This window comes from Haliotis rufescens, unplaced genomic scaffold (genome assembly GCF_023055435.1).
Source record: "Haliotis rufescens isolate VD_foot unplaced genomic scaffold, xgHalRufe1.0.p SCAF_1, whole genome shotgun sequence".
NCBI classification, from domain to species: Eukaryota; Metazoa; Mollusca; class Gastropoda; order Lepetellida; family Haliotidae; genus Haliotis; species Haliotis rufescens.
In genome coordinates, this window is record NW_025963779.1 from 74,008,562 (window position 1) to 74,080,520 (window position 71,959).

At 43.1% G+C, this 71,959-nt stretch overlaps 4 protein-coding genes across 5 annotated transcripts; 2 read left to right on the plus strand and 2 right to left on the minus strand.

Moving 5' to 3' along the window:
* Positions 1-213: 213 nt before the first annotated feature.
* On the minus strand, positions 214-23,331 carry LOC124139772 (bystin-like). Its single transcript, XM_046507091.2, has 10 exons — positions 23,101-23,331; positions 22,152-22,237; positions 18,118-18,226; positions 16,779-16,911; positions 15,148-15,290; positions 5,441-5,538; positions 5,095-5,173; positions 3,293-3,358; positions 1,895-2,103; positions 214-502 (listed from the first exon to the last, which is right to left on the minus strand). The coding sequence occupies exons 1-10, from the start codon at positions 23,230-23,232 to the stop codon at positions 274-276; spliced, it is 1,284 nt and encodes a 427-aa protein (XP_046363047.2). The 5' UTR covers positions 23,233-23,331; the 3' UTR covers positions 214-273.
* Positions 23,332-23,450: 119 nt separating this feature from the next.
* On the plus strand, positions 23,451-32,312 carry LOC124139773 (17-beta-hydroxysteroid dehydrogenase 13-like). Of its 2 annotated transcripts, XM_048400767.1 has the most exons (7): positions 23,451-23,721; positions 25,640-25,879; positions 27,440-27,546; positions 28,529-28,666; positions 30,507-30,531; positions 30,569-30,623; positions 32,058-32,312. In XM_048400767.1, the coding sequence occupies exons 1-6, from the start codon at positions 23,509-23,511 to the stop codon at positions 30,611-30,613; spliced, it is 768 nt and encodes a 255-aa protein (XP_048256724.1). In that variant the 5' UTR covers positions 23,451-23,508; the 3' UTR covers positions 30,614-30,623; positions 32,058-32,312. The 2 variants fall into 2 exon arrangements, with proteins under 2 accessions (XP_048256724.1, XP_046363048.2); XM_046507092.2 differs by having other exon boundaries at positions 23,455-23,721; positions 30,507-30,623.
* A 4,755-nt stretch (positions 32,313-37,067) lies between these two features.
* LOC124139804 (estradiol 17-beta-dehydrogenase 11-like) lies at positions 37,068-44,392 on the plus strand. The gene is made up of 6 exons (XM_046507135.2): positions 37,068-37,413; positions 38,139-38,378; positions 39,138-39,244; positions 40,801-40,938; positions 42,331-42,447; positions 43,725-44,392. The coding sequence occupies exons 1-6, from the start codon at positions 37,201-37,203 to the stop codon at positions 43,807-43,809; spliced, it is 900 nt and encodes a 299-aa protein (XP_046363091.2). The 5' UTR covers positions 37,068-37,200; the 3' UTR covers positions 43,810-44,392.
* An 8,102-nt stretch (positions 44,393-52,494) lies between these two features.
* On the minus strand, positions 52,495-58,550 carry LOC124139774 (transmembrane protein 205-like). The gene is made up of 4 exons (XM_046507094.2): positions 58,399-58,550; positions 56,145-56,314; positions 54,941-55,104; positions 52,495-53,329 (listed from the first exon to the last, which is right to left on the minus strand). The coding sequence occupies exons 1-4, from the start codon at positions 58,419-58,421 to the stop codon at positions 53,042-53,044; spliced, it is 645 nt and encodes a 214-aa protein (XP_046363050.1). The 5' UTR covers positions 58,422-58,550; the 3' UTR covers positions 52,495-53,041.
* Between the last annotated feature and the right edge of the window lie 13,409 nt (positions 58,551-71,959).

Below are 71,959 nucleotides of genomic sequence, written 5' to 3' on the forward strand. Positions count from 1 at the left end.
CTGACTTGGTTGATGCATGTCATCAATCCCAATTGCATAGATCGATGCTCATGATATTAATTACTTGATTGTCTGGTCCAGACTCAATTATTTACAGACAACCGTCATATAGCTAGAATATTGCTGAGTGCGGCCTTAAACAGCAAACCAACCAACCAACTTCCCATCCACCATCAATTCTTTCCATGTCATACATAAAAATAAATACATGACACAAAATCAACATTTATTGTACATAATTACATTCCAACCCCCTCTACTGTCCATATCACATCAATCAAACTCCATGTCTGCCCGACCAGGGGCGTCCTCTGCATCGCGGCATTTGGAGTGGATTAGTTCGCGGCGTATCTCGCCAGTTAAGGTGGGGTGCGTCTGTACCCGGAGCAGCTCCATCAGAGCTTCTTTCTGTTCCGTGGAGACGTCCTCCTTGTACCGCTGGATGAAGGTCAGCAGACTCTGGTGCCATAACACAGGCAGCTCTCGCTTGTCTGTCACAAACCTGCACCACAAACAGGGAGATGGGTTAGACACACAGTCGTATGTTGATGATAGCTGTATCTGATCACCCTCTGTATCTGATCACTCTCTGTATCTGATCACTCTCTGTATCTGATCACCCTCTGAATCTGATCATCCTCTGAATCTGTTCACCCTCTGAATCTGATCACAACCTCCTTTTATCTGATCACCCTCTGAATCTGATCACCCTCTGTATCTGATCACTCTCTGTTTCTGATCACCCTCTGTATCTGATCACTCTCTGTATCTGACCACCCTCTGTATCTGATCAGCCTCTGTATCTGATCAGCCTCTGAATCTGATCCCCTTCTGTTTCTGATCACCTTCTGTTTCTGATCATCCTCTGTATCTGATCAGCCTCTGAATCTGATCACCTTCTGTTTCTGATCACCTTCTGTTTCTGATCACCCTCTGTTTCTGATCACCCTCTGTATCTGATCAGCCTCTGAATCTGATCAGCCTCTCTATCTGATCAACCTCTCTATCTGATCACCCTCTGAAACTGATCACCTGTTTCTGATCACCCTCTGTTTCTGATCACCCTCTGTATCTGATCACTCTCTGTATCTGAACACTCTCTGTATCTGACCACCCTCTGTATCTGATCACCCTCTGTATCTGATCAGCCTCTGAATCTGATCACCTTCTGTTTCTGATCACCTTCTGTTTCTGATCACCTTCTGTTTCTGATCACCCTCTGTATCTGATCACTCTCTGTATCTGATCACCCTCTGTATCTGATCACTCTCTGTTTCTGATCAGCCTCTGAATCTGATCACCTTCTCTATCTGATCACCCTCTCTATCTGATCACCCTCTGAATCTGATCACCCTCTGTATCTGATCACCCTCTGTATCTGATCACTCTCTGTATCTGACCACCCTCTGTATCTGATCACCCTCTCTATCTGATCACCCTCTTTATCTGATCACCCTCTCTATCTGATCATCCTCTTTATCTGATCACCCTCTGTATCTGATCACTCTCTGAATCTGATCACCCTCTGTATCTGATCAATCTCTGAATCTGATCACCCTCTATATCTGATCACTCTCTATATCTGACCACCCTCTGTATCTGATCACTCTGTGTATCTGATCACTCTCTGTATCTGATCACCCTCTGAATCTAATCACCCTCTATATCTGATCCGTCTCTGTAGCTGATCACTGTGTATCTGATCACCCTCTGTATCTGATCACCCTCTGTATGTGATGACCTTCTGTTTCTGATGACCCTCTGTATCTGATCACCCTTTGTATCTGATAACCCTCTGTATCTGATCACCCTCTGTATGTAACCCTCTGTATGTGATCACCTCTCTGGCGTTCATGACCCCCAGTATCTATCATACCTCTGTTCTGCTACTGACCTTGTGAAGTGGTGGACTACGGAATCAATGACTCTGTACGGCAAGGCATACTTCTTGTCAAGGAGGGTCTTCAGGAAGATGCTGTTTGCCCCGTTGTAGTCCAATTCCGCTATTTTCAAAATGGCCGCTGCAGAGTGCAACATGGGTATGCTGTTCTTGGCCAGGATACTGGCAATAATAACAGCCTCTCTCAGGGTGCAGTTGCCGGACTGAACAGAAACCAACAGGAACATTTTATTGATAAACTGGCGTGACTAAATAGAAATTTAGATTATCTACCTGATAACATTAAGCATCTACAAAGGTATGAAAACACATCACCAAACGAGAATTAGTTATTAAATATTTTTGATAGTTGTATGTTTGCATGTCACTGGTCTTCACTTGTCTCACTGTAGGGCTATAGTCTGTGCCAAATGCTATTGTCTACTACCCTGAACTTGGCACTTAGCACCATTTTTGGTCTTTTTAGTGTTATCACCAGACAAAACAGAAATTTACTGGACTAGGGCTTCGGACTAGTGGCTAAAGTCACAGAGTAAAGCTATGTATCTCAGTTAATATAAACAGACATGCTCAGCTGACAAGGAACAAAGACCTCCATCATATCCCCATGTCAGAATGATGAGATCTGATGGTCCACGTGATCTTGATAAAATACTGTGTAAAACATTTCTCAGTGGGGCAATAAATCTCGTATACCCCACCACGAGCAATGCAGGCTGCACCTGGATTTTTGTGAGGCGGAATAAATCCCTTATACCCCGCTTTAATGCAAACAGCTGCACACTTTTCCCTGAGTCAGTGGAAGTCACGTGACATGGCACAAATTAACCTCGGCTCAATCAAACAGCTGTTTTCTATCAATTTTGAATTTGTGTTATATCTTTTACCATGTTTACATGTCACATTAAAACATGTCTGTAAGATAAAGTCACAAGGCCCTGCATTTCTCATACTTTTTAAAATAAACATAATAAAATTGACCAACTAAATGAGAGTAACTTTACAACAGACATCCTACGGCATGTACACTAAATCAAGCTGAATTGCAAATATTAGTTAATTTAGAAGGCTGAACTTTCATTTTCAGCATGGCAGCCTCATAAAGGTCAAAGTTCAGGTAAACATAACAATACACAACAAACAGGAGACATGTTTTAGTCAGGGCACCCTCCTGTACTTCCTCTAAAGCAGAAATGGCAGAGTAATTTTTATATTTATTCAAAGATGGTAACTGTCATTGCCATGATTGGATCAGATGTCTGTGAAGGAGACATTACTTGAATCCTCTACACAAAATTTCAGCTTCACGGTATTTGGCTTCATAGTTCAGGTGAGCTGACAACTGACATTGCAGATATAGTCATACTATTACCAATCATTCAATTCACTAACCTCACACAGAGGAAGGAGAATTCCCTTGAAGAATGCAGCTGGCTTGAAGAGGGACTTCTGAACAGCCTGGAAGAAAAATTCGACCATGAATTTGGAATTTACTCGATTCTTATTGGTCAATCAGAGGCTATTAAATCACAATAAACCACTCTCTGATTGAAACAGCTGGATTGACTGCCGCATCACTGCAGAGGCTAATATTCATAGAATAGTACTTTTTTCAGTCATTGTCGGTAGGCATTTTTCGCGCAGCGTTCGGTTCCAAATTCAATTTAGCGTGGTCAAATCTACAGGTAACATAGCTCTATGTTGAAAACACATTAGTTTATCTCCTAATTACATCAGTTAATACTGAATGCAGGTGAAGTGGAGAGTGCTTGATGCAGGTGTCGTGGAGAGTGCTTGACGCAGGTGTTGTGGAGAGTGCTTGATACAGGTGTTGTGGAGTGCTTGATGCAGGTGAGGTGGAGAGTGCTTGATTCAGGTGTGGTGGAGGGTGCTTGATGCAGGTGAGGTGGAGAGTGCTTGATGCAGGTGTGGTGGAGAGTGTTTGATGCAGGTGAGGTGGAGAGTGCTTGATGCAGGTGAGGTGGAGAGTGCTTGATGTAGGTGAGGTGGAGAGTGCTTGATGCAGGTGAGGTGGAGAGAGCTTGATGCAGGTGAGGTGGAGAGTGCTTGATGCAGGTGAGGTGGAGAGTGCTTGATGCAGGTGAGGTGGAGAGTGCTTGATGCAGGTGTGGTGGAGAGTGCTTGAAGCAGGTGTGGTGTTGAGTGCTTGATGGAGGTGTTGAGTGCTTGATGCAGGTGAAGTGGAGAGTGCTTGATGTAGGTGAGGTGGAGAGTGCTTGATGCAGGTGAGGTGGAGAGTGCTTGATGCAGGTGTTGTGGAGAGTGCTTGATACAGGTGAGGTGGAGAGTGCTTGATGCAGGTGTTGTGGAGAGTGCTTGATACAGGTGTTGTGGAGAGTGCTTGATGCAGGTGAGGTGGAGAGTGCTTGATTCAGGTGTGGTGGAGGGTGCTTGATGCAGGTGTTGTGGAGAGTGCTTGATGCAGGTGTGGTGGAGAGTGTTTGATACAGGTGTTGTTGAGAGTGCTTGATGCAGGTGTTGTGGAGAGTGCTTGATACAGTGGTTGTGGAGAGTGCTGGATGCAGGTGTTGTGGAGAGTGCTTGATACAGGTGTTGTGGAGAGTGCTTGATACAGGTGAGGTGGAGAGTGCTTGATGCAGGTGTTGTGGAGAGTGCTTGATACAGTGGTTGTGGAGAGTGCTGGATGCAGGTGTTGTGGAGAGTGCTTGATGCAGGTGTTGTGGAGAGTGCTTGATACAGGTGTGGTGGAGAGTGCTTGATGCAGGTGTTGTGGAGAGTGCTTGATGCAGGTGTTGTGGAGAGTGCTTGGTGCAGGTGTTGTGGAGAGTGCTTGGTGCAGGTGTTGTGGAGAGTGCTTGATGCAGGTGTTGTGGAGAGTGCTTGATGCAGGTGTGGTGGAGAGTGCTTGATGCAGGTGTTGTGGAGAGTGCTTGATGCAGGTGTTGTGGAGAGTGCTTGATGCAGGTGTTGTGGAGAGTGCTTGATACAGGTGTTGTGGAGAGTGCTTGATACAGGTGTTGTGGAGAGTGCTTGATGCAGGTGTTGTGGAGAGTGCTTGATGCAGGTGTGGAGGAGAGCTCTTGGTGCAGGTGTTTTTTATAAGCTAAGTAAGAAATTTTCAAAAAGTATATGTCTGCTTATATTGCCAAAATTTCTGCTTTGACACACAACACTGTTGCCATATGTACAAGAAGTAAGCCCTAGTGTCTCACCATGTACAGATGGAAGTTGAGTCTCTTGTACTCCGCGATGTCGTCTCTCACCCGGGGATACAGGACAAGGTTGAAGAACCTGTGCATGGAGAAAACAAAAGCCACATTTGCAGGAGAATGGCCATTAGCATGATAAGTATATTTAATGTTCAGTCTGGTTAAAAAAAACAGAAAACTGAAGGCTTTCCTTCATATCATAAAACATATCTAGTTGTAAAATTGACTAAATTAAGATACCAACTTATAATATTAAAGTTACCATAGGGCAGATGTATGAGCGACCTCTTCTTGGTCTTTGTTATTCGAAAACAGAAAATCAACAACTTATCAGACCTAGTCTTGTTACCTTTGAGCCATCTTGGCATTCAGATTTGATACAAATATTCTGGTGGCCTGACACATGGTGGCTGCAGACCAGGTCTCGGGCTCCGTCAGGTACAGGATCTACAACATGGCAGGGAGAGGGATCCATTACATATACTGACTCAGGCACCGTCAGGTACAGGAACTACAACATGGCAGGGAGAGGGATCCATTACATATACTGACTCAGGCACCGTCAGGTACAGGATCTACAACATGGCAGGGAGAGGGATCCATTACATGTACTGACTCGGGCTCCGTCAGGTATAGTATCTACAAGATGGCAGTGAGAGGGATCCATTACATATACTGACTCAGGCACCGTCAGGTACAGGAACTACAACATGGCAGTGAGAGGGATCCATTACATGTACTGACTCAGGCACCGTCAGGTACAGGAACTACAACATGGCAGAGAGAGGGATCCATTACATATACTGACTCGGGCTCCGTCAGGTACAGGATCTACAACATGGCAGTGAGAGGGATCCATTACATATACTGACTCAGGCACCGTCAGGTACAGGTTCTACAACATGGCAGTGAGAGGGATCCATTACATGTACTGACTCAGGCACCGTCAGGTACAGGATCTACAACATGGCAGTGACAGGGATCCATTACATGTACTGACTCAGGCACCGTCAGGTACAGGAACTACAACATGGCAGAGAGAGGGATCCATTACATATACTGACTCAGGCACCGTCAGGTACAGGAACTACAACATGGCAGTGAGAGGGATCCATTACATATACTGACTCGGGCTCCGTCAGGTATAGTATCTACAAGATGGCAGTGAGAGGGATCCATTACATATACTGACTCAGGCACCGTCAGGTACAGGTTCTACAACATGGCAGTGAGAGGGATCCATTACATATACTGACTCGGGCTCCGTCAGGTACAGGAACTACAACATGGCAGTGAGAGGGATCCATTACATATACTGACTCAGGCACCGTCAGGTACAGGTTCTACAACATGGCAGTGAGAGGGATCCATTACATATACTGACTCGGGCTCCGTCAGGTACAGGATCTACAACATGGCAGAGAGAGGGATCCATTACATGTACTGACTCAGGCACCGTCAGGTACAGGAACTACAACATGGCAGAGAGAGGGATCCATTACATATACTGACTCAGGCACCGTCAGGTACAGGTTCTACAACATGGCAGTGAGAGGGATCCATTACATATACTGACTCGGGCTCCGTCAGGTACAGGATCTACAACATGGCAGAGAGAGGGATCCATTACATATACTGACTCAGGCTCCGTCAGGTACAGGTTCTACAACATGGCAGTGAGAGGGATCCATTACATATACTGACTCGGGCTCCGTCAGGTACAGGATCTACAAAATGGCAGAGAGAGGGATCCATTACATAAAATGACTCAGGCACCGTCAGGTACAGGATCTACAACATGGCAGTGAGAGGGATCCATTACATGTACTGACTCGGGCTCCGTCAGGTATAGTATCTACAACATGGCAGAGAGAGGGATCCATTACATATACTGACTCGGGCACCGTCAGGTATAGTATCTACAACATGGCAGTGAGAGGGATCCATTACATATACTGACTCAGGCACCGTCAGGTACAGGAACTACAACATGGCAGTGAGAGGGATCCATTACATGTACTGACTCGGGCTCCGTCAGGTATAGTATCTACAAGATGGCAGTGAGAGGGATCCATTACATATACTGACTTGGGCTCCGTCAGGTACAGGTTCTACAACATGGCAGTGAGAGGGATCCATTACATATACTGACTCAGGCACCGTCAGGTACAGGAACTACAACATGGCAGTGAGAGGGATCCATTACATGTACTGACTCGGGCTCCGTCAGGTACAGGTTCTACATCATGGCAGAGAGAGGGATCCATTACATATACTGACTCAGGCTCCATCAGGTATAGGAGCTACAACATGGCAGAGAGAGGGATCCATTACATATACTGACTCAGGCTCCGTCAGGTACAGGATCTACAACATGGCAGTGAGAGGGATCCATTACATATACTGACTCGGGCTCTTTCAGGTATAGGATCTACAAAATGGCAGAGAGAGGGATCCATTACATATACTGACTCGGGCTCTTTCAGGTATTGGATCTACAAAATGGCAGTGAGAGGGATCCATTACATATACTGACTCGGGCTCTTTTAGGTATAGGATCTACAACATGGCAGTGAGAGGGATCCATTACATATACTGACTCAGGCTCCGTCAGGTACAGGAACTACAACATGGCAGTGAGAGGGATCCATTACATATACTGACTCGGGCTCCGTCAGGTATAGAATCTACATCATGGCAGAGAGAGGGATCCATTACATATACTGACTTGGGCTCTTTCAGGTATAGGAGCTACAACATGTCAGTGACAGGGATCCATTACATATACTGACTCAGGCTCCGTCAGGTATAATATCTACAACATGGCAGAGAGAGGGATCCATTACATGTACTGACTCAGGCACCGTCAGGTACAGGATCTACAACATGGCAGTGAGAGGGATCCATTACATGTACTGACTCAGGCACCGTCAGGTACAGGAACTACAACATGGCAGAGAGAGGGATCCATTACATATACTGACTCAGGCACCGTCAGGTACAGGAACTTCAACATGGCAGTGAGAGGGATCCATTACATATACTGACTCGGGCTCCGTCAGGTACAGGATCTACAACATGTCAGTGAGAGGGATCCATTACATATACTGACTCAGGCACCGTCAGGTACAGGATCTACAACATGGCAGGGAGAGGGATCCATTACATGTACTGACTCGGGCTCCGTCAGGTATAGTATCTACAAGATGGCAGTGAGAGGGATCCATTACATATACTGACTCAGGCACCGTCAGGTACAGGAACTACAACATGGCAGTGAGAGGGATCCATTACATGTACTGACTCAGGCACCGTCAGGTACAGGAACTACAACATGGCAGAGAGAGGGATCCATTACATATACTGACTCGGGATCCGTCAGGTACAGGATCTACAACATGGCAGTGAGAGGGATCCATTACATATCCTGACTCAGGCACCGTCAGGTACAGGTTCTACAACATGGCAGTGAGAGGGATCCATTACATGTACTGACTCAGGCACCGTCAGGTACAGGATCTACAACATGGCAGTGACAGGGATCCATTACATGTACTGACTCAGGCACCGTCAGGTACAGGAACTACAACATGGCAGAGAGAGGGATCCATTACATATACTGACTCAGGCACCGTCAGGTACAGGAACTACAACATGGCAGTGAGAGGGATCCATTACATATACTGACTCGGGCTCCGTCAGGTATAGTATCTACAAGATGGCAGTGAGAGGGATCCATTACATATACTGACTCAGGCACCGTCAGGTACAGGTTCTACAACATGGCAGTGAGAGGGATCCATTACATATACTGACTCGGGCTCCGTCAGGTACAGGAACTACAACATGGCAGTGAGAGGGATCCATTACATATACTGACTCAGGCACCGTCAGGTACAGGTTCTACAACATGGCAGTGAGAGGGATCCATTACATATACTGACTCGGGCTCCGTCAGGTACAGGATCTACAACATGGCAGAGAGAGGGATCCATTACATGTACTGACTCAGGCACCGTCAGGTACAGGAACTACAACATGGCAGAGAGAGGGATCCATTACATATACTGACTCAGGCACCGTCAGGTACAGGTTCTACAACATGGCAGTGAGAGGGATCCATTACATATACTGACTCGGGCTCCGTCAGGTACAGGATCTACAACATGGCAGAGAGAGGGATCCATTACATATACTGACTCAGGCTCCGTCAGGTACAGGTTCTACAACATGGCAGTGAGAGGGATCCATTACATATACTGACTCGGGCTCCGTCAGGTACAGGATCTACAAAATGGCAGAGAGAGGGATCCATTACATAAAATGACTCAGGCACCGTCAGGTACAGGATCTACAACATGGCAGTGAGAGGGATCCATTACATGTACTGACTCGGGCTCCGTCAGGTATAGTATCTACAACATGGCAGAGAGAGGGATCCATTACATATACTGACTCGGGCACCGTCAGGTATAGTATCTACAACATGGCAGTGAGAGGGATCCATTACATATACTGACTCAGGCACCGTCAGGTACAGGAACTACAACATGGCAGTGAGAGGGATCCATTACATGTACTGACTCGGGCTCCGTCAGGTATAGTATCTACAAGATGGCAGTGAGAGGGATCCATTACATATACTGACTTGGGCTCCGTCAGGTACAGGTTCTACAACATGGCAGTGAGAGGGATCCATTACATATACTGACTCAGGCACCGTCAGGTACAGGAACTACAACATGGCAGTGAGAGGGATCCATTACGTGTACTGACTCGGGCTCCGTCAGGTACAGGTTCTACATCATGGCAGAGAGAGGGATCCATTACATATACTGACTCAGGCTCCATCAGGTATAGGAGCTACAACATGGCAGAGAGAGGGATCCATTACATATACTGACTCAGGCTCCGTCAGGTACAGGATCTACAACATGGCAGTGAGAGGGATCCATTACATATACTGACTAGGGCTCTTTCAGGTATAGGATCTACAAAATGGCAGAGAGAGGGATCCATTACATATACTGACTCGGGCTCTTTCAGGTATTGGATCTACAAAATGGCAGTGAGAGGGATCCATTACATATACTGACTCGGGCTCTTTTAGGTATAGGATCTACAACATGGCAGTGAGAGGGATCCATTACATATACTGACTCAGGCTCCGTCAGGTACAGGAACTACAACATGGCAGTGAGAGGGATCCATTACATATACTGACTCGGGCTCCGTCAGGTATAGAATCTACATCATGGCAGAGAGAGGGATCCATTACATATACTGACTTGGGCTCTTTCAGGTATAGGAGCTACAACATGTCAGTGACAGGGATCCATTACATATACTGACTCAGGCTCCGTCAGGTATAATATCTACAACATGGCAGAGAGAGGGATCCATTACATGTACTGACTCAGGCACCGTCAGGTACAGGATCTACAACATGGCAGTGACAGGGATCCATTACATGTACTGACTCAGGCACCGTCAGGTACAGGTTCTACAACATGGCAGTGAGAGGGATCCATTACATATACTGACTCGGGCTCCGTCAGGTACAGGATCTACAACATGGCAGAGAGAGGGATCCATTACATATACTGACTCAGGCTCCGTCAGGTACAGGTTCTACAACATGGCAGTGAGAGGGATCCATTACATATACTGACTCGGGCTCCGTCAGGTACAGGATCTACAAAATGGCAGAGAGAGGGATCCATTACATAAAATGACTCAGGCACCGTCAGGTACAGGATCTACAACATGGCAGTGAGAGGGATCCATTACATGTACTGACTCGGGCTCCGTCAGGTATAGTATCTACAACATGGCAGAGAGAGGGATCCATTACATATACTGACTCGGGCACCGTCAGGTATAGTATCTACAACATGGCAGTGAGAGGGATCCATTACATATACTGACTCAGGCACCGTCAGGTACAGGAACTACAACATGGCAGTGAGAGGGATCCATTACATGTACTGACTCGGGCTCAGTCAGGTATAGTATCTACAAGATGGCAGTGAGAGGGATCCATTACATATACTGACTTGGGCTCCGTCAGGTACAGGTTCTACAACATGGCAGTGAGAGGGATCCATTACATATACTGACTCAGGCACCGTCAGGTACAGGAACTACAACATGGCAGTGAGAGGGATCCATTACGTGTACTGACTCGGGCTCCGTCAGGTACAGGTTCTACATCATGGCAGAGAGAGGGATCCATTACATATACTGACTCAGGCTCCATCAGGTATAGGAGCTACAACATGGCAGAGAGAGGGATCCATTACATATACTGACTCAGGCTCCGTCAGGTACAGGATCTACAACATGGCAGTGAGAGGGATCCATTACATATACTGACTCGGGCTCTTTCAGGTATAGGATCTACAAAATGGCAGAGAGAGGGATCCATTACATATACTGACTCGGGCTCTTTCAGGTATTGGATCTACAAAATGGCAGTGAGAGGGATCCATTACATATACTGACTCGGGCTCTTTTAGGTATAGGATCTACAACATGGCAGTGAGAGGGATCCATTACATATACTGACTCAGGCTCCGTCAGGTACAGGAACTACAACATGGCAGTGAGAGGGATCCATTACATATACTGACTCGGGCTCCGTCAGGTATAGAATCTACATCATGGCAGAGAGAGGGATCCATTACATATACTGACTTGGGCTCTTTCAGGTATAGGAGCTACAACATGTCAGTGACAGGGATCCATTACATATACTGACTCAGGCTCCGTCAGGTATAATATCTACAACATGGCAGAGAGAGGGATCCATTACATGTACTGACTCAGGCACCGTCAGGTACAGGATCTACAACATGGCAGTGACAGGGATCCATTACATGTACTGACTCAGGCACCGTCAGGTACAGGAACTACAACATGGCAGAGAGAGGGATCCATTACATATACTGACTCAGGCACCGTCAGGTACAGGAACTTCAACACGGCAGTGAGAGGGATCCATTACATATACTGACTCGGGCTCCGTCAGGTACAGGATCTACAACATGTCAGTGAGAGGGATCCATTACATATACTGACTCAGGCACCGTCAGGTACAGGATCTACAACATGGCAGGGAGAGGGATCCATTACATGTACTGACTCGGGCTCCGTCAGGTATAGTATCTACAAGATGGCAGTGAGAGGGATCCATTACATATACTGACTCAGGCACCGTCAGGTACAGGAACTACAACATGGCAGTGAGAGGGATCCATTGCATGTACTGACTCAGGCACCGTCAGGTACAGGAACTACAACATGGCAGAGAGAGGGATCCATTACATATACTGACTCGGGCTCCGTCAGGTACAGGATCTACAACATGGCAGTGAGAGGGATCCATTACATATACTGACTCAGGCACCGTCAGGTACAGGTTCTACAACATGGCAGTGAGAGGGATCCATTACATGTACTGACTCAGGCACCGTCAGGTACAGGATCTACAACATGGCAGTGACAGGGATCCATTACATGTACTGACTCAGGCACCGTCAGGTACAGGAACTACAACATGGCAGAGAGAGGGATCCATTACATATACTGACTCAGGCACCGTCAGGTACAGGAACTACAACATGGCAGTGAGAGGGATCCATTACATATACTGACTCGGGCTCCGTCAGGTATAGTATCTACAAGATGGCAGTGAGAGGGATCCATTACATATACTGACTCAGGCACCGTCAGGTACAGGTTCTACAACATGGCAGTGAGAGGGATCCATTACATATACTGACTCGGGCTCCGTCAGGTACAGGAACTACAACATGGCAGTGAGAGGGATCCATTACATATACTGACTCAGGCACCGTCAGGTACAGGTTCTACAACATGGCAGTGAGAGGGATCCATTACATATACTGACTCGGGCTCCGTCAGGTACAGGATCTACAACATGGCAGAGAGAGGGATCCATTACATGTACTGACTCAGGCACCGTCAGGTACAGGAACTACAACATGGCAGAGAGAGGGATCCATTACATATACTGACTCAGGCACCGTCAGGTACAGGTTCTACAACATGGCAGTGAGAGGGATCCATTACATATACTGACTCGGGCTCCGTCAGGTACAGGATCTACAACATGGCAGAGAGAGGGATCCATTACATATACTGACTCAGGCTCCGTCAGGTACAGGTTCTACAACATGGCAGTGAGAGGGATCCATTACATATACTGACTCGGGCTCCGTCAGGTACAGGATCTACAAAATGGCAGAGAGAGGGATCCATTACATAAAATGACTCAGGCACCGTCAGGTACAGGATCTACAACATGGCAGTGAGAGGGATCCATTACATGTACTGACTCGGGCTCCGTCAGGTATAGTATCTACAACATGGCAGAGAGAGGGATCCATTACATATACTGACTCGGGCACCGTCAGGTATAGTATCTACAACATGGCAGTGAGAGGGATCCATTACATATACTGACTCAGGCACCGTCAGGTACAGGAACTACAACATGGCAGTGAGAGGGATCCATTACATGTACTGACTCGGGCTCCGTCAGGTATAGTATCTACAAGATGGCAGTGAGAGGGATCCATTACATATACTGACTTGGGCTCCGTCAGGTACAGGTTCTACAACATGGCAGTGAGAGGGATCCATTACATATACTGACTCAGGCACCGTCAGGTACAGGAACTACAACATGGCAGTGAGAGGGATCCATTACGTGTACTGACTCGGGCTCCGTCAGGTACAGGTTCTACATCATGGCAGAGAGAGGGATCCATTACATATACTGACTCAGGCTCCATCAGGTATAGGAGCTACAACATGGCAGAGAGAGGGATCCATTACATATACTGACTCAGGCTCCGTCAGGTACAGGATCTACAACATGGCAGTGAGAGGGATCCATTACATATACTGACTCGGGCTCTTTCAGGTATAGGATCTACAAAATGGCAGAGAGAGGGATCCATTACATATACTGACTCGGGCTCTTTCAGGTATTGGATCTACAAAATGGCAGTGAGAGGGATCCATTACATATACTGACTCGGGCTCTTTTAGGTATAGGATCTACAACATGGCAGTGAGAGGGATCCATTACATATACTGACTCAGGCTCCGTCAGGTACAGGAACTACAACATGGCAGTGAGAGGGATCCATTACATATACTGACTCGGGCTCCGTCAGGTATAGAATCTACATCATGGCAGAGAGAGGGATCCATTACATATACTGACTTGGGCTCTTTCAGGTATAGGAGCTACAACATGTCAGTGACAGGGATCCATTACATATACTGACTCAGGCTCCGTCAGGTATAATATCTACAACATGGCAGAGAGAGGGATCCATTACATGTACTGACTCAGGCACCGTCAGGTACAGGATCTACAACATGGCAGTGACAGGGATCCATTACATGTACTGACTCAGGCACCGTCAGGTACAGGAACTACAACATGGCAGAGAGAGGGATCCATTACATATACTGACTCAGGCACCGTCAGGTACAGGAACTTCAACATGGCAGTGAGAGGGATCCATTACATATACTGACTCGGGCTCCGTCAGGTACAGGATCTACAACATGTCAGTGAGAGGGATCCATTACATATACTGACTCGGGCTCCGTCAGGTATAGTATCTACAAGATGGCAGTGAGAGGGATCCATTACATATACTGACTCAGGCTCCGTCAGGTATAGGATCTAAAACATGGCAGAGAGAGGGATCCATTACATGTACTGACTCAGGCACCGTCAGGTACAGGATCTACAACATGGCAGTTCTAGAAAGAGAATGAGGGTGTAGGGAATATCAGGTGATCAGACTGATAATGTTTGCATTGCACGGGATTGCAGTGGTGCGTGACCACAGTGGTGATAGTAGTGATGCATGGCATGTGTTGGGGTGAGTTGTTTTTTGAAGCTGGAAACTTGGTTATTGGACGTTTCCATGCTAGGATCAAAGAGTACAGAGAAATGCAAAGTGTGAGAAAGGGGCAAAGTTTTAAACTTATACTTTCCACAGTTCATACCTGCTCCCAGTTGCGTAATGTTGGGATGATCTTGAAGGCTTTAGGTAGCTTCCCACTCCGGTATTTCTGCAGGATCTGTCGGATACTCCTGTACATGGTGACCACTCTCTCATCCAGCTGCTGCATCTGAACACTAGCGTTGTCTGCAACACACACACATACGAGGGGCGTTCAATAAGTTTTGCAACTTCAATTTTAGACCAAGTTGCAGAATATCTTTTCCACTTTTATTTTTCAATATAATCTCCATTCACCTCAATATACTCAATACAGGAAATAGTCTCTGGGGGCTAAGTCTGGGCTGTAGGGTGGGTGATTTAACTGTACAGCCCAGACTTAGCCCCCAGTGACTATTTCCAGTTCCGGCAAATGAAATCTGCCCTATGTGGAAGACGCTTCCAGGATGATGAGGACATAAAGGCTGCCACAGAGGCGTGGTTAGAGGGCCAATCTGCAGATTTCTATAAAAGTGGTATTAAAAGCTTGAAGGACAAATGGAATAAGTGTATTGAGGTGAATGGAGATTATATTGAAAAATAAAAGTGCAAAAGATACTCTGCGACTTGGTCTTATATTGAAGTTGCAAAACTTATTGAACGCCCCTCGTATATAACACACATAACACATACACACAACAAATACATTTGTCATAACCTTTATTAAGGATCTTGCAGTTCCATTGGTTAATCTGTACTTTGTGACGAAACAATACATTTCAAAGTAGACCACAAAATCATGTGACTGACATTGACCTCAAATATTGACTCGTTACATGATCAGTATTGACCTGTCACGTGATAATATTGCTTCATCTGCTAGAAAACAAGACGGTGTATGGTACGAACATTTCCTGATTCGCAGCTAAGTTACTCTAATGAAACAGAGGATGGTTTAAAGACTTTGTGAACTCTAAAGTGAATTACGGTATAACAAAACAAATGATAATTCTTGACAAGGTCAATATGCGAAAACAAGGACCCTTGGACCTGACCCCTAAGGTGGTGTGACCGGACCGAGGCCACAGGCCCTGGTCCAGTCAAACCACCTCAGAGGTCGGGTCCGAGGGTCCTTGTTTTTTCGCATATCGACCTCGTCAAGAGTAATTATTAGTGTGATGTCACACAAAACACACACAGGTATACAGTCCCCATTCTCTATCATTCAGCAGCTATAGCCATGAGAGCTAAGTGAGTGAGTGAGTGGGTTTGATTTTACGCTGCTTTTAGCAATATTCCAGCAATATCACGGCGGGGGACACCAGAAATGGGCTTCACACATTGTACCCATGTCGGGAATCGAACCCGGGTCTTCGGCATGACGAGCGAACGCTTTAACCACTAGGCTTCCCGACCGCCCCCCATGAGAGCTGAACACATGACAGGTAAACAATAGTAATATGAAAGAAACAGGTTGTCCTTAACTTACATAGTAGTATAGAGCAGAGTAACGAGAGTTTGATCTCCCGAACTAAAATGACACTTCATGGGGTTGGCAACTCTATTAACCACATGTAAAACGTATATGCAGATATGTCATTTTCTTAATGAAGGTAGGATCGATCACCTGAATTTTTCATATTAATTTCATGATTAACTCTTTCATCTACTTGTTACTTCTGTTACCATGGTTACCTGATAATTGTGTTTTAATCTCAGTTTGTTTTTCGGTGATCTTCTCCATGATGATGTCGGCAAGTGTGCGGCGTACAGGCGGGTTATGTGACATGAACATCTCCAGCGCCTTCTCATCATCTGCATCAACATCCTGGAACACAACATGCATCGTAATTACCCATAGTGCCAGGAATCTCTGGGAAGGCTCATCCTCTAACACAAGATAGGAGTGATTAGGTAGGATCATATATCCCTGGGGGTATCTAACATACCCTTCACGTTTTGGGAGGTGAGATAGTGGGGTTAACATTGCATTCAAGATTATAGCACTTGTTTTTAGTTCTCTGTTTCGGCGAGCAATATTCCAGCAATCTTGCTACTATATTATGGCAGCCTGCAAATAAATATATCTTAGCATGCTTAGTCAGCCAAATCAGTCATTGATCTTGAAAACAATGCCCACTAGGGTACAAACACACACAAGCAACCCAGTAGAAGAGTCTGACAACTTGATCAATTTAGTCAAGTCTTACCATGCATAAACAAGCAATGAAGGGCTGGGGACTAACTGTAACCTGGCTCCTACAGGTGCATAGCTTCAGTGAACAGCCACAGTCAGGTAACATTGATGGATTGGCTTTTCTCACATGTTCTCTATGTGAGTGTGAGGAGTGAACATGGTGAATGGTTTGTCTGCAGCAGTGATTGTGAGTGTGAATAGTTTGTCTGCAGCAGTGATTGTGAGGAGTGAATAGTTTGTCTGCAGCAGCGATTGTGAGGAGTGAATAGTTTGTCTGCAGCAGCGATTGTGAGGAGTGAATAGTTTGTCTGCAGCAGTGATTGTGAGGAGTGAATAGTTTGTCTGCAGCAGTGATTGTGAGGAGTGAATAGTTTGTCTGCAGCAGTGATTGTGAGGAGTGAATAGTTTGTCTGCAGCAGTGATTGTGAGGAGTGAATAGTTTGTCTGCAGCAGCGATTGTGAGGAGTGAATAGTTTGTCTGCAGCAGTGATTGTGAGGAGTGAAAAGTTTGTCTGCAGCAGTGATTGTGAGGAGTGAATAGTTTGTCTGCAGCAGTGAGTGTGAGGAGTGAATAGTTTGTCTGCAGCAGTGATTGTGAGGAGTGAAAAGTTTGTCTGCAGCAGTGATTGTGAGGAGTGAATAGTTTGTCTGCAGCAGTGATTGTGAGGAGTGAATAGTTTGTCTGCAGCAGCGATTGTGAGGAGTGAATAGTTTGTCTGCAGCAGTGATTGTGAGGAGTGAATAGTTTGTCTGCAGCAGTGATTGTGAGGAGTGAATAGTTTGTCTGCAGCAGTGCTCTATATGAGTGTGATTGTGAGGAGTGACAGATAAACTTACAATCTGTTCATAATGCTCTTCATCCTCTGACCCAAGGTCGTCTTCCGAGTCTGATGCATCATGGGAAGGACCAGGACCAAGACTCACGGTTTTGGGACTGATTTTTTTTCTGGAAAATATATATTGTATATCATGAAACAAGACGGAGCATGAAATTACCAGGGGAAAATTGAGTGCCCCTTACTTGCCTTAGCTCCTTTTATCTGGACATAATGGAGGGTATTGTCCCATCACGTCGGAAACAAACATCTCAATAAACAGTGTAAATTAGCAGTAGACTGTCTCTGACTGGGTGCTGTGTCAAGTCTGTGTTTGTGAGTGTGGTTTTACGCCGCTTTTAGCAATATTCCAGCAATATCACGGCGGGGGACACCAGAAATGGGCTTCACACATTGTACCCATGTCGGGAATCGAACCCGGGTCTTCGGCGTGACGAGCGAAGGCTTTAACCACTAGGCTACCCGACCGCCCCCGTGTGTCAAGTCTGGTCACCGTTGGTTTACAAATGTGGATCAAGCAGTATGTCATCAATTGCGACTGCCAGTGTCTTCATCTTGGTGAGTAAGTGAGTTTTACACCACTTTTAGCAATATTCAAGCAAAATATCAAAGCAGGGGAATCTAGAAATGGGCTTCACACATTGTACCCATGTGGGGAATCAAACCCGGGTCTTCGATGTGATGAGCAAACGCTGTAACCACTGGGCTACACCACCGCCAATTTTTGTTTTGGTAAACTTGTCAAAAAATCTTTTCATAATAAGCAAAACACTGTTTATCCATGACATGAATATATCCAGTTCAAAAACAGATGTTCGTGATTTACAATATTACGGTAGTCAACACGGTCGGTCAATGCCAGAACCTGTAAAACACTAAATTAACTCAATCAACAGTGATCATGGTGATCAAGAAAGCATTAAATCCTGTGTTTTCCAAAGTGCTATATATTAAAAACTGTAGCAATAGGTATCCAAGTTGTCCACAGTTAACTTACATTCTCAGAATAACATATTTACAGCTTTATAACAATTAACATATATATTAATACAGGCCACAAAGTTGCGACTAAATTGGTCGCCATGGCGATCTAGTTTTGTATTTTGCGACTGGTATTTTCATGTCAGTCGCCAACTGGCTCCTTGTCTTTAATTAAGTTTGGCGACTAAATATCTCTTGTCATAAGATATTAAAAAAGATCGTTTTTAATATAAGTGCGTAACTTCGGTGAAAAAATTCGATATCAGAACATAATAACATCGACAAGATCACTGTTGGCCATGTGTTCTGTTTTCGCTTTCGATATGAAGCTCCATACCTGGAATGAAGGAAGCACTTTCCGTTATTAAGTAATGCACTAACGATGTTAAGAGTTTAGTACCCACGCATGCGCTGTACGACATCCGCCCAGGTGACAGCTAAGGCGGTCGTTTCGCCGTTCAAAAACACGAAGTATTTTTCTATATTTGCGCAAGTCAAAACAACAACAAATCGTTGTCAATCGGCAAATGATGAATACCGTATTTTCTTTAGTATAGTGCGCACCCCTCTCTAGCAGATTCAGTATTTATTTTATTTTTTTTGTGTGTGTGTGGGGGGGGGGGGGGGGGGGGGGGGGGGGGGGGGGAACAGGGGTGGAAATTTGCCATTTCCCGACTCTCGGGGAAAGTAGAAATACGAGGTTGGGCAACAAAATCACTTACTTTAACTTGTCCGGAGGCAAGTAATATTGGAAATTACTATCACTGTCTCCATTTCTAACTACTTGTAAGGCAGGCAGCCAATCAAATTTCAGCGGTGATACCAAGCTCGTGTTTGATAAATTTCAGAAGTTGGCGAAAGATTTTTGTTAAATCATGTTATTCTGAACTAAAAGGCAGGAAATCACGATATATATATATTAAAAATATGGAACTTCGTGAATCTATCGTGCTAGGTTACGAGCTGTGACAGATTTTTCATGCATATATTTTTGCATTAAACATCGTGTCCGAGCCGAGAATTTAAGGCGACGAAAGCTGAGATGTCATTTGACTTACATTACATGCGATCGCACGAAAAGATGGAAATAATAACTTAGATGTAAGTTTGATTACTTTTAGATATATTTTTGTTGAATTTATTTATTACTTTGTATAATATATCAAAGATTTGCTTAAAACGTCTTTATTTTGCTCTTTGACATGTTCGATGTGGACCCGTTGTTGAAATGTGTGTCCGAGAATTATTTTTTCAATAACATCGCGGGAAATAGTGAATAATTTTTTTATTTATTGATAAAAAAATGATAAATTGATATGGAATACGTATTTCAGACATTGTGAAATGTGATAGATTTAATAAATGAATGATATTATAGGTAGGTCCATACAAATATATACTATTTTGACGTGACTACGGCTTGGCCGGAAAACCGGCCTACGGTGTTGAAAGGGATAAACACATAGATAAAAAATCACCAGACATGTTGATTTACCGTTTAAATTGTATTTTTTTGTTCTGCTAGGCATTGTTTTATATCCAGGGATTAAGATTACCATGTGTATCTTCTCGTAAACTAAGCCGGACACAGCAATCAGCTGTACACACAATTTCTTGGAATTTACCGGTGATTCAGTCAAGTCACACCCAATGATATAACTTTACAGGGTTTTAATGCAAGGATCGGCAAAAAATGTATCTGAAACTTCTTCTTTTTATCAGGAATAATATATTCCAATATCTTGTTAATTTAGATGCAGCTTTTACCAAACATATTTGAAATAATAATAACCCTAAGCGTAAGCGAAGCAGCTGATTGCTATATATTACCGGGTATTACATGGTTTTACATGGAACACACAGTCTGACCAGTCAACGTCAAGGCTCCCGTGCACGTGATCGCGTGAATTACGTGTTGACATAGAATCGTCCAACAAAAACAAATATGACCTTTAACGAGTCAAAGTATGGCATTTATGACAAATGTATCCATTCTCTGTCAACGAAAGTTCGTTTCAAGGCATCAATAGCGGTAATCTGACCGTGGTTTCTCTTAATAACCGTTTGTTAGATCTTCCGATCGCTTCACACACGATTTCGCCGAAATAAATTAAAACAATATTAAAAGTAATTTTGAATAAAATTAATGAAATAAGTTACTAACATAAGTCCAGATATACAAAGAACACTTTTTATAGTCAGACAGTGTAATTACATGATTTGTTTGCGTACTTCAGTATGGATTTGTTGACATGGTATTTCCGGTGTTACGTTCTCACGGTAATGTCTTTCCATGGGGGAAAAACATCAAAACTCATTATTTCGTGTATAATGCGCACCCCCTTCTACACAGCTGTGTTTTTTTGGAAATAAATGCGCAGTATACTCAAGATAATACGGAATGCTTTGAATGGCGAAGCTGACACGGAAGTTTCGTCGTCTATCGACACGTTCGATGAACCAAAACCTGCAACTGGCACCGGTAAACTGTCAGATGATGTTACTGACACAATGTTCTAAAGCTTGTTTGTCAGAAAAACTCAAAAGCTTCAACAACACGTCAACAGTTGTTGTTCATGATTTAAAACTGATTATTCAAACTAATGGATTTTTTTGTTTTGTTATGCAGTTAAATTACAAGTCATTACTTTTGGCTCCTTACATTTTGTCTTGGCTCCTTGAAATTCTATTTGGCTCCTTGAAAAAATAATTTAGGAGCCAAGTGGCTCCTTTGAATTTTTTTTAACTTTGTGGCCTGTAATAAATTATTACTAACAAGCCAAGTATTTGGCATTTCCAGCATGTACACAAATCTACTTTATGTCAAAGTACACAGAAAATATGTATGGGTATGAAAATCTCTTCACAAACTTTTGATCTAGTTGTCATCACTTTTTTATAAAGCATTGAACTGTGCAAACCATTTAAAAAGATACAGACAAAAAAATAAATTATAAAATAAAATGTACACAAATCTCCTGAACATGTGATACACAGGAGGAATCTTCTCTTTGTTACCGTGGTTACAGAATGTAAACAAAAACATTTCCCTACTTCTGAGGTCCAAATTCCTCCTCAAGTTCCTCTTGCTGTGCTCGGGCTTGTGCCAAAATCTTTTTGGATAGTTTCTCATCAACAAACTGCAACAGAAGAAAACACCTAAAACAAGAACACATATGAGACAGAGGAAACTGACATCATGCATAGTTAGACCATAAAAAGACTAAAACAAATTAAGCTGTGAACTAGCTGGATACTAGTCGTGTATACTATGGTATGGCTTGACACGAGTACAAAATCATTTTAGATGCAAATTAAGTCTATCTTCATGCAGTAAGTCATATGAACATGATCAAAGGTTTGATGACTGTCTGATTCTAGTTGTTCTCTTGAAGATCTGGGGAAGAATAGGTCTTCAGCAACCCATGCTTGCCGTAAAAGGCGACCAACGGGATCGGGTGGTCAGGCTCGCTGACTTTGTTGATGCATGTAATCTTATCCCACTTTCTTGGATCGATGCTCATGATGTCAATCACTGGATTGTCTGTTCCAGACTCAATGATTTACAGACCGCCGTCATATAGCTGGAATATTGCTGAGTGCGGCGTTAAACAACAAACAAAGAAAGTTGTTCTCAGTTCACCAACAGCTAGCCTAGGTACAAGTGGCATGTGTTTCAGGCCTTTCACAGTTGACCATGCTAATTTATCCTGACCAATCACTTGGTTGCTGCAAATAAACATGATTATTATGATAAACATTGATAAAAGTCAAAACATGTTAACTGTATACTTACTAATCCTATCAAACAACTATTTCCAAATGTTTTCGGGTTCAAGTGCTTTCCATATCTACTGCCAAGATGGAATTGGAGGCTGGTAATATATAGAATACAATGACAGGGGTAGGAGTACAAGCGACATTATGTATATAGAAGGGGGACTTGCACAACAACTTGTTGAACTGAACAACCACCACGATGAATTGGGTTCGACGCTATTACCTCTTCGTCTTCTTCTTTCCTCAGTCGAACTTTTGCTCTGCTTTTCTGTTTCATGCTCGTGTCCTCCATGTACTGCTGTGCTAGGTCGCCGTCTCCTCCCTGTGATCGACGCATTTTCTTTACTTTACCCATATTATTTCCCTTATTTGTAACAGAGATGTCGTCCACACGTGTTGTGGACACGGAAGCGGATATATGTACACAAACTCCTTACAACATTTTTTCGAAGAAGTAGTGTCAAGGAGTTTATGCGCATTGCGCTTGAAAACTCCACTTCAGCATTCTGGCCTTCGCTTTCTATCAACCTTCCTTAAAAAAGACACTGTTCGGAGCTGGACTCGGTTTTGTCTACAGCATACGCAACTCAACAGTGGTACCAGTCAAAAGTGTAGCCTTTGAACCCCAAACATGAAAGCTTCTGTTGGAGAAATAATTTCACTGTTGATGAAAATTATCTATTTCTATTTTGAATCTTTTTATCGACTGATCGTGCCACCTGCCAGACAAGATGTCCGCGGAAAGAAAGTGCTGATCACCGGCGCAGGACACGGTATCGGCCGGGAACTGTCACTGGAGTTTGCCCGCCTCGGAGCGTCGCTTATACTCTGGGATATAAACAAGGTCACCAGCTGTTCATCTGATTTGCACTGTTCTAATGATCAGCTTTGCACGCAGTAGGGACCCGATCGAACGCATAGAATAACGGTTTTTTTGCACACACAATTGACTGACCTCACTGCGATTGACGCAATTACATAAGGCCAGGATGCTTTCAAACAATATCCAAATCGAGCACAATTATGTTCCAAATTCATGACGTCTTGAATTTGTACATTGTTAATGTCACGTGAAATTAAGAGGGCGCTGGTAAAACTACCAATTGAAGTACAATGTGCCTATATGGTGGGGTAGCCTAGCGTTTGTTCGTCACAGCGAAGACACGGGTTAGATTCCCCACATGCATGGGTACAATGTGTGAAGTCCATTTCTGGTGTCCCCTGCTGGAATATTGCTGAAAGTGGCGTAAAACCATACACACTCACATTGTGGCAACTCTTGTGCCAGCCTGTGCCAAGTGAATTGGAGTAACATCTCTTCTAGGGCTGGGACGGGTAACTCGGGTATCCGGCTCGGGTGGGTACTGAGTAGAACCTGGGTACCCACAGGACTTCCCGGACCTGTGGTTAGTCACGGTATATGTTGTTTAATGACAAAAATTATCTGGAACTCTATGGTCACTAAAGTTCACTTTTCTTTTTAACTATGCAACAATTCCTTCTAATTTTTCATATGGTTGAATAAAGATATAACTTAATTCAACTTCAGTGTATGAATGACCAGATTATTTAATACATGTATCTAAATACATTTTACCACGGTTATGCTAAAAATGTTCACAATCGGACATTCTGAGACATCTCCTGAGACCTACAGCGGGTACTGGGGTAGAGTCTGGTAATAGTGGGGTTGGTACCCGGGTAGTAAATTTGGACTCATCCCAGCCCTACTCTCTTCCCTCAAACAATAATCATGCTCCTCTCAGCACATGACATCTTCGTTAACTCTCGGTATTGAGAGCTCCACGAACAGACTATGGCTGTAAGGAGCTTGAGACAAAAATATGTATACCATAGTTCATCATTTGACCGGCAGATGTTTGGGCACAGAGAGTCTTAGTAATGTTTATCATGAATTGTTTGATAGGCCAAAGACATATATATTGTATATATATAGGCATTACTTCGAAGTTGACGGATGTCAAAGTAGACACAATTTATGGATAACAACTTCTTCTGTGTTCATCCTGTTCATATTGGATTGCTAGTTAAATAATCCTTGCAAACATATATCAGCTGATATATAAGCTTCTTTACGTTGCTACAAGAAGATCTTGTTTTTCTTGTAAACATTGATGAAAAATTATTAATAGTGGGTCCTTGTTTAGGAAAAAGATTTTTTGGTGCAATATGCAATCAGCTTATGGCTGGGATAAAAAGTGCAAATTCAGAGTATTTCTTTTTTAATTCAACAAAATTTACAGGCAGCAACAATTAAAGTGGATTAAGATTATGTTTCTGAATGTATTACTTGAGCTATAACGACGTCCAGAAGACGACAGTGAGAATGATGAAATGACTGGGATCCCGCCACCTTCCCTACCAGCACTGGATACTGACATTTACGCATGCTTTGAAATCGAGTGTTGCCTGTGGGCCTGGTAATAATCTCTTATTACGTGATGTTTTGTTTTAACAGAATTCATTTTCTCGGTTGTCTTGAACCCCGGAAAACCCAAACCTTATACCAGGTCCCCACAAGTTCAACACAATGAAGTTCAAGTTCAATTCTATTTTATATTATATATCTGTCTGGAGAGAAACTTCTGTTCCAGGCTGACTCCTGTAGTGGCAAGTTGTGTTAAATCAATAGAAGCAACTCTCTCATTAATATGAAGTTATTTTACTTATAACATCACACTTCATAAAATCTACCTTTTGATATCAAGAACGGTACAAATCCCTGATGTTATATCTTATAGGAGAACAATGAAGACACAGCAGATGAAGTCCGTCGTGTTGGTGTCACAGTCCATTCATATGTCTGTGATGTCACCTCCACCGATGACGTCCACAACACCGCCGACCGTGTGAGGAGAGAGGTGGGCAACGTGGACATCTTGGTCAACAACGCCGGCATCCTGTATGGTGGGCCGGTACTTGACATGCAGGAGAAGCACATCCGTCGCACGTTTGAAGTGAACACCTTGGCTCATTTCTGGGTAAGCATTGAACATGTACCAATAAAAGGTTCCTGTCTTAGATGGCCTCAGTATCATCCGATGATCTATAGAGATCACAGAAACATATCACTTAGATGTACTGAATATCTCTTAGGAATACTAAATATCACCCCATTTTGAGCTTATCTTTTACTCTTTGGTGTACTGAATATCAGCAAGGATAGAGCTTTTCTCTTACTTGAGTCTCACATTCTCTTTTGTCACAAGCAGCAAGGGACATGTCATTAAATGTGGATTAATTTAATTGTTGTTTACTGTCTGTTTGTCTTTACCCTTGCACTGCTTCATATAGGCATTGACTAGGTGAACATTTGAAATGGTGCAGTAGGGATCCTTGATGCAAGATTTATTTTCCCAAAATAATGAAAATACCTTCAGTCTTTGACCTTCACCTTAATAATGTAATTGTGGTGATTCCCCATACCATTCTCTCGTACACATATGAATTTGAGTCTCTCTCATACATCAGAGCAATCTACTTGCTGTTGTGTATCATTTGGGCAAGATGAAATTTCCTCTTATTCCCCCTGTGTAGAGCATCTGTCACTGTGACTGTTTTGTTGCAGACTGTTCGTGAGTTTCTGCCTCCCATGTGAAGAGTAGTGCTTGGTATGAGTTGTCTCCCCTCCGAGAGCATCTGTCACAGTGACTGTTTTGTTGCAGACTGTTCATGAGTTTCTGCCTCCCATGTGAGGAGTAGTGCTGTGTATGAGTTGTCCCCCCTGTGTAGAGCATCTGTCACTGTGACAGTTTTGTTGCAGATTGTTCGTGAGTTTCTGCCTCCAATGTGACTGGTATTGCTTGGTATGGGTTGTCTCCCCTGTGTAGAGCATCTGTCACTGTGACAGTTTTGTTGCAGACTGTTCGTGTGTTTCTGCCTCCAATGTGACTGGTATTGCTTGGTATGGGTTGTCTCCCCTGTGTAGAGCATCTGTCACTGTGACAGTTTTGTTGCAGACTGTTCGTGAGTTTCTGCCTCCAATGTGACTGGTATTGCTTGGTATGGGTTGTCTCCCCTGTGTAGAGCATCTGTCACTGTGACAGTTTTGTTGCAGACTGTTCGTGTGTTTCTGCCTCCCATGTGAGGAGTGGTGCTTGGTATGAGTTGTCTCCCCTGTGTAGAGCATCTGTCACTGTGACCATTTTGTTGCAGACTGTTCGTGAGTTTCTGCCTCCCATGTGACTGGTATTGCTTGGTATGAGTTGTCTCCCCTGTGTAGAGCATCTGTCTCTGTGACAGTTTTGTTGCAGACTGTTTGTGAGTTTCTACCTCCCATGTGACTGGTATTGCTTGGTATGGGTTGTCTCCCCTGTGTAGAGCATCTGTCACTGTGACCGTTTTGTTGCAGAGAGTTTGTGAGTTTCTGCCTCCCATGTGAAGAGTAGTGCTTGGTATGAGTTGTCTCCCCTGTGTAGAGCATCTGTCACTGTGACAGTTTTGTTGCAGACTGTTCGTGAGTTTCTGCCTCCCATGGCGTAGTGCTTGGTATGGGTTGTCTCCCCTGTGTAGAACTTAACACTGTGAACATTTTGTTGCAGACTGTTCGTGAGTTTCTGCCTCCCATGCTAGAGGCCAACAAGGGAGTCATCATGAACATTGCTTCAGCATCAGCTAAATCTGGAACAGCATTCCTGGTTGATTACAGGTGAGATTGTTTAATACTGCTTGTTCAGGTTAAGATTTGTTTGATTTTAAAGTTTCTCAGCAGTTGTGACACATTTTCTATTATCCATGATCATGATTATTTTATTTTATTTTTCAGCATCTTTTTGTTTCCTTAATTAACATGAAGTTGGTCTACCCCAATGCGTAAAAATATAGTGTAGTAGACAATCCAGTGGTTGATATTGTCAGCAGCGATTCTGAGATTTGTGTCCATTATTATCCCCCCTGGGATAGGAAGGGGGATATAGGAATGGGTGGTGTCCATCCGTCTTTTCATCCGTCCATCATGTTTCGTTTCCTGGATTGAACTAAAAAACAATGAGAGATTTTGAAAACGGTACAATATTTCTTCACCAAACTTGGCACATAGATAGGTCTAGTGATATACTGGTGCCTTTTGATAGTTTGGGATTTATAATAAATAAAATTTTCAAGTTCCCATAGCAATGACTTGGACGTTGACTGAAAATGAAAATGGCGGTTGTGCTTGTTTCTGGAGCAGATCTTGAAATCGTACAATATTTTTTCACCAAACTTGGCTCATAGATAGGTTTAGTGGTTTGATAGTTGTTTTTTTTCCAATATTATTTTTCGAGATTCCGTAGCAACAACTTTGACTTACAACTTAGGGGCTAATAATGCCTTGCACACAACCGTAATTTCATATTGGCAGGGAATATGAGTATTTCATGCTTGTTTTCCTTAATGTCAATGATATTTGTGTTGTTCACCTTGTTCACGAAGGTGTTAAGTGCCAATGACCGGTGTAATTGTTGACTTTCCTTCCACATTGTTCTGACATGCAGAGAAATAAGTTGTGAAAAGGATTAAAACTGTGTTGATCCCGAGTGTCACCCGCTCACTCTCACTGCACATAGCTGTAAGATTGCTGATGGGGCGCCATGCAATAATCACTCACCAACTGGTTCTCCTACTTTCTCTTCTTTCTATGATGTTTCCAGCTCATCCAAGTATGCAGTGTTCGGCTTCACGGAGGCCCTGAGGGAGGAGATCGACAGACTGGGGAAGCCGGGGGTCCAAGCCACTGTGGTCTGTCCTTTCTTCGTGGACACAGGACTTTGTAAATACCCCAAGAGCAGGTTGGGAGAAGTCTTTCTGTTCCTGCTGTCTAATTTTCTGTGACTATGTTGGGGTACAACGATGTGGAAGGTCGCGATATGATACATATCTTCATAGGCTGGTCACTGTATGATACGTATCTCGATACTCTGACCATGATACGATATGTATCTCAATACGCTTGTCATGATATGATACAGAGCTTGATACATGTGTCATGTTATGCTACGATGCTCATTACGTCAATCACTGGATTGTCTGGTCCAGACACGATTATTTACAGACCGCCGTCATATAGCTGGAATATTGCCGAGTGCGGCGTTAAAACGACAAACAAACAAAACAAAACTTATCTGGTCATATTACGATACAGAGCTCGATACCCAGTATAAGAACACAAAGGCCAAGAATTGAATTTATTTTTTGAATTTAAAGAAAAATTATAGCAACTTACATGACAATCACATCAGTCATCACTGGTACTAGCAACTAAAGAAGCCTTTTCAATCCGCTTCTGCCCTCAATTTATGACCAATTTGGTCGCAATAGCGATCTATTTTTTTATTCTGCGATCAGTATTTTCATGTCAGTCACAAGCTTGCACCTGGTCTTAGCTTGAGTAGTATGACTAAAATAGTTTTACCATAAAATTGACAACGTGATGGAAGCAACAGTACGAAAAAAGTCTCTCTATATATTGTAACATACATTGATCGAAGCAAGCACTTATAGGTTATTTATCACTGCATTAGTAATGTCAAGAGTGTTAAGAGCTTACAAAGCTGTAGAAAAAAAATATGTTTGCACATAAAATTTTCAAGTTCCCATTGCACTGACCTGGACGTTGACTGAAAATGAAAATAGCGGTTGTGCTCGTTTCCAGGGCACATCTTGAAATCGTAATACAGTAATAACTGATGTTGTATATACAAGATGGCTACGTAATAAATCACAAAAGAACAATGAAGGACGAAGCATGGTTTATTTCACAATAAAACTTTGTTCTGGAGATTCAAACATGCACTTGCAACTTGATGGTGATATTCTTGAGAGGGAAGTGTCTAGAGTTGGTTGTTCCCAATGTAGCAGGACAATGCAGATGAACACAGTGGCCGAACTGTCGCACTAAAATTGGGAGAATTATGACAATCAGTATTGGGAGAAAATGTGCAGATAATCAGGGAGTCATCATTATTTCAATATGGGTAAATGTTTTTGAAGCTTGAACAATTTTTTAACATCCTTACAAAGGCTGTACAAAATGTTGTGCCCCTCATTTGCAGTGTTTTATTGTTCGATAAACAACCCCCACTCATTGTTTATTTCTTAAGTTTGTTTGTTGTTTAACACCACACTCAGCAATATTCCAGCTATATGACAGCGATCTGTAAATAATCGAGTCTGGACCAGACAATCCAGTGATTGATATCATGAGCATCGATCCAAGAAATTGGGATACGATGACATGCATCAACCAAGTCAGAGAGCCTGTTAGTCGCCTCTTACGACAAGCATAGTCGCCTTTTATGGCAAGCATGGGTTGCTTTAGACCTATTCTACCCCGGATCTTCACGGGTCTTATTTCTTAAGTAGAGGTCAATAAACATGATATGGAGGAAGAGGCTGTATGGCTTAGTATCAAATTATTGCAATGAATGCAAAGCAGTGAATACTATGTTAACATGCTATTATTAGAAAATCAGAACTACACGTTGACATGGTCATAAAACAGTAATAGCACTAAGGTCATTTCATTGAATGTCCTGAAAATGATAACCTATATTGCTGTTTGTAGATCACATGTTCTCGTTGAATATGTTTTTCAACTTTGGTATGTTTGACTGTTTTCCCATGGCTCAGGTTCGACCCAATCTTGACCCCGAAGGAGACGGCTGTGACGGCCATTGATGGGATGTTGCGAGGGGAGCAGGAGGTGTACGTGCCGAGACGACTTTGGCTGCAGCTGAGGATAGGGGCGTATGTACACTGTATACTCTGTTGTGTTACTGTTGATTATTGGCTGTGATATTGCTGATAAAACACACAATCTCATCAAAATCAGATCTTAGTTCTCGCTATCGCTAAACAAAGATCTGAGGACATCCCATTACGGGTCACATCAGAACGACCTTTCATCTGACGAATCAAAGCGTCGGTTACCAGATCATGAAAATGACAGTTGGAATGTGTTTTCTAATCATGCAACCTTGAAAACGTTAGCACAGTGTATTCCGAACGACAGTTACAGCCCGTACGACTGATTTGTCAAAATTATCGTCTATCTCTCGCTTCCGTGGAATAAAACATTTGAACGGTGGAGGCGTTGCACAGTACGTGGGATTCACTCCCATACAATCTCAACCATATATTAGACATTCTGGAATGTTCGTTTGTTCAGTTTTCAAAATTTTAATCGAGAACTGTGACAACATATTTTTCAAGCGTAGTCTGAAAGTCACCAGGTTGAAACGAGTGCCGTAAAGCTCGAGAAAGCTGCTTTCTAATTGGCTGATGTGGACTTCTTGTTAGTCATTTCAGTAGTCGGTTAAAGTCACTCGTCCCCCCAAACCCTGGGTTTGATTCCCCACATGGGTACAACATATGAAAAACAGTGGAAAACAATACAGCTGATACACCCGTAATTATTGTTACCACATGATGATTGTGCTGTCAATGCAATAAGCCAATCCAATAAACTGAAAATGATGAGAGTAGGTCCCAAATCCTATACCCTGTCCTTGTGCAGATTCAGGGGTAGAATAGGTCCCAAATCTGATGATGATCTGATAAACAGGCCATCTCGCGAAAACTACTTTTAGACCTACAATCCGTCTATGCTGACATGCTTGAAAAACCAGAGCTCGTTTTAAGGAACATGATTTATCTTGCACCAGGTGCATGTTGACATATAAAAAGTTGCACCAGACAAAACCAGGTTGCACCTAGCTGGTTCCATAAATTTATCAAAGATGAAACGTGCACATAATCTTGAAGTACCCACAGTTTGATGACATCAAGCCCCCAAAAGATGACAAATTACACATAGCAAGGGGAATATTGAAGTTGTATGGTATATAAAGCTTAAAGGTATTGAATGTGTTCAAAGATCAATGTTGTGGGGTATGTAAGGGTTGGACACAAATTTAAAAGATTTTGACATGCACTTTGTGCATGTAGACGTAAGTATTAGGTTGCAATTTTCAGTAACAGGTTGCAGTGGTGCATGTTTATATACATGTAGTTAAATTGAGCCTGAAAACTATTTCTTTACTTTTATAAAATAAAATTATTTTGCAATTAAAAAAAAAAAGTTTTAAAAGTCAATTATTTTAAAATGATAAATTATAATAAGGAATCTAATACCATTGTGTTTCACAATGTTATTGATCTCCCATGTTTCTGTTTCACCAGTCTGCTTCCTGAGAAAGTCATCACTCATCTGAAGAAGTTCCAGCGGCTTGGCATCGACCCTCAGTACAACTCCAAGAGTGGCTGATACAACAGGCTTATGTTGTTTGTTTGTGTACATATACTGTTTCTACTTGTTCCAAAGAGCTTGCTGTAAATTGTGTATTGATTTTGATACCAATATGTTTTTTATAAGTTTACAAGTATATCTGATGTTTTACAATGACGACATGAAAATAAAGTGCCTTTAAAAACATAGCTTCTGCTGCTATTTCACTGCCAGAACCTCCAACAGCTTACACTTTACACTCAGGGGAATTCCAGGTCAGAATAGGTGCCGACCACCCAGTGCCTGATTACCTGTGCAGGGGTAGAATAGGTCCCCAATCCTATACCCTGTCCCTGTGCAGATTCTGGGGTAAAATAGGTCCCAAATCCTATACCCCGTCCCTGTGCAGATTCCAGGGTTGAATTGGTCCCAAATCCTATACCCCGTCCCTGTGCAGATTCCAGAGATTTATAGGTCCCAAATCATATACCCCGTCCCTGTGCAGATTCTGGGTTAGAGTTGGTCCCAAATCCTATACCCCTGTCCCTGTGCAGATTCCAGAGATTAATAGGTCCCAAATCATATACCCCGTCCCTGTGCAGATTCTGGGGTAGAGTTGGTCCCAAATCCTATACCCCTGTCCCTGTGCAGATTCCAGAGATTAATAGGTCCCAATCATATACCCCGTCCCTGTGCAGATTCTGGGGTAGAGTTGGTCCCAAATCCTATACCCCTGTCCCTGTGCAGATTCCAGAGATTAATAGGTCCCAAATCATATACCCTGTCCCTGTGCAGATTCTGGGGTAGAGTTGGTCCCAAATCCTATACCCCTGTCCCTGTGCAGATTCCAGAGATTAATAGGTCCCAAATCATATACCCTGTCCCTGTGCAGATTCTGGGGTAGAGTTGGTCCCAAATCCTATACTCCTGTCCCTGTGCAGATTCCAGAGATTAATAGGTCCCAAATCATATACCCCGTCCCTGTGCAGATTCTGGGGTAGAGTTGGTCCCAAATCCTATACACCGTCCCTGTGCAGATTCTGGGGTACACTAGGTCCCAAATCCTATACACTGTCCCTGTGCAGATTCCGGGGGAGAACAGGTCTCAAATCCTGTACCCCATCCCTGTGCAGATTCCGGGGTAGAACAGGTCTCAAATCCTATACCCCGTCCCTGTGCAGATTCCGGGGTAGAACAGGTCTCAAATCCTATACACTGTCCCTGTGCAGATTCCGGGGGAGAACAGGTCTCAAATCCTGTACCCCGTCCCTGTGCAGATTCCGGGGTAGAACAGGTCTCAAATCCTGTACCCCGTCCCTGTGCAGATTCCGGGGTAGAACAGGTCTCTAATCCTATACCCCGTCCCTGTGCAGATTTTAGGGTAAAATAGGTCCCATATCCTATACCCCGTCCCTGTGCAGATTCCGGGGTAAAATAGGTCCCAAATCCTATACCCTATCCCTGTGCAGATTCCAGGGTTGTGGGGCGTGGGGTAGCCCAGTGGTTAAAGCTTTCGCTCGTCACGCGGAAGGCCCAGGTACGATTCCCCACATGGGTACAATGTGTGAAGCTTATTTGTGTTGTCCCCCGCTGTGATATTGCTGGAATAGTGCTAAAAAATGCAATGTGAAACCATACTCGCTCGCTCGCTCTCTAAATTCTTGTGCCATTTAGGGAAGCATTCAGGCAAGCATATCTGATATCTCTGTCTCGAAAACGAATATAATTGGTGAGTTCCGAATGCAAAAATGATTCAGCGCTATTTTATTGTGGATAGTTTATGCATTCTGTCGTGTCTGAGCGCTATGGTTTCTACATCCAAAAGGGTGTACTATCTAAAGTATTTTTGTGCTCTGTGGCGCTTTTCTTGTGCTAAGATAGAAATTGCCGTATCGTGGTGGTAATAATGCCGAATCATCATAGAAAGATGACATCGGGATTGGACCAGTCAAGTTTCACCTGACGCGGAGTTATTCTCAGATCTTCACACAGAGTGAGATACACCGGAGATAAAATCTGATTTTAACAGGTAGGACAACGATATAACACAACAGGCCGCAGCAACATCTATTTCTGTGTAACATCAATAGTCAACAATACATATGACGAACGGGAGTCCCAGTGGGGATTCGGGGATGGAATAAGGTCTGTAGCAACCTATGCTGGTCCCGAGAGGCGACCAAATGGATCGGAGGTCATGCTCGGTGATTTGGTTGATAACGTGTCATCGTACCCTGACGATGTGAATCGTTGCTCACAATATCAATCTCTGGATTGTTTGGTGTAGACTCCGCCTTTATATAGCTGGAAGTTGTATATGGTTAAAAGTCATGGTGGACTGAGTAGGGTTGACCATACGCACACGCACGCGCACGCGCGCGCACACACACACGGAGTCCCGTGATCTTATTTATTGTGATAAACAGGTATAGTAAAAATAGTAGCATGGACCAACTGCTAAGCTGTCAGTTGATAATACCCATGACAGTTCTGCCTTATCTGTATGCTGCAATAGAGACCCAAAACCCATGGTCTCTGGTTACAGTTAGCTCACGAATTTCGGGGCAATGGGCTAGAGTGCAGAGGCAATTTGCCAGAAACCTATGCTTTTGGGCTCGAATCCCGGTTCGCCCCGATTATGTTTCTAGGTTAGAGGCCTGAATGGCGTCTCGTTTGAGCTGTTCTCTCTTATCAAGCTGACACAGGATTACACTTATGGCGACCTTCATTATGTTATTGGTCCAAACCTGACAAATCAGTTGTCACAGATCAGATGACACCAAAGGGGTAAACGTCTGAGGGCTGCATCACTTCGTGCTTTCCTCCCACATTAAGCTGACACGCTGTGATACAACTGGAATACTCTTCAAAGCGGCGTAAACCCAACTTACACCCTCACTCATTTTGGGGCAGGGTATGTCCTGAGTTCTCCATGCTTGTCGCACGGAAACTGAAATGGGGATCGAGTGGTTGCAATGTGAGACCCAGATTATTGTGACATCATGCGTATTCGTTTTCCCTATCGCAAACTCGTTTACTGGCCACCGTGATAGATACGTAATATTGCTGACAGGGCGCAATGTAGCAGTTACTGGCTGGTGAGCTCACTTCAGATTGTGCTCATATATGACACATACCCTTGAGACGTGGAGTGTGTGATTAAATGGCTGATATGGACAGTGTACAGCGTGTCGTCTTGTTCCGACTTTTCAGTGTCGAGTACACGCGCACGTATCATCGCCGTAACAGAAAGTGCATGGGATCTTAACCTTGGTTCCATGATGTGATAAATAAACCACCATACGTTAGTGTTCTCCATCTCTATCCTTCCATGTGCGTCACACCCTACTCCTTCGCAACCAACGTGTCGTACACCCTACTCCCTCGCAACCAACGTGTCGTACACCCTACTCCCTCGCAACCAACGTGTCGTACACCCTACTCCCTCGCAACCAACGTGTCGTACACCCTACTCCCTCGCCACGTGTCGTACATCCTACTCCCTCGCCACGTGTCATACATCCTACTCCCTCGCAACCAACGTGTCGTACACCAAACTCCCTCGCCACGTGTCTCATTCCCTACTCCCTCGCCACGTGTCATACATCCTACTCCCTCGCCACGTGTCTCACACCCTACTCCCACGCCACCTGAACACCCGTGAAGAGCCGGGGTAGAATAGGTCTACGGCAACCCATACTTGCCGTAATAGGCGACTATGCTTGTCGTAAGAGGCGACTAACGGGATCGGGTGGTCAGGCTCGCTGACTTGGTTGATGCATGTCATCGTATCCCAATTGCGTGGATCGATGCTCATGATGTCAATCACTGGATTGTCTGGTCCAGACTTATTTACAGACCGCCGACATATAGCTGGAATATTGCTGAGTTCGGCGTTAAACAACAAAACAACCAACCAACGTGTACACCCTACTCTTCTGCCACGTGTACACCCTACTCCCTCGCCACGTGTCTCACACCCTACTCCCTCGCCACGTGTACATCCCATTCCCTCGCCACGTGTACACCCTACTCCCTCGTCACGTGTCTCACACCCTACTCCCTCGCCACGTGTCATACACCCTATTCCCTCGCCACGTGTCTCACACCCTAATCCCTCGCCACGTGTCTCACACCCTACTCCCACGTCACGTGTCATACATCCTACTCCCTCGCCACGTGTCTCACACCCTACTCCCACGTCACGTGTCATACATCCTACTCCCTCGCAACGTGTCTCACACCCTACTCCCATGTCACATGTCTCACACCCTACTCCCTCGCAACGTGTCATACACCCTACTCCCTCGCCACGTGTACACCCTACTCCCATGTCACGTGTCTCACACCCTACTCCCTCGCCGCGTGTCATACACCCTACTCCCTCGCCACGTGTCTCACACCCTACTCCCTCGCCACGTGTCTCACACCCTACACCCTCGCCACGTGTCTCACACCCTACTCCCTCGCCACGTGTACACCCTACTTCCATGTCACGTGTCTCACACCCTGTTCCCTCGCCGCGTGTCATACACCCTACTCCCTCGCCACGTGTCTCACACCCTACTCCCTCGCCACGTGTACACCCTACTCCCTCGCCACGTGGCTCACACCCCGTTCCCTTTTCATACTTGCATACCCTGCTCTCTCTGATCCGCTGTCTCGCTGTGCCACGCCCCCCTGACCTCACCAACTGACACACATAGCCCACGAAGCATATTGTTTAACCTGTATTGCATGTTGCTTTAATTAAAATAATATTGTGTTGTTTCAATTAAGAAGAACCCCCAATGACATATGATATTGATTGTTTTAATTATAATTATATGTTGCTGACCTGATATTTAAGGAGCGTTTCCCGTCAAGTCATATGAGATTGTAATAGTCTGACCCATGCGTGTGCAACCAAATCAGATATTTCGAAAAAATGCAATAACTGTAGACTCAGTTGGAACACTTCAGACATAACTTGATGAACACGGAGAGATAATACAGGGAGATACGCCCGTTCATCAGTTGAGTCAGCATAGGCTTCAGAGACAAATCTGCCCGCATCGTTCTACCGTTGAACCTTGCAAAACAGCGATTGCCAGCAGAATGAAAGTGTCAGTGGCTGAAGTTTTGTCTCTTTTGCTGAAAGTAATCATCTGCTACCTGGATTCTCTGTATCGCGTGGCTGTCCCGCATCCCAGACAGGATGTCCGCGGAAAGAAAGTTCTGATCACCGGCGCAGGCCACGGAATAGGCCGGGAACTGTCATTGGAGTTTGCCCGGCTCGGAGCGTCGCTTATACTCTGGGATATAAACAAGGTAAGATCACGGCTGTGACACTGAGATAGCGTTTACTACATGACGTACAATATGCAAAGGAATAACTAGATAACCTTAGCGGAGCGAAGAGATTTTGTAGCATACCTACCTATTGATGCGAGTTCCAAAACATAGGGGCGGTCGGGTACCCTAGTGGTTAAAGCGGTCGCTCGTCACGCCGAAGACCCGGGTTCGATTCCCGACATGGGTACAATGTGTGAAGCCCATTTCTGGTGTCCCCCGCCGTGATATTGCTGGAATATAGCTAAAAGCGGCGTAAAACTATACTCAATCACTCACTACTATTGATAGTAATACATAAACATATTCTCATGATATTGTCGGAATCTTTCTATTGGATTAGAAAGGGTTTTGTCGCTTTATTTAAAAAAAAAAATGTGAACTACACACGATTATTGTTTACCTATTGGGTGCTAAAATACACACTTTGGTTTATAACGGAAATAATATCTATGTAAATAATGTATAGAAACAATAAAGAAGAGTGCGCAATAAAACACCGGGTGGACGATGTGGTAGATGCGTGCACTAGCCTTCTTTAAGTGACACGGCAAACACCAAGTACAGCATTGGCTAAACATGTGCCATCTTAGCGCTAAGGTGATCGTAGCTACCATACCTTAACATAGACTTACGACAGTCATAGTGCTAGGGTTGTTTTGTACAACGACACCCAGGGAACCATCTGATGTTTTTACTTCAAGGAGAACAATGAAGACACAGCAGATGAAGTCCGTCGTGTTGGTGCCACAGTCTATTCATATGTCTGTGATGTCACCTCCACCGATGACGTCCACGACACCGCCGACCGTGTGAGGAGAGAGGTGGGTAACGTGGACATCTTAGTCAACAACGCCGGCATCCTGTATGGTGGGCCGGTACTTGATATGCAGGAGAAGCACATCCGTCGCACGTTTGAAGTGAACACCTTGGCTCATTTCTGGGTAAGCATTAAACATGTACCAATATAAGGTTCCTGGCTTAGATTATTGCACTTTTTAACTTATATAGCGACGTGCATGCACGTGTGTATATGTGTGTGTGGCTGCTAGTGCTGGTCCGGACTGATGCCGATTTATAGTACTAGCCCACTGAGATACCATGCCGCAGTTTAACATGAATACCCCACTCAGACACAGTATACTGACTCCGAGGATAATAATAATAATTGAAACCAATTGTGATAATTCATATTTGATTTCATTCAATTTCATGTCAACAGTTCATACTGTTTATTATGAAATCTTGCACCTACAAAGATAGTACTTGTTGTTACCTTACCTGGCGCTTGGCATTTTTGGAATAAAGCAAGGACTGACTGGATCGTGTACTGTGTCTGAGTGGGGTATCCATGTTAAACTACAGAAGGTATCTCAGTGGGGAATCCATGTCAAACTGCGGCATGGTATCTCATTGGGCTAGCACTATAAAACCGGCATCAGCACTGACAAGTACAAACACACGCACACACGCACGCGCACACACACACGCACACACACACACACACACACACATGCACATCGCTATAGAAGTGCACTGATCTTGAACGCCATCTTTTACTCCACCTCACCTCACCTCACCTCACCTCACCTCACCTCACCTCACCTCACCTCACCAATTCCCCGTATCAGCGTATTTTTATTTTGCAAGTACAATGCTGCTGTGTTTCTCCCGAGCTGACATGAGAGTGTTTGTGTTGGTAGACAGTTCGCGAGTTCCTGCCCGCCATGCTGGAGGCTGACAGCGGCATCATCGTCAACATCTCGTCCGGCACCGCCAAGACGGGGACAGCCTTCCTCGTTGACTACAGGTGAGAGGACTAACTTAAAATAATAAAGAAGCGTTTGAAAAGACGAGTTGGGGTAACAGCCATTATTTGGCCAACCGATTTAAAACTATTGAAACATTGTCTGACATGTTCCCTCTTCCCGAGGCAAGGGAGTTAACTAACTTTAAAAGTCCAGTTTCCATGGCTAGGGCTTTAACTAACTTTAAGAGTCCAGTTTTCACCCTTGCCCAACTAGGCTGGAATTTCTGGGTTCGATCGTAGCGCCGCCAGTGGCGATTACGAGTTATGCCCTTCTATGTCCCTCCTACAGACCAATCAGATTCCATCTCTCATATGACTTGCGTTTGCTTCAAACAAAATGGCGGCACCCGGTCAAGACGATCTGATCGATAATTAAGACATTTATTGTAATAAAATGGGTCTTACCTCGCGAAGTGCATCAAATCACTTAAGAACCTACGTTAAAAACATAAAAAGATTTGGAAAATATCTTTCGGGGCCCATTTGACGGCACACGTGCTCGGCAAATTGTGCAATCGACCGAAATCTGCACGGAAGTTGCCATGTTGTTTATGAACCGAATGTCAATTTCGTTTCGCGATTTTGATTGGACTATGCATAAACTCGTTAGTCCAGCCAAAATATAACACCATAATTAACGCCTAGCTCGGCACGGGTGGAAACTGGACTTTTGCAGTCAGTTAACTCCCTTGGTGGAAACTGGACTTTTATAGTCAGTTAACTCCCTTGCTTCGGGAAGATGGACATGTTCAAAAGAAAAGTATTCTTTTTCCTTTTTTACACTGCAGACTGCAGACATGATAAAATACACAAATACAGCAAAAATGATTGAAAAAACTGATTTTTCTATAACATAGTACTGTCTTTACCGACATCATCTTGTGTCAACGACTTGCTCTGGTTTAAATATTAGAATAATGATTAAGTTAAGTCTCAAGGTTTGTTTACGCTGTCCCTAGCTGTGTCTGGAAATGTAGTCCAAAACATACAAGTGTTTAAACGAACAAATTCAAATATTGATTGTAATGTACACGTCATGACTTTTAAAATTTATAAGGCTTTTGCGGGTTTCTTAAAGCTTACGAATCCAGTGTGCCAAAAAGGACCCCTTTTCATGTCACATAACTCATGTTCTATCGTTTTGATGTTCGTATCGTAAATATACTTTTTTTTGTGTCCGAATAGAATTTAAGCTCTGAATATTTGTGTGTGCAGAAAAGTAGACGCCTCCTTGACTCTCCCCCCCCCCCCCCCCCATCTTGCGTACCCCCACCCACACACACACACACGCACACACACACACACACACACACTATTCCATTTCCCAAATACCCATACCACCGCTATATCCCCTCTGGATCCGCCAAAGAAGTCTCAGTTTATGTGGTTATAAAGAGAAGATTCCACATGGCTTGATTTGGAAACAGCTCCTTCTAGTCCGGGTAGAATAGGTTAAGACAATTTGTGTGTAACCATCACATTCATGAACTGTTCAGTAATTCTTACAAAACCATGAAATGTTGTTTGTCCACTAAGCTCTGGACGCTTCATTCCAGCGCGTCCAAGTTTGCAGTGTTCGGCTTCACCGAGGCCCTGGGGGAGGAGATTGACAGACTGGGGAAGCCGGGAGTACAAGCCACCGTGGTCTGTCCCGGCTTCGTGGACACAGGACTTTGTAAATACCCAAAGGACAGGTGCGTGTAATCCCTGCTAGATACATATACAATAAACCCATGTAGATCTGGGTTAGAATTGTTCAAGAACCCAGGCGCCTATGCTTTTCGTAAGAGGCGACCAATGGGATCGGGTGGTCAGGCTCGCTGACTTGGTCGATGCTCATAATGTCAAACACTGTATTGTCTCGTCCAGAATATTTACCGATCGCCGTCATATAGCTGGAATATTGCCGAGTGCGGCGTTAAACAACAAACAAAAAACAAACAACCCAAACACATAAAATATTTTCTTCCAAGGCGCCCTACTGCCCAGATAAACCAAAGCGCCGCAATTGACTTTGCAGAGTTGTGTCAATGTAACCCAGGATCCACTGGTCGTGAGTTCGAATCCTGAATCCTTAAGTTTCGTCCTGATTATAATCCTTGGTCAGTTGCTACCGTACCTGTACAAGTTGGTTTGAGCAAAGTGGTAAATGATTTCAATCTGTATCTTCTGAAGTATTGTTCATCACCTATTCCCAGTGTGTATGAGGACCACTAGGTCTTGCATGGAAACCTATATTGAAAGTGTGTTACAGCGCTTTGTGTTGCTCGCCCACATAGAAGCTACTTTTTTTTGTAGTCTCACAGTTTAATGTTATGACAGTTGATTCGGTGTTTCATATGATAGAAGCGAACGTAAAATATATTTTGACTCTGAACTACACTGGTTGATTGAATTAAATTGGCTGAGCGAGTGAGTGAGTTGGGTTTAACGCCGCTTTTAACAGTATTCCCGTTATATCACGGCGTGTCAGCTTAATGTGGGAGGAAAGCCCGAAGTGATGCGGGTCTCAGACGTTTACCACTTCGGTGAAACCCACGAGCACGGGTATGGTGCTGACAAACCTAGAAACATAATTGGGGCGAACCGGTCTTCCAACCCACAATGATAGGTTTCTGGCGTGCCCAAGAGACGCAACTCTGCACAGCGAATCGCGGCACCTTAGAGGACTGGGCCACTCGTTCCCCTCGCATTGAATTAAAACTCCAACTCATTTATACAATCTGTAAAAATCCAAACTAACTTCTAATGTGAAAAACCCTCCTCTTTTTTGCTGTCATCTAATCTGTGACAACTGATTTGTCAGATTTGGACCAATAACATAATGAAGGTCGCCATAAGTGTTTTTGTTTAACACTGTCTATGATTCTATAATTGCTTAAAGTGAGAGAACAGCTCAAACGTGATGCAGTTCAGACCTTTACAACCACGAACGAGAATTGGTTCTGACATGTAAAGGTTTTAACGTGCCGATAGATCCTGGCGCGTCTAAGGGGCGCAACTCTGCACAGCCGAATGTAGGCATCACTGAGCCATCCGTGCCCCCTCTCCGTGACCAACCCTGCTGACTGATTACTCCCCTCCAGGTTCAACCCTCTCCTGACCCCGAAGGAAACTGCCCTGGCGACTATTGACGGGGCGCTTCGCGGGCAGAAAGTCGTGTACGTGCCCCGGAGAATCGGATTCCTGGTCAGACTGGGGGCGTGAGTATTAATTCGGATGAAGACGACTCTCGCCTATGTAATCACCGAGAACATAGGAAAACTTATGAATGGAGGATAAATAAGTTTAATAAGAAGTAGATAAGAAACAATTATATTGATGTCTATATTGGGTGGAGATTCAAATGACGTATCTACTTGTAAAACTGGGTTCTCCGAACTATAATGACATAACGCAAGTGGAGTCGTCAATACAATGCGCGGTGTTGAAAGACAATCCCACTTAGAATATCATAAGAGGCTTTAGTATAGTTGCATAGTCTGTGATGGGTGTATTCGGTCATGTTGTGTTCGGACTAGTGACTTTGGAGTTTCCTTGATTCCACAGCAGACGAGGAAGGGTTCTTTTGAAGAAAGAAAAGTACTACTATTTTAAAGAAATGTTTTCATAGACAAATTGTTAATCTATCCTCTGATCTGTCTGTGACGTTTCATTGTCAACTGCTGTGAGTTGTGTCATCTGTCTGTGACGTGTATATTGTCTATTGATCTGTCTGTGACGTTTTATTGTCTAATGCTGTGAGCGGTGTCATCTGTCTGTGACGTGTATATTGTCTATTGATCTGTCTGTGACTTGTAAATAGTCTACTTATATGAGTGGTATCATCTGTCTGTTACGTGTATATTGTCTATTGACCTGTCCGTGACGTGTATAATGTCTATTGACCTTTCTGTGACGTGTATATCGTCTATTGATCTGTCTGTGACGTTTAATTGTCTACTGCTGTGAGCGGTGTCATCTGTCTGTGACGTGTATATTGTCTATTGATCTGTCTGTGACTTGTAAATAGTCTACTTATATGAGTGGTATCATCTGTCTGTTACGTGTATATCGTCTATTGATATGTCTGTTACGTGTATATTGTCTGTTGACTTGCGTGTTGTCATCTGTCCGTGACGTGTATAATGTCAATTGATCTGTCTGTGACGTATATATTGTCTACTGATATGAGTGGTATCATCTGTCTGTGACTAGCATATTGTCTACAGACTTGTGTGTCGTCATCTGTCTGTGACGTGTATATTGCCTACAGATATGTGTGTCATCTGTCCGTGACGTGTATATTGTCTTCTGATATGTGTGTCGTCATCTGTCTGTGACGTGTATATTGTCTACTGATATGTGTGTCGTCATCTGTCTGTGACGTGTATATTGTCTACTGATATGTGTGTCGTCATCTGTCTGTTACGTTCAAGTTGTATTACGTCTACACATCTGTTTGAACATGTCCATGATGCTCGCTGCTGTGTTGTTGTAGGCTCATGCCGGAGACGTTGAAGCCGCTGCTGAAGCAGTTCTGTCACATCGGAATTGATCCCCAGTATGACGTCAAACAAGACTGAATACGCTGTAGGGCGGACCAGTGACCAGTGCTAGGCTGTAGCATACAGAAGCCTTATCAGTGAACTCACCTTCAAACTGATTCACCCACAGGTCTACTGTGACTAGTGTTTCGAATTAAGTATTACTTATTTTTATTATTTTGTTAATGGAAATTTTTTTTTTTATCTTTGTGAAAAAAGCTTTCTTGTGATGTCCACAAAGTCCGACTTCACCACCCACGTAGATCTCCAGTAGGTCAGACATGACATAAATGACGTCCAGTTGCTGTGAGGAGGGAGTATTATAGTATCTATATATATATATCTATATATTATATCTATATCAGGGCGGCCTGTACCACGTCAACTCTACCCCAATAAACCGTTGTGGACCACAGGCAGGCTTGTGTCGTGCATAGAAGAAGTCAAGAAGCATGCCGTAGAAACAACACTCTACGCCGGATACTAGTCTGTTCCATATACTCCTAACAGGAAGACAATACTGGAGTACTGTGGATCTTGTCTGTCCCATAATTCAGCTGGGTGAATGCCAACCAGTTGACTTTGCAGGTCGTAATAAAGGGAGATAACTGGGTGTGACCTATCACGAGTTCAGTTTTTCTGTACCGTACATGCACTGAGAAACCTATTCACCTTGTTGCTATCGGAAGTTGTTGGTTTTCTTGTATATTAATAAGCATCTCTTTAAACCTCTCTTCAACCTGTTCAGGCTGCCACAAGCTGTTCAGTTGATCAAGATAAAGTAAAACAAGTTCAACAAGTTGAACAATATTCCAGCTACATCACGCGAAGTAAGAGGGATGCCGAAGTTAACGTAGGTCCTTGTAGAATGATAATCAGAACGAGTCTGGTTTTCTCGTCAAGCGGTGAGATGAGTGTGGGTGTGGCTGCCTGTGCTAGTCCGGACTAATGGCGGTTTTAAAGTGCTAGCTCAGCGAGATATCATGCCGCTGTTTAAACATGAATAATTCACTCAGAGCCTACCAGTCCTTGTTTCATCCCCTAATGACGAGCCCCAGCCGAGGATGTGACTGTTCGGTTTGTTGTAGCGCCATGGTCTAATGTCACAACACTGTTACAATTTAATGTCGCATCGGCAATATGTCAGCTCTGTATAACCTCTGCATCGTCTGGAAGGTGGGGGTGGGTGTGGCAACATGCAGCTACCGTGGGTTCGAATCTCAGACGCGCCTTAAACTGGCCTATGATCCGTTGTCTGTCAGCTCCATGCCCATGCTCGAGTGTTTCCGGTTAAAGTGGTACACGCCTAAGACCTGTATGACCTTTGGTTTTCCCCGAAAACGCACAAATTGTGAGAATTATGTTATAATGTCCAACGAATCTCGCTTAGACAAATCACATGAAAATTACATGAAATATTAGTTATTTCACAAATTTTCTTGTTCTTCATTAAAATATGTATTATTTTCATTATTATTTTCATACAAGTAGGCATGTCATCGTATCCCAATTGCGTGGATCGATGCTCATGATATCAATCACTGGATTGTCTGGTTCAGACTCGATTATTTACAGATCGCCTCCTATAGCTGGATATTGCTGAGTGCGGCGTTAAACAACGAACCAACCAACCAAATCATACAAGAAGTTACGCTTTGGAACCTGTTCTCGTAACATGAAAGGGCAGACTCAGAATTTTAAAAAGGAGGGGCTCAAAATATCAAAATCCCCTCAGATAATTTTACTGCCTACAACATAGTACAATATAGTACATTTGGTTTTCAAAAGGGGAGGTTCAGACGATGCGCCTATGATATGGGATTTTCCGATAGTAAGATGTAGTTGAACGACTGGGTCACTTGTCCGGCCCATCGTGGGGTGACCATGATGACCACGGGGTAACCTCAGGTAGCACACGTGTCCCTGCCAGCGTGACGTCACACACGCGCGCTCTCGCGGGTTATCTCAATACGGAATAATACTCACATTTGATAAGTCGCCAGTGTATCCCACAGGAAGATACAGGTAGAAGGGGTGTTAATCGGGAAACGTTCACATATTTCTCGAGATAAGGGTGTTATATAGATAGAGGAGATTCGAGAAGTATCTTGTGAGTATCATAAATGCTCTCGACTATTTCGGGATTCAAGATAAGTGGGGTTTTCCTGCGATCGTCAACCTTTAGTAGGTCACGTGGCAAAATGACATATTTATATTATATCTCGACCCTCTGGTATACCGTCCACTGTATATCAATCATACCTATATCGAAACCTATCCAAGCCGAGAAGCTGAGAAGTGATATTATTGTACCGTCGACCTGACGAATACTGATGAGACCATGTACAGGTTCTGTCGCGTGCTTTCTAAAACGTTCACAGTTACTATGTAGCACAACACGCTCCTTAACCTCACAATGTTGAAAAGCACGCTGAAATTGGAGCACTTGGGTTGATTGAACTCAGTGGATCACGTTGACACACACTGACCTGGCGGAGACGTGAGGTTAAGGAAATTAGCACTGGTTGACTGAAAGCCATAATGTTGGCGGATTTTCTGCCAAATGGCTCTCACTGATGTTGAATTCTTGATGATTGTGTTGCGGCTGATCACGTTGCAAAAGTTGCATATTTGACCCAACATTAGATCAAGATGTACATTTTTCTGGGCTGCTGTTTTGCGTCTGGCTTCGGGTATAGCTTCGCCATCGTCTTGTAGGCCCCTATTTGGATGGGTAGTTGTTTTCTTCTCCCACGAAAAACCATCAGTCAATAATGGAGCAAAATTGACATCAAGTGAAAGAATATATACCAGATTTTGAAAGTTTTCAAAAGATGTGATTGTCTCATTTTTTTGTTAATTGTCATTGTTTGGGAGCGCGAGGAGTAGCCATGATTACAGTCAATGCTAAAGAAACGTTTGGGTACCAAGTTGAATGATTTTCACTGAACAGGAACGGTGTTTTTCACAGGTAGCGGATTCAAGTTACGACCTACTTGAAAGTGTTTCGTCGATCGTTTCACGGCCAGTGAAAATGCCTTGTCAGAAGGTAAACTGGCTTATTGTGTGTATTCTTACTTGGAGGTAGTTAGGGGTTAAATCCTTCTGTGTGTCGAAGGCATTTTGGGTGGATTAACCGCTGCCACCACGCCAATATATCAAAAACCCGACTCTCCAATTCACACGAGTTTACTCAGATGGGAGACAAACTGGGATTACAGTAGAAACGAAATGCGAATTACGCGAAAAGAATACAAACGAAATGCGATTCAAATACGATAAAGAAAAAATAGAAAATAAACATAGTGGCGCAGAGTTGTTAACTGTTGCCTCGTCACAGGGGAGGTGAGGAAATATAGCTGTTAAACTGTTGGCACGTCAGAGAGGAGGCATCTTTCCGAGGCAAGGGCGTTAATTGACTATAAATGTCCAGTTTCCATCCTTGCCGAACTAGGCTGGAGTTCCAGAGTTACATTTTGGCTGGGCTAACGAGTCTATGCAATCAAAATCCCGTGACGAACTAGACCTCCGGTTCGTAAACAACATGGATTTCAAAGTGCAGAGTTCCGTCGACTCCAGGATTTGCAAAACATGTTTACCGCCAAATGGGTGTCAACAGATATTTTGCAAATCTTTTCATGTTTTAAATCAAGTTTCTCGAGTGATCGGATGCACTTCGCTAGATAAGACCCGTTTTATTACAGCATAGATCTTGATTATCGATCAGATCGTCTTGAAGGGCGCCGCCATTTTGTCTGAAGCAAATGCAAATGATACGAGAGGTGGAATCTGATTGGTCAGTTGGAGGGAACATAGAAGGGATATAACTCGTAAGAGCCACTGGTGGCGCTACGATCGAGCTCAGAAATTCCGGCCTAGTTCGGCAAGGGTGGAAACTGAACTTTCAAAGTCAGTTAACGCCTTTTGTTTCGGGAAGATAGAGGTGAGTGAGTGAGTGAGTATGGTTTTACGCCGCTTTTAGCAATACACCATCAATATCACGGCGGGGGATACCAGAAATGGGCTTCACACATTGAGAGGGGAGGTTATATACATGTAGATGTTAAACTGTTGACTCGTCATAGGGGAGGTGGGGAAATTTAGATGTTAAAACGGTTGTTCGTGAAAGAGATGTTTGGAGAATATAGATGTTAAACTGTTGGGTTTTCATAGGGACAGTGGGGCTCTTCACATGGGTGGTGGGGAAATATAGTTGTTATAACGTAGTTTGGGTTTAAACAACTATATAATAAACGTTATACAACGTTATACCAACTATATTTCCCCACCACTCCGGTGTCGAGCCAACGGTTTAACATCAATATAACCCCACCTCACCTTTGACTATGCAACGTTATAACAACTATATTTCCCCACCACTCCTGTGACGAGCCAACGGTTAAACATTGATATTACCCCACCTCACCTGTGACTATACAACGTTATAACAACTATATTTCTCCACCACCCCCGTGACGAGCCAACGGTTTAACACCAAGATAACCCCACCTCACCTGTGACTATACAACGTTATAACAACTATATTTCTCCACCACCCCTGTGTCGAGCCAACGGTTTAACATTGATATTACCCCACCTCACCTGTGACTATACAACGTTATAACAACTATATTTCTCCACCATCCCTGTGTCGAGCCAACGGTTAAACATTGATATTGCCCCACCTCACCTGTGACTATACAACGTTATAACAACTATATTTCTCCACCACCCCTGTGTCGAGCCAACGGTTTAACATTGATATTACCCCACCTCACCTGTGACTATACAACGTTATAACAACTATATTTCTCCACCACCCCTGTGTCGAGCCAACGGTTTAACATCAATATAACCCAACCTCACCTGTGACTATACAACGTTATAACAACTATATTTCTCCACCACCCCTGTGTCGAGCCAACGGTTTAACATTGATATTACCCCACCTCACCTGTGACTATACAACGTTATAACAACTATATTTCTCCACCACCCCTGTGTCGAGCCAACGGTTTAACATTGATATTACCCCACCTCACCTGTGACTATACAACGTTATAACAACTATATTTCTCCACCACCCCTGTGTCGAGCCAACGGTTTAACATCAATATAACCCAACCTCACCTGTGACTATACAACGTTATAACAACTATATTTCTCCACCACCCCTGTGTCGAGCCAACGGTTTAACATCAATATAACCCAACCTCACCTGTGACTATACAACGTTATAACAACTATATTTCTCCACCACCCCTGTGTCGAGCCAACGGTTTAACATCAATATAACCCAACCTCACCTGTGACTATACAACGTTATAACAACTATATTTCTCCACCACCCCTGTGACGAGCCAACGGTTTAACATCAATATAACCCAACCTCACCTGTGACTATACAACGTTATAACAACTATATTTCTCCACCACCCCTGTGCCGAGCCAACGGTTTAACATCAATATAACCCAACCTCACCTGTGACTATACAACGTTATAACAACTATATTTCTCCACCACCCCTGTGACGAGCCAACGGTTTAACATCAATATAACCCAACCTCACCTGTGACTATACAACGTTATAACAACTATATTTCTCCACCATCCCTGTGACGAGCCAACGGTTTAACATCAATATAACCCCACCTCACCTGTGACTATACAACGTTATAACAACTATATTTCTCCACCACCCCTGTGTCGAGCCAACGGTTAAACATTGATATTACCCCACCTCACCTGTGACTATACAACGTTATAACAACTATATTTCTCCACCACCCCTGTGTCGAGCCAACGGTTTAACATCAATATAACCCAACCTCACCTGTGACTATACAACGTTATAACAACTATATATCTCCACCACCCCTGTGTCGAGCCAACGGTTTAACATCAATATAACCCAACCTCACCTGTGACTATACAACGTCATAACAACTATATTTCTCCACCACCCCTGTGACGAGCCAACGGTTTAACATCAATATAACCCAACCTCACCTGTGACTATACAACGTTATAACAACTATATTTCTCCACCACCCCTGTGACGAGCCAACGGTTTAACATCAATATAACCCAACCTCACCTGTGACTATACAACGTTATAACAACTATATTTCTCCACCACCCCTGTGACGAGCCAACGGTTTAACATCAATATAACCCAACCTCACCTGTGACTATACAACGTTATAACAACTATATTTCTCCACCACCCCTGTGACGAGCCAACGGTTTAACATCAATATAACCCAACCTCACCTGTGACTATACAACGTTATAACAACTATATTTCTCCACCACCCCTGTGTCGAGCCAACGGTTAAACATTGATATTACCCCACCTCACCTGTGACTATACAACGTTATAACAACTATATTTCTCCACCACCCCTGTGACGAGCCAACGGTTTAACATCAATATAACCCAACCTCACCTGTGACTATACAACGTTATAACAACTATATTTCTCCACCACCCCTGTGACGAGCCAACGGTTTAACATCAATATAACCCAACCTCACCTGTGACTATACAACGCTATAACAACTATATTTCTCCACCACCCCTGTGTCGAGCCAACGGTTAAACATTGATATTACCCCACCTCACCTGTGACTATACAACGTTATAACAACTATATTTCTGCACCACCCCTGTGACGAGCCAACGGTTTAACATCAATATAACCCAACCTCACCTGTGACTATACAACGTTATAACAACTATATTTCTCCACCACCCCTGTGACGAGCCAACGGTTTAACATCAATATAACCCAACCTCACCTGTGACTATACAACGTTATAACAACTATATTTCTCCACCACCCCTGTGACGAGCCAACGGTTTAACATTGATATTACCCCACCTCACCTGTGACTATACAACGTTATAACAATATAACAACTAAATCTTAAAACGTTGGCTCGTCACAGGTGAGGTGGGGTATTACAGATGTTAAACCGTTGGCTCGTCACAGGGGCATTGGTCCCTCGTGATATGACCGGAACATTGCTAAAGCAGGTTTAAAGGCATACATACTCGCTCACTCAACACGGTCTATACGTATAACAAACCTGGGAGGTAATTATAGATCAGCGAGGCATGTAAACATCTCTGTCAGAGGGCAAGCCCCGGACACATTCCGTTGACCCTGATATGCCAGGGCCAAAACAAACCAGATATATATATGCCAGAACTAATTGTGAAAACACTGACCACCCACGCTGCATCCTCGTGGACCAATGACGGCTGCTTCGAGGATGTATTCGTGCTTCCTTTTTCTGTGAAAACCTAGACTTTCACAAGTTTATTAGACAATAAATATTTAGTTTAAATAATAGTTTCTACTTCATGTCAATAATAAGAACAAGTTGTCCCTGTAAGAGACTGGAGTCCTTAGACTGTCCACATATCCTGACATGCCTATTGAGAGGATAGGGTTACAACACATCCATGGACTTACCAAAGTCTCAGGGCAGGGTTAGCAAGAACCTCGCCCCGCGTGGAACAGTCTTCTTCCAGTCCCCGATACAAATCGCGTAGGTCTAACTCTGAACAGATTTTAGGATTTTAGGAGTGATTTTTTCGGTTCATCAAGTAATGAGCAGAGTACGTATATAACGGTGTCCGCGTCTCTCATATGGTGGAAAGCGCTGTCGGGCAATAAAGAAAACGGAGTATTCTAGATAAGCAAAGTTTAAATTCATTACTTTGAGTGCACAATCGGTAGAATATATTCAGTAAGAAAGTTTAGTTTCTAGATCCATAACACACTCAAGAAAGAAATATAGTCTTTGAAAAATTATCCAGACAAAATGTAAATGTAAATGTCCACAGTCATGAAGATAAATTATTTCACTACATCCTGTCAAATAATGAAGCAGTCACTATCAACTGCATGTTTCCATATCTATAATTTCAAACAATAAATACCCCTTCATAATCAACCGTTGACATTTTATGTATAAAAATATCATCAAATATGTAATATTGATTATTTTGTTTTTGTATGTGTCTACAGGAATGTAAATTATGTATGTCTGTATATATGTATATATGAATCATAATGTCTTGTCTTTTACAATTGCATCTGTCCCGTAATGGAACGTTTCTGCAATAAATCTTATCTTATCTTATCTTATCTTAACTCAACGACAAAATAGAAGTTGATGGATAATTCAGCAGAACTGTTACACAAGATAGAAGTGGGAACAGAACGGTTGATAATAACCGATTGGCAAACGATGAGATAAGTTTTCTCTTGTATGTCTCCATTATGATATATTTACCATAATAAAGTAAACATACACTTGTGAGTGAGTGAGTGAGTGAGTGAGTGAGTGAGTGAGTGAGTGAGTGAGTATGGTTTTAATAAGATGGGTAATATCACGGCGCAGATGCATGAGAGACCGATCAACATATATTGATCAATATCAATATATATTACTCAAAAGAAGTTAAGGATTACATATCGCTATTAATCATCTGTTGTGCTATGACTTTCTACTTGTTTTGAGTAGTATAGGATGTTCTGAATGGTACATGGGTTCCTTCAGGTTCAGACTAATATACAGCTAACACTACGCCGAAATAATTCACCAGGCAGGAACCGTGAAAGCACTACAGAGAACATTCCCCATGACAAACGGCAGTTATTACCCACGATATATAGATGTACCAAGGACAGAAAACACAAAAACATACAAGGACATAAAAATGATGAGACATTTATTGTAAGACACCTTGTGCTACCACGAATGATAAATGCAGTTGCAAGCACACATGCAGCAGTAAATAATACATTCTCCATCATATATAAATTAACATGATAAATAGCACATTCTGTACAATACGTCGATGGTTTAATGCCTAACAGGTTCCTGGTTTCTATACAGTGAGTGAGGTAGTTAGTGGGGGTGGGGGTACGTTGCATAACTTTCAAATGGAATATTACTGAGCAGAACATGTTCAGATCTAGTTAAGTGAGAGGAATACAGCCACTACGAAAAATCACAGAGACATGATCACAAGTGTTCGCTACATTGCCATTCATATCATCATAGTTGATCCGTTCGCCAAGTAACGCTTCGTCTTGAGATCCACAGGCACACAGTCACATTGAAAAGTCTCTGTGACAAGAACAGAAATATCTGTCAGAGATTCTATCACAACCTTGTCGTGAGTCACTTTTCTCAAAACACTAACACAACAAAGGTCCTCACACCAGCAGCGACGTCTACGGTTTGACGACGTTATAGCGGCAGACACTGCGACGTAATGTAGTACAGATGCACGGTGTTGGACGCAAGGCCAACCAAGGTCAACAAGCCGCTCATTCCGTGACACCTTCTGAACGTGCGGTAGGCGGTAAAGTACGCCGGATTCTTCTTCATTTCCTTCATATCGGCGTAACCTATGACGTCACCGACACCTGCCTCCACCTCCATTTCAAATGTCACCAACATGGAGCGAACAATGAGTGGCGCCAAAATCAGGGAATTCAGAGCCGCTGCTACGAAGCCTGCGATCAGCATTGAAATCTGCAAAGAGAAGACGTGAAGGTTTGGTGACTTGGTTCCTTCTTGTAAAACTGGAGGTTTCTCTAAGATGCGCATGGTACACGATGGACACGTAATTTACTGCATATGTTCATATAATTCCGTATAAGTGTTAAGTTCACACTTGAAAAACGCCCAGTTAAATTTCAAATATATGTCCATTTTTCATCAACGTATTCACGAGCACAATATTATTTGAGTGAATTTACTCCGCACCAAATCATGCGGATTGTACTTTACCAAGTCGAAACCAGTTTGTCCATAAAGTCTAGGTGCGATAGTAATACACTCAAAGGAAAATACTGTTAACACCCAGTCTACACAAAGGGTACGCTCATTGAAGCACCCAATAGTTTGTTGTTTGTTCGTTGTTGTTTCACGCCGCACTCAGCAATATTCTAGCTATATAACGGCGGTTTGTAAATAATCAAGGCTGGACCAGACAATCCGGTGAGTGACATCGTGATTGACGCAAATGGGATCGATGACATGCATCAACCAAGTCAGCGAGCCTGACCAACCGATCCCGTTAGTCGCCTCTTACGACAAGCACAGTCGCCTTAAACGGCAAGCATGGGTTTCTGAAGGCCTATTGTACCCCGGATCTTCACGGGTCCAATGTCAACGATATAATGTGTAATATATATTTGTACTGATGGCTGGGGTGACATACCAGGAGTGAGTGAGTGAGTATGGTTTTACGCCGCTTTTAGCAATATTCCAGCAATATCACGGCGGGGGACACCAGAAATGGGCTTCACACATTGTACCCATGTCGGGAATCGAACCCGGGTCTTCGGCGTGACGAGCGAACGCTTTAACCACTAGGCTACCCGACAGCCCCGACATACCAGGAGGAGGTAGGATAAGGGCTCTCTTGGCCCACAATAAATGACCATTCATGAAGCTTTGTAATATTGGTATGAAAATTATCCGGCATGTTCTTTCTTAAACTAGCAAGGTATGGACTTCTGGCATGATCGAATACAGTTAGTTGGAGCGGTGGGTAGCCAAGTGGTTAGAGTGTCCGCTCGCCACGGATCACGGTTCTCTCCATAGGTAATATGTGTGAAGCCCAATGCCTGTGTCCCCCCCGCTTTTGCTAAAAGCCGCGTAAAACCATACTCACTCACTTCAATTACAGAACATGGCCGATTTTCGAAATTCAAATGCAGATATAAATAAATAAAGTCCGTGATCCAAGATGAACTTTTTACCATTTTACCATATTATTGTACTGTTTTTATCACTTCCGTGGTCTAGTGGATAGAGCGTCTATCCGGTATTTCGATCCCCGGCCACCTCATACCAAAAGACGTTTCAAAATGGTACTTGTTGTTACCCTGTCTGGAGCTAGGGATTAAGTTGATAATACAAGGACTGGTCCGCTTGGATCGGTATTCTGTGTCTAAGCTGGGTATTTATCCTCAGCTATATTTTTAGCTATGTCTGACAACATCGGATAACTTTCATTACAATTTCTAAACATTTTTCTCCATTCTAAAAGCACGCATATCTTGTGCGCCAAAAAGGGTCGTTATCCCACTTCATCCTTTGTAACCAATTGCAGTTGTTTTGTTCAGTGACACTTACCTGTATGACGTGACTTCTCTGCATGGAGTCCAGGGGATGCTGCAGCACGAACGTGCCCAACATGATGGATGACGTCACGAGGCTCCACAGGAAGAACATAGGGAAGAGGCGTGTCTGAACCCGGCCGAACATGTGCCGGGGGAGATTGTAGAACATCGTCAGACCTGGTGACAAGGGCATACATCAATGATTGGGGCAAGCTTCACATTTCATTTACATAAACATGTCAAATACCGCCATTGCTTCATTCGTCCATATCCAAATGGGATTAAGGTTAATCTGACCAAACAACATGATTGTAGGTTTCACGTTTGTGACGTTTCGTCGTGCAGCAAATCATTCAATAAACGCCGAAGGTTTAGGGCGGAGGGTCCTCTGGCGGGCGTTATTTTTTTCACGGATCTAGAGTTTAATTTTCTTTTTCTTTTGTTTAAATGGTCTCTTCTCGGTGTTTCACAAGTTTTAAAGGAACCGATCTGACGATTTGAAAAAGCAGTGACATTGCTATCAAAGGTAAAATCAGTTAGGTATGGCGATATCCATACTATTCAGTCACCACGTCAGTTAGTAAAAGTATGTTATGATATTTACATCGGCAGTATGGAAAAGGGAGCATTCTATAATCATGTTGCCAACGTTTGACTAAGCGTTTTCTGAAGAGTGAGTGAGCGAGTTGGGTTTAACACCGCTTTTAACAGTATTCTAGTTATATCACGGCGTGTCAGCTTAATATGGGAGTAAAGCCCGAAGTGATGCAGGTCTCAGACGTTTACCAGTTGGGTGAAACCAACGAGCACGGGTATCGTGCTGACAAACCTAAAAACATAATCGGGGCGAGCCGGGATTTCAACCCACGATCACATGTTTCTGGTGTGCCCAAGGGACGCAACTCTGCACAGCAAATTGCGGCGCCTTATACGACTGGCCATTCATGGCCCCCTGTATATTATATAATGGACTCCATAAACATAGTAAATCAAATCAAGACGAGAACAGGGAAATCTCCTTATCACGAAATCTAAGGAAGCACGAAAACACTTCCAGTTATCCGATGTTCCCGATAAGCAGAAGATATTAATTCATAGTGTCGATATGGGTTCTGTAAAGTTATGCTTCATGTTAAACTGCGGTATCACCAACGATATATCGAGTTGACGAAGTTTCACTGTATCATTAACCCGTATTAACACACAAGTTGACCCACCTGCTACAAGAGTCACCCACAACTGTGCGCCATATTGCGCTGCCCAACTCCCAAGATGCATCATTCCTACGATTGCCGTCTGTGTGTCCATCCGGCGGCGCACGGGAAAGAGGAGGAAACTGATGAAGATGACGATTACACTCACGGAGAAGTACTGGAACTGAGTAATCCTGCCGACAAAAAATAATAATGATAATTCTGATATGTTCTAATTCTAACCAACAGATATTGAATAAAAACTAGATTTACCAAAAAGCAGAAATGAAAATATTTCAAGATATGTTTTGTCGTTTGATGTATAATAGAGATGAGCACAGAGGATATCTTCATACCAAAAACATTTATATTTACCAACGTATTCTAGTCTTGCATGGTATGCTTTTTGATATTTTTTTGTTTCAGAGTCTGTATGAGAGACGACTAGAAAAAAAGGGTTAAGTTGTCTTTTGGTATAAAATAGACATCATCCAAGCGAATCGTTTTCAACCATAACTCCGGTCTCAATGGGCAAGGTTGGGATACTTTTCTTTCTGTGTGTTTATGACAGACTATGATGCACGGTATATCTAAGTATATGAGATAGCTACGCAAAGAACAGTGAAGATGGTTTATTCTCGATAAGGCATTGTTCGATCATGACATCATTTCTGGACATTCGAACATGTCCCCGAAACTTAATGACGTCGTAAATTGGACGATCATATCTTTGGGAGGGAATTGTCTAGTAAGTTGGTCCCCATGGATGTAGCTGGGCAACGAGATAAACGCATTGGCCGAACAATCGCACCCAAAAGTGAGAGAGGTGTGACAGTCGGTATGATAAAAGGTACAGATAGTGAGGATAGTGAGAATATTAGAGAAATACCAAACTTACCCCAACCCCCTGTTCTTAAAATGGACTTGTCAGACATTGCCGATGTCGGATTGTATTCATGGAATCATTATTTAAATACGGGTAAATATTTTAAATATGTTACTAATATCCTTAAAGATATAATTTTGATATCTCCTATAGAAAATAAGCGACTCGTTGTCGTTGTTTATCCTACAAAAATAAAACACTACAAGGAGAATACACAACTCGGAGCTGCGCCCCACATGGTTTATTCTTCCTATAGTGTTTTATTGTGCGATAAAACAACTCCAACTCGTCGTTTGTTTAACTAAATGAACATATGATCACAATCGTTGTCCTCATCAAACTGTTAAGTCCATTTAAGAAAAGATTTTTTTTATTTATGAAATAATTATTTGCTATTAAAATACATTCGTAATAAACGGTTTGAAATTGAAGTAAGGATATACATGTATGTTATACTATGTAAACACTAATGTCTAATCATGTCAATGATCAGTTGTCAGTTTTGTCGTCCAAACGAGAGTAGTTTTGATATACCTTCACTTGATTGTTTAAACAGTGAGCGAAGCTACCGCTTCTTAAACCAGATGTATGTTAACAGCGATACACTCTTGTAAATAAGATTTGAACAGATTCGGGATAGATACACACAAAGACTTCGTAATAATGTTTTTTCATTGTGACCTAAGGTTTACACCAAACAACTACATCATTCAAATAATTTCATGACAATTTTGTTTCATTTTATGCAATCGGTGATCAACTATCTCATACTCCGTGTAGGTTTCCGTTGCAGAGAAATAATAATTAAAATACTGTTATACGAATACCAGCATACAGACAGTGAATATGTCGTAACATGTCGAGGTACGTAAAAAAGACAGGTAAGAATTATAAAATAGTTTAAGAATACAGATATATATATATAAATATTCAAATACTTTTAAGTCAATTTTATTTAATTTTAAGCAATCGGTGATCAACTATCTCATACTCCGTGGAGGTTCCGCTGCAGCAACCTGCTACATTACAGTACAGCCGGGAAATAAATTAAAAAGAAGTCTGTGAAATATATTTACAATAACATACTGGAATCCGATTATGGAAATAAATCAAGTTTTCCACTTCCAACTACTGCAACCGTGTTTTGGGGGTGAAAAAAACAAACGTTTGGCAAGTGCATTACAGAAAATCAGTTCGGCCAATATGAATCAATAATTGATCGATAATTTCAATGAAATATGGATGTCTTCAGTTCACACGGCTAACCCGACCTACAGAAATATCCACAGTTTCATATAAAAATTTAAATTACAAGCATTAAGATATATTCACAGTTTTAAACAGATAACACACTTTGTTTAAGAACATATAAATTCAGGGTTTATAACATACCTGACTTTCTCGAACTTGACCATACTGGGAAAGCTTGATGCGTATTGGATCTACCGTCCTTTCTGTAGTCTGTCAGAGTACACCGACGTTCCCACGTGCTGGTGTATATATAACACACCATCCAGGTCCGGACTTCTGATTGGCTGACGGGATAACTGGCGTAGCATCTAACTGCATTCCCGTAGACTCTGAACGTGTTGCGGGGCAAGTAGACAGCATTCAACCTCTTCACCAGTTACCTCCCTTTTAAGCTTTACACTATTGCGTACAGAAAAAATAAGGCGACAAACAAGACTGTGTTACCTAGACTGTGCCTTTCCCCTCCCCTGGGGAGTGTAAGAGCGTTGTACGTGCAGTGTATCACGTGGTCGCGGCAGAAATACAGGTAGCCAACACGACAGTTTGTACTGTGTGTGTCCATGATGCAATACCTACCTGACCCAACACCCATAATTACACATTGACACATATTTGACAAAAGGGGTTGCCCAGTGTGAAGCAAAGTAATATTATTAACAGGGTGGCTGGAAAAGAACCACTAACATCATATTTGGCAGAAAGTATTTTAATATTTAAAACATTTTTTTCAGCAAAGCATGTTTTTCAATTTGATAGCTATCGTAATTATTTCTTTGTTTGCACAGGATGGGCGTATAGAGGATGTCTCCAATCTCCTGTATATTTCCGTCGCGTCGTAGTGCTACCGGCACTGTTCGTGTCATCGTGGTCTTGGCTGCCTGTGACGTCAACATCGACATCAGTGTAGCGTCTACTGCCGCACCATTTTGCGAACAGCATTCATGTATTCAATGAACTGTCCTGAAGTCAGACGCAGATGCACGGAGTGAACTTTTGTCGTCGAAGTTTGTTTGCGTAATACGCGACAGCTTTGTTGCAGTATGACGTCTTGGGGCTGTTTAGTTTAAGTACTGTTTGCGTGGATATTGCGCAAGTATTCAAGTATTGATTACTGTGCTACCGCCAATGTTAACTTTGTAATTCGATTGCTGTTGGAGCGATAGATCTGTTGATATCTGGATGTCGAACCCGTTTGAGAAACTTTTGACTACTAACAATGTAAAAAGATCTAAAGGTTTCTCCCAATTCCCGAATCCCGTGTATAATGCAAATAGTAAAATTAACTAGTATCTACTTATTCTATTTTCACTATTCTTGTTAAGTACTGCCATTTTGTACATATTGCAAATTATATATAATTGTATCATGCGTACCAACGTGGGTGTTTTTTCGTGAAATAAATGAGTTAAGAATTAAGGTGTCTCAACATTATTATTATTATTATAATTATGATTATTATTATTATTCCCATCACATATGAGGACTGTATGGACACCATGTTAGTAAATGCTCCAGTGTGCGAAGGCCAGGTGTGATGTACAGAGCGTGATGTTGCTGGAATAGTACCCATTGAGCCCCCCACACTCCTCCCCCCCCCCACTCCCCACACATACACTCCTCTGAATCCCGAATACTACTTAAAATATATACCAAAAGCACATGTCAGAAATCACCCCGGAAAGGCAGAATGTTAACCATAAGCAAAAACCTGCAGAAAAGTTCCAAGGCCATAAAAGGGTTTCATTTAAATCACTGAAAATGTATAGAAATAAAAAACAATATATAAAGTTGTTTTTTACACCATTATGTTTTTTATATGTTGAATATGAATACCAAATATGGTTCTTTGTGATACACTGACATGTCCCAAGTCATGGAGGGACATACTCAAGCAATAGCATGGTGGGGACCAGTTCCGACCCAGAACCCCCAAAGTGCTTATTTACGTGTAGTACTGACTGACAGCGGTACAGCGCAGAGGCAGCAATAACAGCTAAACATTTTCGATAAATTATTGCTTGACAACAACGGTATGTGCCACCCCGTGCAGGTTAAGGGAGATCAGACTAGGCCCATAACTAGACTAACATTTAGTCTATAAAGTCTTATATTACACACTATCCTTCTTGACTCTAAAAAAAATCCCTATGCTGATATGTGGAATAGAGCTAGCTAGAGCTGGCTAGACTTGCTTTTGTATACGCTTCTAGATTGTTTTTTTTTCATAAAACAAATATATTCCATTGTCATGGTGCAGGACAAGCCCATAACGGCCAAGCTCAAGACATTGAAGTGAGTGCTGTGTACCCAATGCCTGTATGTAACATGGAAGAGTCATCGGTCGACTGGATAAACTGGAAGAAGCAGACAAGGAAACGGTGTTTCAATGGCCGGATTCAGACCTGCCGTGACAGTCACCTGGTCCGATCATAGTGCACTTAATCCTTAATCGGTGATCAGGGGCGGTCGTCTAGCCTAGCGGTCAAAGCGTTCGCTCGTCACGTCGAAGACCCGGGTTCGATTCCCGACATGGGTACAATGTGTGAAGCCCATTTCTGGTGTCCCCCGCCGTGATATTGCTGGAATATTGCTAAAAGCGGCGTAAAAACATACTCACTCACTAATCAGGATGTGCCCTTACTACCATCTTCACCTTCTCGTAGTCTGCAACACAGACCCTGAAACAAATATATCCAATACAGCCCGTGCAAGTCTATAATATTTCCCAAGTCTAGATTACTGCAGTTTCACGTGCACAAGTCGGTTTAAAGCATTGTCTACACGTGTTACTCACCCAGACAGTTTGTATACACAGTATGTGTAGAATATTCTCGATGTACTGACACTTTCAAAACTATTTCAATTAAAAGAAACGACTCGGAGTATATACTTACCCTTCATCAACACCTGATGAAGGATTAAGTATATACTCCGAAACCTTGTGTTCCTCATAATAAAGAAGTTGACATCCATAAAGTCTCTTCCTTATCTGTATCACTTCTAAATGCCTTTCAAAGACTCTGTCTCAGCATCATATGGTCTCTGGTCTCAGTACTTAATAAACAGGTTTCTCATGTTTGATGCAGCATCAATCAAACCGCCACATGTACCATACGAACACAACCTTTAGGTTTGGAGAAAAAATAAGTAACTTTGAAGTCTTTGTAGGAGTATTCGAGGCATCAAGTTGGGTATCCATAGGAACAAACCTAATGCTGCCCCTAAGCTTGCTCTCCAAATAAAACTAGATTTCTGGACATTTGACACTTACTTCCCCCTGAACTGCCCACTGCTCCCACTGGGAGGGGCGTGTCTGGGGAGAGGGTGTGTGTTTGAGGGGAGGTGGTGGGGACAATACATATTCCTGTCTCACAAACTTTTAGTAGCATGTCAGTGATGGGTAATAGGATTATTTACACGTGTTGTGTAATTCCATGCATTACAAATTCTGCAGATTTGTCTAGTCTCTTAAAATGAAGAGCCTCTGGACTCCTTTTCTTATTATATTGTATTAAGATAATGTAACAACGCTTTTTCTGTAAAATATTTTCATTTCAGAGATGATAGCTTATCTTTCCCAGACCTCGTTGCGTCCCCTGCCATGATGAAATTGTAAACGACCATCGTAGCTTCGTTCGTAGACTTGCACAAGTCTCTAAGAAAACGATTATTAGTTTCAATCACAATTCCGAAACTATCTAAAAAATAACAAGTCCCTTAAAAAGACTGGCGTACTGTCGGTTTGTTTAGCTTTGCCGATTATAAGGAAAGAATTACTTTCAGCAGAGCCTTGGAGAAAGGCTACTTAATTCTGTCCTACCCCCTCTAAGCTGCAGCTGACAATCTGTTCAAAGCGGCGTATTTATATAAACCCAACTCACTCAATGAATCTAAGCGTGTGGAGTTGCTACAAATATTAACCATTCTAAAACTAAGTTGGGAAGGATGACATCTAGCCGTTTCTACTTGAAACACATGTAGAACTGTGGACTGACTTGAGTGTTACCCCATCTGTGGAAGGACGTGGTGGGAGGTAGGCAATGTAGGTAGGGTTGGAGATTATATTGCGTTATGTAACCGTGCAAGAGGCCGAGTTATGAAACGGTTTCATCGCAGAACGTGCAGTTCTCGGAGGAGCTGACAAGCTGACATTAGCGAGCGGATTCCTGGCGGTCCACGACCCCCACCACACGCACCGATCAGCGTCAGCGACATTGGAACGCCAACATCGTAGTTGCCACTCACCCAGTTTGGAGAATACAAGGGTATTCAACTCTAGCAGCGCTTGCATGACCTACACATCTAGGAATCAGGAAGTAAATATTCATATCGTTTTCTTGCTTCTTTTGCGCTCCAACATGTTAACTGTTAACACCGTTTACAACACTATGCAGAACGTAGAAATGTGATGTCGTCTTCTACTGAAAGAACAAGGTATGATGTGGGTGAGTGAACATTTTAGCAATATGCCACAATATGCCACAAATGTCACGGCGGGGGACACCAGAAATGGGCTTCATACATTGAGCCGAGGTGGTTAATTCAACCCGGGTCTTCGGTGTGACGAGCGAACGCTTTAACTATTAGGCTAAAATGTGCAAGCATAATAAAGCAAAATGGCTTGTTTTCAGCCATTCGAACAAGATAATTTTCTTCCAAAGTATTTAAACGTTTTCCGAAACTTTGAAATTTGACATTCCCAGTGGTCCAAGAGATGCCCTATACCCCACGTCTTCCTTTCTTGATCAGGATAACCGCGCAACAATGTTTTTTTATGACAAGGAAAGAGATATCTCCTTATCACCCGCCACGAGATGAGAGAAACATTCATATTTCACTCGACACATAGAAAATGCTATTTGTTATAAACGTTTTGTGTAGTTGTCTACCGGAAAATTAAATTATTTCATTACAAATGTAAAACATTGAAACGTAAATTCTCCCTACCTATCACACAGGGACGGTTTACCGCCCCTTGTATTTGAGACTTAAAAAGTAGTATCGTGTTTGCAAAATCTGAAAAAAATATAAACAAAAGTATAAAAATGTATTTAGGTTCACGAAAATTCTTTATCATAAATTTAGATATTGTTATATTCATAATCAACTTTAACAAAAAAAGTATTCTTAAAAACTACGAGACCGCTGTTGGAAGCAAATTCGAAAGAATACACGCTGGTCAAGTCACTTTGTGAAACGAACAGTCTTGATTGACGAGTTAAATGAGAAATTTACATTTTATAACGCAACATTTTCGAGAGAATAACGAACCAAATGACGCGATATTATCTCCAGAAATTACCATCTCTCATTACATTGCCTTGTCAATGTGGAACTAACGTAAAATGGACATCAGTTTGTGTAGGGGCGGGACACTTACGATAAAGGGAGACAATTTGAGGGAAGGTAACTCCTGTATGACAATAATTCCGTCAAAGTCTTATGTTCATTGCAGTGAAATATAAGGTGTTATGTTCACTGCAGTGAAGTATCAAGTGTTATGTTTACTGCAACTTCAGAAAACTCACACGGAAGTATATAATAAATCTTTATACATAACCGTAACCCTGTCAGTTGCTCTCCGTAGGTTTTCGACCACGTGGTACCGTACAATCAATGTAAACAAAGGATAAAATAAACACGCAAATGGAAATAATTTTTCACGTTTTGAGGAATGTTCTCAATGAAGATAACCATTCTATGACATATGTTTATCTATGAAATGAAGCAGATGAAAAGCGTATACACTATCTTCAATGGTCTGTGTTAGATGTGACGAATCGTCGCATGTCGCTGGCCAGTGGCAGAGGGACCAGGCTGGCCGCATGGAACTCTGGGTAGGAGAGTGGTATCTTGCCGCAACCCTGGGTTAATGGCAATGACCGCTAGCATGGGGAGGAAGGACCACAGTGGCATCCGAATATGGCTTGATATCGAGCTTCGATGACGTCGTCACTGACTGCCTCTCGTGTTCATGCGCGAGGCTTTGTCAAGTATCTAGTATTTTTCTGATACATACCCCTATGTGTGAAGATTTATCGTATCGGCGGCATGTTAATAATCTAATCTTGACCACACAAACCAGTGATTGGTGTTATGAACAACGATCCATGGAGATCCATAACTCGCAATGAACTAAATCAACAAATCGGACCACCTCATGCATTTATCGCCTTGAAAGATGATGATAGGTTTCTGGGGACTTATTCTAACCAGGACCTACTTGCACAAAGCGATCTTAGCACTACGACTATTGTAAGCCTGTGTTAAAGTTTGGGGGTTACGATCATCTTAGCGCTAAGATCGCTTTGTGCAAGTGGGCCCAGGAATCCATACGCTGGTGTACAGCCTGTCGACTATAGCCGCTACTCGTGCACCCACTGACTCCAGCCTCTCTACTGGTGTGTTTGTACAGCATGTTGCTGCATTGATCAGTTGGACATAAGGAGCAGCAGCTGAGATGTGATTCCGTGCAGGTATCACACATGTCATTCACTACGGTTGCCATGGCAGCATAAGGTGACCGCCTTTAATGTGTTTACCACATGTGAGAAATATGATAACATTTAATCCAGGATTGACATTGACGATAAAACGAACAGTAGTTGACGATAACACGAATGGTAGCTGATTGTTTCACGAATGGTTGCTGATTGTTTCATGAATGGTAGCTGATTGTTTCACGAATGGTAGCTGATTGTTTCACGAATGGTAGCTGATTGTTTCATGAATGGTAGCTGATTGTTTCATGAATGGTGGCTGATTGTATCACGAATGGTAGCCGATTGTTTCACGAATGGTAACTGATTGTTTCACGAATGGTAACTGATTGTTTCACGAATGGAAGCTGATTGTATCGTGAATGGTAGCTGATTGTTTCGTGAATGGTAGCTGATTGTATCGTGAATGGTAGCTGATTGTATCGTGAATGGTAGGTGATTGTATCACGAATGTTAGCTGATTGTATCGTGAATGGTAGCTGATTGTATCGTGAATGGTAGGTGATTGTATCGTGAATGGTAGCTGATTGTATCGTGAATGGGAGGTGATTGTATCGTGAATGGTAGGTGATTGTATCGTGAATGGTAGCTGACTGTATCGTGAATGGTAGCTGATTGTATCATGAATGGTGGCTGATTGTTTCACTAATGATGGCTGATTGTTTCATGAATGGTGGCTGATTGTTTCACGAATGGTAGCTGATTGTTTCATGAATGGTGGCTGATTGTTTCACGAATGGTAGCTGATTGTTTCACGAATGGTAGCTGATTGTTTCATGAATGGTAGCTGATTGTTTCATGAATGGTGGCTGATTGTATCACGAATGGTAGCCGATTGTTTCACGAATGGTAACTGATTGTTTCACGAATGGTAACTGATTGTTTCACGAATGGAAGCTGATTGTTTCACGAATGGTAACTGATTGTTTCACGAATGTTTGCTGATTGTTTCACGAATGGTAGCTAATTGTATCCTGTGAATGTGTGAATATTGCTTAACGCCGCATCAATTCGGCGAGATTGTATCACGAATGGTAGCTGATTGAAACGCGAGCAGCAACTGAGAAGTTTATTACATTGGGTAGAACAGGTTATTGATGTACACTCTTCAAAAAAAAGAAACGCACAGGTACAGTTTTAGTAAATTTATTGTACCTAATAAAGTCGATATATTTAATTTATTATGACAAATATGAAATTTTGGAGCTCGAAAGTCTCCTGTTGTTGTACAAAGGCATTGAGAACGGTTCATTGTCATGTCACATACGGCCACAAGGTAGCGCTGAACTCCCGCCCCGGACAGCAATCACGGCTCTGCATCTCCTCGGCACTGACCGGATAAGTGTACGAATTCTGTCCTGCGGAATTCTGCGCCATTCTGCGTGTAACGCGTTGGCCAGTTGTGGTAGTGTTTGCGGCGTGTTCTGACGTTGACGTACACGTCGATCGAGTTCACCCCAGATGTGTTCGATTGGGTTGAGATCTGGAGATCTCGACGGCCAGGACAAGACGTTAATGTTGGCATTAAGGAGGTAGTCTACCGTGACACGATCTGTGTGCGGTGGAGGGTTGTCATGTTGAAACAGTTCCTTCTGGCGGTCAATGATCGGAAGAGGGTGAGGTTGAAGAATTTGATTCATGTAGCGATTTGCTGTCAAATTTCCCTAAAACCACAACCAAGTCAGATCTCGTGATGTAGGATATGGCCCCCCACACCATGACACTAACGCCACCGAATTTGTCGAATTCACGTACACAATGTGTGCAAAACGCTCATTTCGACGACGATAAACACGTTGTCTTCCATCTCGCCGGTGAAGGAGAAATCGTGATTCATCGCTAAACCACACTCGTCTCCAGTTTCTCAAATTCCAAGGCTGTAAGGTATGGCACCAACGCAAGCGTCGCTGTCGATGGATCTGTTGCAAAACAGGGACGATAAACTGGTCTTCTGGGTCTGATTCCAGCCTTGCGAGGGTGGTTTCTGACAGACTGGTCCGATATCCTCCTCAAACAAGGGATGCGTCCTGCAGTCTCCGTAGCTGTGGCATTGCGATGACGTAGGTTGAACAGTCGAAGTTAGCGATCCTGTGCAGGGTTGGTAACTCTTGGTCGGCCGGTTCCCGGACGGTCTGCAGTGGAATTGAACTGTGTGTATCGGTCACAAAGGCAGTAAATGGTGCTGTGGTAGACGTTGAAGTGGCGTGCAACAGAAGACTGCGATTCCCCTCTTTGGATACGTCCTATGGCGATATTCCGATCGGCAGCGCTGAGTCTCCGCATTTTCGAACTTGATAAATGTTGACAATTGAATGACGAATTATTGGCTTATGCTTGCCTTTTTATAGCCACTACCACGAGTTACGAATGCCATAACTTGCACGTGCATTTTGCTTCACTGTTTTCCTCCATGACATTTTTGAACAAGTGTGAAAACAATGCCGTTTAAGACATTGCAAATCGACAATGGCTGCGTTTTGACGGACTGTTTGTCGAATATCAGGCCAAAACATTTCCCAATAACATATATCCAATTTATATACCGGATTTTTTGCGTAGTCAGGTTCAATGAACTACATACTACCCGTGCGTTTCTTTTTTTGAAGAGTGTATGTATATTGGGACGCCGGGAATAAATCTCTCTGTTCGTTAAACTTCTCGTCAGGCTCGATCACATCGTCCAGTTCCCATGTCATTTGTTCAAGCGACCGAAAACCATCGGAAGCTACGTCATCTACTGCATTATGATAAGAGTAGTGAGAGTAGCAGGTTTCATGACGCCTTCGAAACATTCGGCGAACTTTTTAATTAAAATAGGTTAGTGGAAGCGCGACAGATCCGCTGGCCAGATAGTTGTCTCCTACACATCGGTGGCTCGTGATGTAACTACCGTATTAAATGTTTTAGGACCTGCCACTGTACTATATATTTTTAGTATACAGCGTGCGTAATTTGGGTTCTACACCTCTTTGAGTGAGTGAGTTGAGTGTCACGTCTCCTTGAGTGAGTGAGTAAGTTTAATTTTACGTTTCTTTGAATGAGGCTGCATAAAATGTTTTTTGGGCACATTTGTCTCAAAAGCGGTGAGGTGAGGTGAGGTGAGGTGAGGTGAGGTGAGGTGAGGTGAGGCGAAATGGGGTTTAACGTCGCGTCCAAGATTATTGCACTTATATAGCGACGTGCATGTACGTGTGTGTGTTTGTGTGGCTGCTTGTACTAGTCCGGACTGATGCCGATTTATAGTGCTAGCTTACTGAGATACCATGCCGCAGTTTAACATGAATACCCCACTCAGACACAGTATACTGACTACGAGCCGACCAGTCCCAGTTTTAGCTCCTTAATGCCGAGCGCCAGACAGGGTAACAACAAGTACCATCTTTTAACGATCGAACCCCGGACCTTCCGCTACCCGGGCGGACGCTCTACCACTAGACCACGGAGGCGGTCTCTCAAAAGTGAAGAGATATTTGTTTAATTGTTTTAATTATCGAAAACAAAAATGATGACAGAGGAACACTTTAGTGAGTTGGGTTTAACGCCGCTTTTAACAGTATTACAGTTATATCATGGCGTGTCAGCTTAATGTGGGAGGAAAGCCCAAAGTGATCCAGATCTCAGACGTTTACCACTTCGGTGAAACCCACGAGCATGGGTATGGTGCTGACAAACCTAGAAACATAATCGGGGCGAACCGGGATTCGAACCCACAATCATAGGTTTCTGGCGTGCCCAAGGGACCTAATTCTGCACAGCGAATCGCGGCGCCTTTAACGACTTGGCCACCCGTGCCCCCGAGGAACACTTTGTATTTTTTTCCCACAAAGAAAGCAAACAAACAAACAAAGACATGTGGGGCACACAGTGGACAAAAGGTCGTAGATGTTTACCACTTTGGATAAATCTACTTGTGTTTACAATGTGTTGACGAGCTGTCACATTCACTGTGTGCAGATGATTGACAGTTCCATTCGCTGTGACCCTTTAACCCTGGGCTCACCATATACAACTCTGGTCGCCTGTCGTCATCTCTGTACCGACACCTGTTTATATATCAGTGTAATAGGTCGTCGTCATCTCTGTACCGACACCTGTTTATATATCAGTGTAATAGGTCGTCGTCATCTCTGTACCGACACCTGTTTATATATCAGTGTAATAGGTCGTCGTCATCTCTGTACCGACACCTGTTTATATATCAGTGTAATAGGTCGTCGTCATCTCAAGAACCTCTGCTGTTTAAGCGTGGCCCACACTTCCCGCAATGGTACTGGGAAGCAGCCATGACAGTGGCCTCGAATCCCTGTGTAGAGCTCTTTCCGGTTTATGCAAACGAAGTCGAGTTTTCAATGACTGGTTGGTTGGTTTGTTGTTTTACGCCGCACTCAGCAATATTCCAGCTATATGAGGGCGGTATGTAAATAATCGAGTCTGGACCAGACAATCCAGTGATTGATATCATTATGTCTGTATATATGTATATATGAATCATAATGTCTTGTCTTTTAAAATTGCATCTGTCCCGTAATGGAACATTTCTGCAATAAATATTATCTTATCTATCTTATCTTATCTTATCTTAGCATCGATCCACGCAATTGGGATACGATGACATGCTTCAACCAAGTCAGCGAGCCTGACTACCGTTAGTCGCCTCTTACGACAAGCATAGTCGCCTTTTGGGTCGCAAGCATGGGTTGTTGAAGACCCATTCTACCCCGCTTTAACGATGCCAGGCGGGTGTCGACCTCACTGTATTTTCTTCTCCTCTTTATTTTTTTCTGGCGTGCTTCGAACTGAATGAGTTTCGTCTCTGTGGAGTTCCGGATGCTGGCGACCTTCTATCCTTTAGCCGTGTCAGGATCCGCATGGCCATTCTGCCTCAGTCGTGCATTTCCAAGCCCTTGACATTGTTACAATGTAGTGGTCTTTGTATGTCATATGGTAATGATTATGAAGAAATGCTTCATCACATGTAATATCACAGGACAAAGTATGGATGCTATGGACTCTTTTCCGCCAACAGGATCTGCGTAATTTTAGAAATTACCAAAAGTTGTAAAAATTGTCAAAGTCGTATTGGGTCACGAGCTTGCTCATAGATCCACTTTCTCTCGAAGTTTGTAAACATAGGCATTTGTAGCTCATGTTAGTCATTCTAAAACATACCAGAAGTAAAATAAATTGCAAGTACAAGACAGACAAAAGGCTGACCGTCATCCATTTGAACAAGCCTTATAATGCTCATTCCATCATACGACTCGTGAAGATTCCTGGTTAGAATTGGTCTTCATCAACCAATGCTTGTCGTAAGAGGCGACTGAAGGGATCGGGTGGTCAGGCTCGCTGACTTGGTTGAAGCATGTCATCGTATCCCAATTGCGTGGATCGATGCTAGTGATGTCAATCACTGGATTGTTTGATCCAAACTCGATTACTTACAGACCGCCGTTATATAGCTGGAATATTGCTGAGTGCGTCGTTAAACAACAAACACACAAACAAACATTCCATTATACAAGAGTTTCCGGCAAATTTATAAGTCGACATTTTTCAAACAACCCTCATTTCCTACTCCGTGTTTTCACGGAATTGGTGATTGACTGCATGTTGTTTAACGCCGCTGTCGGCAATATACCAGGTGGAGATAATCGAGTGTGGTCCAGGAAAACCTGTGACTGATATTATCACCATCTCCCACGTCATCCTGTGTATAGGAACCTGACTGTACCTTCAGAGGAAGGAGGGGGACGAGTACCGTCAAGCAGTTGACTATCAGTCGTATTGTATGATGATTGTACAATAGAGGTGACAACTGATATATTGTTTGTGTGTTGTTTAACGCACCACTCAGCAAAAGTCCAGCTGTATGACGGCGGTCTGTAAATAATCGAGTCCAGACAATCCAGTGACTGACATCATGAGCATCGATCTACGCAACTTGGATACGATGACATGCATCAACCAAGTCAGCGAGCCTGACCGCCCGATCCCGTTAGTCTCCTCTTACGACAAGCATAGTCGCCTTTTACGGCAAGAATGGGTTGCCGAAGACCTATTCTACCCCGTATCTCCACAGGACTCGAGTTGATGAAACCGATTATGAAGTGAATAGTAGGAATAGTGAATCAAGTGAATAGTAGGTGGTGTTATGGATAATTCAGAATAAACAAATACAATTACATAAGAAACCAGAGAGCACTAGCGAAGTGATGAGGGGAGCGACAGTGGTTACAGCGCATGCATGTACACATTTTGATGGTTGTAGCAGAGAAGCGCCGGAAAATCACACATGTATACACAATGGTGAGGTGAGGTGAAATGGGGTTTTAACGTCTTTTGATATGACACGGCCGGGGACCGAACCCCGGACCTTCCGCTCTCCGGGCGGACGCTCTACCACTAGACCACGGAGGCGGTCGAATACATAATGGAAACAGTACAGAACACACACATATTGATATTAAAGCCTGTCATAGAACAAAGGATTTGAAAGGAAACGCACCTAGAGACAACATTAGTGGTCTTGATTGTTAGTACAACAATCGTATCAGAGGTCGGTAAGGTGAAGGAGGAATGTAAGAAAGACTTTGACAAGGTACAGGACAGAATAAATAACACAGAGAAATCCTTTGCAGATATAGGGATGAAACATGCCGTAGCAAAAGAAGACAATGTTATTATCATAAATGGTGTTAAGCCCGAGACAGAAAATGAAACCCAAGACTTGCTTCCCAACGTGGAAAGGTTGATCCACAACACACTAAAAGTCTTGACATGAAAGATGTTAAAGTTATGAAATACAGCAGGAAGTATCAAGCTATGGGAGATAATTCAAGTCACTTAGTTTATAAAGTTTGAAATGAAAAACAAAAAAGTGAAAGTTTTGAAATCAAAACCCTCACTCAAAACCGCCATAAATATGAGCAGGGTTTATATAGACAGTTCTAAAACCAGAGAAAAACTAAATGAAGAAGGTAACATGAGAATGATGTTGAAACCCTGGACAAAGAAACTTATCTTAGACTGTTGAACAATCGAAGGCTTATTAAAGCAAATGAATCCACACAGATGAAACGCATATAGGGCTTTCGGCTTGGTATATGGGAAATATAATAAACACACACAGATAATCACTTTTAGTTGATCTTTTAGATTGTGATATATCCTGACGTACCCAATTTTCCACGAGTTAAGATGGC

Coding starts and splice junctions, on each gene's coding strand:
- LOC124139772 (XM_046507091.2), bottom strand. CDS start 23,232: ATGGGTAAAGTAAAGAAAATGCGTCGATCACAGGGAGGAGACGGCGAC. Junction 18,227..22,151: donor GAGGAATTTGGACCTCAGAA/GTAGGGAAATGT, acceptor TATATTTTCCAG/AAAAAAAATCAGTCCCAAAA. Junction 3,359..5,094: donor TCAACTTCCATCTGTACATG/GTGAGACACTAG, acceptor TTTTTCTTCCAG/GCTGTTCAGAAGTCCCTCTT.
- LOC124139773 (XM_046507092.2), top strand. CDS start 23,509: ATGAAAGCTTCTGTTGGAGAAATAATTTCACTGTTGATGAAAATTATC. Junction 28,667..30,506: donor TGTAAATACCCCAAGAGCAG/GTTGGGAGAAGT, acceptor CCCATGGCTCAG/GTTCGACCCAATCTTGACCC. Junction 30,624..32,057: donor CTGCAGCTGAGGATAGGGGC/GTATGTACACTG, acceptor CTGTTTCACCAG/TCTGCTTCCTGAGAAAGTCA.
- LOC124139804 (XM_046507135.2), top strand. CDS start 37,201: ATGAAAGTGTCAGTGGCTGAAGTTTTGTCTCTTTTGCTGAAAGTAATC. Junction 38,379..39,137: donor ACACCTTGGCTCATTTCTGG/GTAAGCATTAAA, acceptor TTGTGTTGGTAG/ACAGTTCGCGAGTTCCTGCC. Junction 40,939..42,330: donor TGTAAATACCCAAAGGACAG/GTGCGTGTAATC, acceptor ACTCCCCTCCAG/GTTCAACCCTCTCCTGACCC.
- LOC124139774 (XM_046507094.2), bottom strand. CDS start 58,421: ATGGTCAAGTTCGAGAAAGTCAG. Junction 55,105..56,144: donor GTGGGTGACTCTTGTAGCAG/GTGGGTCAACTT, acceptor CCTTGTCACCAG/GTCTGACGATGTTCTACAAT. Junction 53,330..54,940: donor AGAGAAGTCACGTCATACAG/GTAAGTGTCACT, acceptor TTCTCTTTGCAG/ATTTCAATGCTGATCGCAGG.